At 42.7% G+C, this 71,487-nt stretch overlaps 2 protein-coding genes across 6 annotated transcripts; one reads left to right on the top strand and one right to left on the bottom strand.

Moving 5' to 3' along the window:
- Positions 1–22,167: 22,167 nt before the first annotated feature.
- Positions 22,168–47,549, top strand: CAP1 (cyclase associated actin cytoskeleton regulatory protein 1). Of its 5 annotated transcripts, none has more exons than XM_049697991.1 (13): positions 22,168–22,280; positions 34,809–34,930; positions 35,558–35,661; positions 37,340–37,417; positions 39,151–39,294; positions 39,396–39,481; positions 41,390–41,495; positions 42,660–42,837; positions 44,558–44,742; positions 44,924–45,047; positions 45,206–45,288; positions 45,600–45,743; positions 46,367–47,549. In XM_049697991.1, the coding sequence occupies exons 2-13, from the start codon at positions 34,819–34,821 to the stop codon at positions 46,448–46,450; spliced, it is 1,428 nt and encodes a 475-aa protein (XP_049553948.1). In that variant the 5' UTR covers positions 22,168–22,280; positions 34,809–34,818; the 3' UTR covers positions 46,451–47,549. The 5 variants fall into 5 exon arrangements, with proteins under 5 accessions (XP_049553948.1, XP_049553954.1, XP_033277934.2 ...); XM_049697997.1 differs by having other exon boundaries at positions 22,170–22,280; positions 35,561–35,661; XM_033422043.2 differs by having other exon boundaries at positions 22,217–22,280; positions 34,806–34,930.
- A 70-nt stretch (positions 47,550–47,619) lies between these two features.
- PPT1 (palmitoyl-protein thioesterase 1) lies at positions 47,620–64,361 on the bottom strand. The gene is made up of 9 exons (XM_004266398.4): positions 64,203–64,361; positions 60,582–60,691; positions 60,229–60,356; positions 59,451–59,521; positions 57,410–57,512; positions 53,369–53,459; positions 52,424–52,522; positions 50,415–50,486; positions 47,620–49,093 (listed from the first exon to the last, which is right to left on the bottom strand). Exons 1-9 carry the CDS (start codon positions 64,324–64,326, stop codon positions 48,971–48,973), a joined length of 921 nt encoding a protein of 306 aa, XP_004266446.1. The 5' UTR covers positions 64,327–64,361; the 3' UTR covers positions 47,620–48,970.
- Positions 64,362–71,487: the final 7,126 nt, after the last annotated feature.

The following is a 71,487-nucleotide window of genomic DNA, read 5'->3' as shown; positions in this document are numbered from 1 at the left end:
GAGGCCCGCATACGGCAAAAAAAAAAAAAAAAAAAAGCTACACAGCAGGAAATAGAAGCCACTTTTGATGGGAAAGGAAGGATGACTCAATGTGAAGAACCAAGAGTCTAGAAGGCAGAGCTCAAAGCCACAGAGAATCACTCCCTGGGAGCAGGACTGAGTCCCAGTCAAAGAAATGGAAACATGTACCTGGCTGGGACTTCAGAATTGCTGTGGAACACTGACTGTTATGTGTGCCCTGTTTCTCCCTTTTGAACAGAAGTATTTATTGCAGTTATCTTTTCCCTATAACATCATTGTATGTTGTGTTTGTGTTGCAGACAACTTGATTATTTTTTCATAGATCTTCGGATCAAGAGGAACCACACCCAAAGAGCCACATCTAAAGAGACTCATCTACACCTAGACCTCATTCAGATGATGAGATCCTGAACTTTGAGCTGATGCTATAATCAAATGAGATTTGGGGAGTTGTGGGAGAAGGGTGAGTGTATTTTGCACATTCAATGGACGTGAACTGTGTTGTCCAGAGGGAGGGCTGTGGTAGGTAGTCTTTACATATGTTACACCATCAGTCTCTCCTGTAGCTTCTTTTTTACTCCAAAAATTTTGTGTGACTTCTCTGCATCATTTCACCAGAGATTTATCTGTTTCATTATTCTTCTCACAGAATCAACTTCCGTTTATGTCAATCTTTTAAAATTCACATGTATTTGTTTCTTGCTTATTTAGTTTCTCCTCTTTTATTAACTCATTACTTCCACTTTCTTTGGGTTAGTTCTGTTGTTCTTTGCCTAACTTTTCTCTCTCTCTCTCCCTCTCTCTCTCTCTCTTTCTCTCGGCCATGCCCCGAGGCTTGCAGGACCTCAGTTCCCCCACCATGGATTGAACCCAGGCCACATCAGTGAAAGCCCCGAATCCTAACCACTAGGCCACCAGGGAGCTCCCTCTTTGTCTAACTTCTTGATTTTAACATTTAGCTCTTTAAATTTTAGCTTATCTTCTTTTCTAATATAAGCACTCAAGGCTTTGCATGAAGTACATCCTACAAGTTTCAAAGTCATTTCATTCTAAGTGTTTTCTGATTTCCTGCCTGATGTCTTCCGTGATCAGTTAAGCAGTATGTTTAAAATTTTCCAAACATACAGGGCATTTTTAGTAGCTGCTGTTATTGTCCTCTAATTATGATTTAGACACACAATGTGGTAAGTATAATACTTATTCTTTGGTATTTGAGATTTGTTTTTCAACAAGGCTAGAGCATGGCCTAGAGTATGGTCAATATTTACAGAATTTCCATGGAAATGATCGATGAAAATATATACTCTCTAATATTGGGTAAATTTTCTAAATAAAATCTATTAAATCACACCTTAAAAAAGAACTGTGTCTTAGTCTTGGGTCCCCTGTCATGATTGTATGCCATTTGTGACATCTTTTGCAGGGGGTAATCCAGTTTTCCTTTTTTTGTTAATGTGATATAAAATATTTCAAAAATTTATGGTGTAGGCAGTATGCTTGATATTAAACTATGAATTTATGGAGTTTTACACTTAATAGTTTGTTAATATTTTAAGATACTGGTATTTGATATCTTTTTTTTTTTTTGGCTGCACTGCGTGGCTTGCAGGATCTTCTTTCCCCGACTAGGGATCAAACCTGGGTCCCCTGCTGTGGAAGCCTGGAGTCCTAACCACTGACCACCAGGGTATTCCCCTGATATCCCCTTTATATGAAAAGGTTGATTCCAAATTTTAATCTGGAAAGTCATTGCAAAATTGTACAAAAAATATTACAACCATGTAACTTATAGCACTTTTCAATACTTAGATTTAGAGTTATGTGCAGGGGCTTCCCTGGTGGTGCAGTGGTTGAGAGTCCGCCTGCCAATGCAGGGGTCATGGGTTGGAGCCCTGGTTGGGGAGGATCCCACATGCTGCGGAGCAACTAAGCCCATGCGCCGCAACTACTGAGCCTGCGCTCTAGAGCCCGTGAGCCACAACTACTGAAGCCTGCGTGCCTAGAGCCCATGCTCTGCAACAAGAGAAGCCACTGCAATGAGAAGCCGGTGCACTGCAACGAGGAGTAGTCCCCGCTCGCTGCAACTAGAGGAAAGCCTGCATGCAGCAATGAGGACCCAACGCAGCCAAAAATAAATAAATAAATTTATTTAAAAAAAAAGAATTATGTGCAAACGAATCATAGTGTCTATGTTCTGATCATCAAACAAAAATAATTAAAAATTGGTTATAAAAAAGTATATGGTAGCATAGAAATAGACTGAATTCAGATGTACATTTCAGTGTACATGGGAATTTTAGGAATCACAAAATTGTCATCCTTCCTCAGGGAGGAAGGTATAGTTTATTTAATAAATGGCACTGGCACAATTAGCCATCCATCAGAAAAAAAATATAATCGGACTCCCAAACTCACTACATTCAGAAATAAATTCTGGATACATGAAACAAAGGTAAGAAAAAAATTTTTTAAATAATATTTTGGAGTCTAAACATATAATTTAAGATTTAGAAAGACCTTTTATTTATTTATTTTTTATTTTATTGAAGTATAGTTGATTTAAAATGTGTTAATTTCTGCTGTACAGCAAAGTGATTCAGTTATACATATATATATTCTTTTCCATTATGGTTTATCACAGGATATTGAATATAGTTCCCTGTGCTATACAGTAGGACCTTGTTGTTTATCCATCCTATATGTAATAGTTTGCATCTGCTAATCCCAAACTCCCAATCCTTCCCTCCCCATGCCCCCTTGGCAACCACAAATCTATTCTCTATGTCTGTGAGTAGAAAAACCTTTTAAACAAGAGAAAAATTCAGATCAAGAAAAAATTAGGTTTATTTGAACTCATAAAAATTCTTTTTTTTTTTAATGGGAAAAGATAACAAAGCCAAAAGATAGATTGGAAAAATGTTTGCAATGCATGGAATTGAAAAGGGATTAATACCTGTAATATACAATGAGAGTCTATAAATTAATTTTTTTAGAAAAGGTAAGTCAACCCTCTGCAGCACTGGGGGCTACATTTCTTCCCATTAACCTCCCTCTTCTAAGTTTGCCCTCAGGAGGAGGGGCCTGTGAGAAGCGCAGAGGAGGAGCTGCTTTCCAAACCTGTGTGGAAGAGTGGATCCCCGAACCGTACAAGGAACGGACTGTGTCAGTAAGGGGTGGACTGTGTGCATGACCTCTTAGATCTACATTCAAAAAGAGAAGTGCTGTGAGGGGTAGGTGGCTGACAGCTTCCAGCTAATATACTGCTGGGATGTGCCACAACATTCATGCCAAGGCACACTCTCCCTGGATTAGTCCCAGTCCATGACTGAGTCCAGTGGGCCTGGAGCTGGGCCATTTCTGCCTCATGTAGGGCCCCTCTAATGGGAAATCAGCCTGGCCAAGGCTTTCTCAGAGCTGTCTGCACGGCCTTCTGAGGCTCTTCCTACTCATTCCTCCTTTCATGGAACTTCTAATTCCATCTTCGGCATCTGCTTGCTAGAGGACTCAGATTTAGTTTGGGGTGAGTCATTGTACAACAATAGATAATGAAACAGCTTGGTGTGGGTGCTGCCATAACAAAAGCCTAAAATACTGGCTTTGGAACTGCCTGGCAGAGAGGCTGGAAGGGCCTTGAGGGAAGAGGATTTCAAAGAGCTTCAGTAAGAGTGTGAGCTGAAACCTAAAGGACCTGAAGGGGGTTGCTGGGGGACACAAAGGAAAGAGAGGAAAGGGGGTCCTTTCCCAGAAAGTCTGGCAATACTGTCACATGAAGTAATACAGCAAATAAGAAATGTCCCTGTTGAACTCAAGGAGCCAATTAAGGAGATTTCTAGGCAGAATACTGAAGGTGCTACCTGCCTTCTACATGTTGCCTATGATAAAACATGAAAGGAGAGAGATAAACTAAAAAAATAAACTTAGCTACAAAGCAGACCACATATTGTATGATTCCCTTTATATGAAATGTCCAGAATAAGCAAATTGTAGAAACAGAAAGCAGATTAATGGTTGCTGGGCAGTGAGATTGGGGGAAATGGGGAGTGACTGCTAATGGGTACCGGGTTCCTTTGTGGGTGATGAATATGTTCTAAAATTGATTGTGGTGGGACTTCTCTGGTGGCGCAGTGGTTAAGAATCCGCCTGCCAATGCAGGGGACACAGGTTCGAATCCTGGTCCGGGAAGATCCCACATGCTGCAGAGCAACTAAGCCCGTGCACCACAACTACTGAGCCTGCGCTCTACAGCCCATGAGCCACAACTACTGAGCCCGCGTTCCATAACTGCTGAAGCCTGTGCGCCTAGAGCCCGTACTCCACAACAAGAGAAGCCACCACAGTGAGAAGCCCGTGCACCGTAACGAAGAGTAGCCCCCGCTTGCCGCAACTAGAGAAAGCCCGTGCGCAGCAACGAAGACCCAACATAGCCAAAAAAATAAAATAAAAAATAAGTAAAATTGATTGTGGTGATGTTTGTACAGCTCTGTGAATATACTAAAAACCACCAAACTGTGTGTTTTAAATGGGTGAATTGTATGCTATGTAAAGCCTCCCTGTATATCCAGGACCAGGACTTACTAGGCTTGAACAAAGATCCGGCAAGCCATGCAGCATGCCTTCCACCCCCCCCAAAAAAAGTGTCCCTTGACAAAAATAAAATCCAAGACACAGTTCGGAAAACATTATCTAAAAATGAAGTTAAGGGTTAAGACTTCAAAAAGATCTAAGTAGGGGCCCCATAGAACCTGTCAGAGAGAAGTCTCTCTGAAGATCTTAGGAGGTTCACTCACTGCAGTCTCTCAGGGAGCCCAGGGTAGAGATGAGCTGATCTCAGAGACAGTTGTGGGTGTGGCTTTTGTTGAATGGAGTGGGTTAAAAATCGATACACAAAAACCCCATAAATCCTTTAAGGGAATTGCCCTGGCAGGAGCATAATTAGCTCAGACTAACAGGGACATAGTAGAGAATGAAAAGAGGCTTTTGCATCCCTTTTATAGGCATAGTACAGAATGAAAAGAGGCCTTTGCATCCCTTTTATAGGCAAGAAGGAGACTGAGAAGGCTACTCAGTTGCAAACTCAATTTTCTTTTGGAAAAGTAAGGATGATTCAGAGGGTGGAACCAAGAGCCCAGACCCTGGAGCCAAAAACCACAGGGAACAAGAATGACTCTCAAGCAATCGGGCAAAGCTCTAATCCAACAAGCATTTCAGAGCTGGCTCTGTCGTGTACCTCCCGCTTTCCCTCTTTTTGAGGTTATCCTTTGCCTTTCCCACTATGGTATGTAAGATGTGTGTAGGGGAGAGATAACTTGCCCCTTTAGTTTACAGATCTGCTATATAGGGAAGGGGTGCGAGGGAGAGACCAATCAGGAGATAAATTCAGAAGCTCATAAGATAGCCCAGGCAAGAGATAGTGGTGGTTTTGAGTAGGCAACAGTGGAAAAAATGATAAGTGGTGAGATTCAGAATGTATTTTGAAATTAGAGCCAACAGGCTTTGTTGATATATTGGACTAGGACATGAGAAAAAAAGAAAAGTTGAACATGGCTTCATAATCTCTATCTGGAAGAACAGGGTGAATGTCCCCCTTCAACCTCTTTTGTCTGCCTCTTTTCAGAGCAGAATTTTCCAGAATGACCTACACTGTTGTCTCCATTTTCTCACCTCCCACTTGTCACCCCACTCCTAGCTAGGCTCTGCCTACTACCTCTGTAAAATTGCTATTGACAGTATCATCAATGACCACCGTGTTTCTAAATCCAATGGACACTTTCCCATCCTCTTTTTATTTGATCACTCTATTGCTTTTAGTACAGGTATCCACTGCCTTTCTGAAACATTTTCTTCTCTTGGCTTTCTTGAACCATGTATTTTTCTGATTTTCTGCTACCCCTCTGGTTGCCCCTTCTGATTCTCCTTTTCTGGCTTCTCTTCTAATTCATTATTAACATAGATCAGTAGCTCTGAATGACCCTTTTCTGGTCTCACTCGATACTCCACCAATCCTAGGATTCCTAAACCAACACCTCCTGGCCAGACTTGTCTTCTGAGCTCCCGTTCTATATGTCTACTTGCATATTCGGGAAATCCCACAGGTACCTCGAACTGAACTTGTCAAAACAGAAGTCATCACTTTCCCCAACAAACTTACTCTTCCTCCAGGTCCCCAGTCTCTGTAAGGAAATACCATCTACCCAACCACCCAAGCCAGAAAGCTAATAGTCTTGGCTACTCACCCTCTCTTACACGTACCCTCACAGATAATCAATCAAGAGCTCCTGTAATTTCCACCTCTTCTAACACTCACTCTCAAATCTGTCCATTTCTTTTCATCTACTGCTGCCACTGTGGTCCAAGCCATTATCCCTTGCCTGGACTTTTGCATCAGCCCCATACCTCTATCCACTGGCCTCCTTGTATCCACTTTGGCCCTCCGTGCTATGTTCTTGTTCAAACACAAATAGGACCGTGTACTCCCTTGGTTTAAAGTCTTTCAATGATCTCCTATATCCTTGGAATGTACTACAAATTGCTTAATATAGTTCATAAGACTTTGCATGATCTGGACCTTGCTGTCTCTTCCACCTCAGTCTCACATCACCGCCCTTGTTTTCTGTGGCCAGTCACACCGATCTGATCTCAGTCTCTTGAACCTGCCAAGGTTTTCTCACCTTTGGGCCTTCACACTTTCCCTTTGCTTAAACAGCTCTTCTCCATTCTCTTTGTCTGGCTCTCACTCATCCTTCAAGTCTCAGATTAAATAGCACTTCCTCAGGGCAGCCTACCCTAACACCCCAGATTAACTCAGCTCACTCTGTTGTGTGTTTTCTTAACCTTCTGAACTTCTGCTGGGCAGCACTTTGCTTGTGATTCTTGTAATCATTGTAGAGTATCTGTTTCGTGTCCATTTTCCCCACCAGAGCATTAGCTCCATTATGACAGACCATGCTTATTTTACTCACCATTGTAGATGAGCATATAGTTAGATGCTCACTAAGTATTTCTGGGCTGGCTGACAATTGGGGAGGGCCTAAGTCGCACTGTCCTTTGGGCACAGGCTAGAATTGCCTGAGGCTATAACCCCTCCACCCTTTCCTCCCTTAAGGGCAGTTATAAGGGCCAGGGGAAATGGAAGTACTGCATGACTTCATGCACTGTCTAGTACAATATGAAAGAATATTCATCACAATTTTACTTATTAGAGTGAAAAATCAGAAGAAGCCAATAGCCCCTAAATATCCAACAATGTGGGAATGACTTCATATATTACACCAGTGGTTTAAAATAATTGTCTAATAGATCTAATCCCTAGTTTTCAAATAGAACCTGGAATAGGACCCCAATATAAGATGCACTAAAATGGGTCAGAGCTTCACCTCTTAGGCCTCCCTAGCTTTCCCTTTCTTTTCCCCTCTCTCACTTTTCATCCTTTCTCCCCCAGGTCTTGAAGACTTTCCAGTTCCTGGCTCTATTCGCTCTTCTAAAGCCAGGACATCATTTCTGTTTAGGTTTCCATGAGACACTCCCAAATGCTTTGTTGTGTTGTTGTTATGCTGGCTCAAGTTGGTTTTCTGTTACTTGTAATTTTTAAAAAACAAAAACAAAAAACCTTAAATAATACTGTTACAGCTTGAGATTCATTTATGTAATGAAAAGAGAATTGGGTTTGGAGTCAGAAAACTGGCTTCAAATCTAGGTCCTGACTTCAGGCAAATTAATCATTTTCAATTCAGTTTTCTCATCTGCAAACGGGACTATACTTTTGCAAATATTAAAAACAAACAATACTAATATATTAAAAGGATTGGTATCGAGCAGGCTCTCAACAAATGTTAAATAAATAAGATTAAAGTCTTATTAGAAGTCCCTCCTACCCCCTCCAACTGGAAGGAGTGCATATAGTGTGGCCAAAGTTAGCAAGGTTGCCATCTTGTGGAGATTTACTGACACACTGTCCAATGTCACTAAGCACATTTGAAGTAAAATGTTCAAGAATCTAGAGCTACCTAAAAGGATGGCAAACACACCAGAGAGACATTGGAATGAAGCTGATAATAAAAGACACGAGACAAGGGTAATTCACCGTCGGAAAGAGCAGGGAATGAAGAACCTAGAACTTAACTTTCAGGAACGGTCACATGCAGCAGAGAAGTCAGGGGAAGGGGCAGGAAGGAGTGACTGATGGAGGAGGACAAGTGCACAAGTATAGCCTGGTGTAACACTCAAGCCAGGGTTGACATACCTATCTTCAATGTTAGCTAACCTGATCCTATCTTGTTTTTTCCAAGATCTCAGAAGGCATTAAGAAAAGCCAGCTGGGGCTTCCCTGGTGGCGCAGTGGTTAAGAATCCGCCTGCCAATGCAGGGGACACAGGTTCGAGCCCTGGTCCGGGAAGATCCTACATGCCGTGGAGCAACTAAGCGCATGCGCTGCAACTACTGAGTCTGCGCTCTAGAGCCCGTGAGCCACAACTGCTGAGCCCGCGTGCCACAACTACTGAAGCCCGCGCGCCTAGAGCCCGTGCTCCGCAACGAGAGAAGCCACCGTAATGAGAAGCCTGTGCACCGTAACCAAGAGTAGCCCCCGCTCGCCACAACTAGAGAAAACCCACGCACAGCAAAGAAGACCCAACGTAGACAAAAATAAATAAATAAAATTAAAAAAATAAAAAAAAAAGAAAAGCCAGCTGACACCATAATCCTTATAATACCATTGCTCTGGGCCATTCAAATGCTACCTTTGTCTCTTAAATCAACGTTTCACCCCCCTGTTACACCTTATTACAAGATACCACTGGTAAGGAATTTAGTAATTATGAGGATACTGCATGTCAAGGGTTATCACCACTGCACCAGGAATTGGGTACTCATTAGGGTCTGATCTTGTTCCAGAATCCCATGCTGAGAATCTGCTTTCTAGGGTCACTTCTACCACCAAAACTTTTAGACTTGATTTAAAGCAGAGCCTGAACAAGGGCTTGCAAACAGGTACATAGTTTATTCTCAGAAGTGATCCTAAGGGACAAGAGTCAGAGATTGACTAGGAAGAATAAAACGGGCAAACCAGGAAAGCCAATCCGAGGAGGAGTGCTCCAGAAGGTCACTGCTTTGGGCATGTAGGGCTCGATTTCCCTGAAGAGACAGTGTAGAACGTGACTCTCATTTGTCCAACTAAGGGAAGGAAGAGGCAATTATTTATTCACCAGCTCCTGTTCTTTACTGGTCAAGGGTTTCCTGACTACTGGTAAACTCCCTTGCACTCTCTCAAGTTGGCACTTTCAGGATGACACATGAGTCAAAGTGATTGTGCAAGTTCTCCCAGGCAACCCCTGAGATGAGTTCCATGAGAGAAGCCTGAGGGCAGAAAGCGAGATATTTGGAGAAAGCAGATGAAGATTTGGACTGTCAGGTCACACCTGCACCCACCTGGTTGCCATAGCAATAGCTGGAGTAGAAGTTGCGCCCAGAGGCAAAAAAGTGCCCAATACATGGCCATAAGTAAGAGAAAACATCTTGCCAGATTGAAGTTTTAGCCTACGTACGATGCACTATTTGTTCTGAACCAGTAACCAATGTATGGTAGCGCTTCACTCATAGCCAAAATAGATGGATCCCAGAAGAAAAGGGTATATGTGGAGTGACACTTCTATTATACCTAAATGATTATGTTTAAATGTTTATCTTCATGTCTTTGTGAGTCTGACTATGGCTATTGACAAGTTTTATTACCCAAGGGAAGAATGCCTCTACCAGAGGACATGAAAATAGTTCCACTGGATTGGAAGCTAAGGCTGCCATTTGCCAATTTTGGGCAAATTTGTCATGCCAGTAGGTGAACAGACCAAAAAAAAAAAAAAAGATTAATTCAGTGGTCTGCTAGAGCCAGCTCATACAGACTTATATGAGTTGATTGTGTATATGTATTAGTTTCCTATTGTTGCTATAACAAATGACCACAAATTTACTGGACTAAAACAAAACAAATTTGAGAGGACAGAGAGCAAGAAGAACTACAATTCTGCAGCCTGTGGAATGAAAACCATATTCACAGAAAGATAGACAAAATGAAAAGGCAGAGGACTATGTACCAGATGAAGGAACAAGTTAAAATCCCAGAAAAACAACTAAATGAAGCGGAGATAGGCAACCTTCCAGAAAAAGAATTCAGAATAATGATAGTGAAGATGATCCAGGACCTCAGAAAAAGAATGGAGGTAAAGATCAAGAAGATGCAAGAAATGTTTAACAAAGACCTAGAAGAATTAAAGAACAAACACCCAGGAGAATTAAAGAGCAAACAAACAGAGATGAACAATACAATAACTGAAATGAAAAATACACTAGAAGGAATCAACAGCAGAATAACTGAGGCAGAAGAACGGATAAGTGACCCGGAAGACAGAATGGTGGAATTCACTGCTGCGGAACAGAATAAAGAAAAAAGAATGAAAAGAAATGAAAACACCCCAAGAGACCTCTGGGACAACATTAAATGCACCAACATTCTCATTATAGGGGTCCCAGAAGGAGAAGCGAGAGAGAAAGGACCCGAGAAAATATTTGAAGCGATTATAGTTGAAAACTTCCTGAACATAGGAAAGGAAATAGCCACCCAAGTCCAGAAAGCGCAGAGTCCCAGGCAGGATAAACCCAAGGAGAAACATACTGAGACACATGGTAATCAAGTTGACAGAAATTAAAGACCAAGAAAAATTATTGAAAGCAACCAGGGAAAAACGACAAATAACATACAAGGGAACTCCCATAAGGTTAACAGCTGATTTCTCAGCAGCAACTCTACAAGCCAGAAGGGAGTGGCACAATATATTTAAAGTGGTGAAAGGGAAGACCCTACAACCAAGATTACTCTACCTGGCAAGGATCTCATTCAGATTTGACGGAGAAATCAAAAGCTTTACAGACAAGCAAAAGCTAAGAGAATTCAGCACCACCAAACCAGCTCTACAACAAATGCTAAAGGAACTTCTCTAAGTGGGAAACACAAGAGAAGAAAAGGACCTACAAAAACAAACCCATAACAATTAAGAAAATGGTAATAGGAACATACATATCGATAATTACCTTAAACATGAATGGATTAAATGCTCCAACCAAAAGACACAGGCTCGCTGAATGGATACAAAAACAAGACCCATATATATGCTGTCTATAAGAGACCCACTTCAGACCTAGGGACACATGCAGACTGAAAGTGAAGGGATGGAAAAAGATATTCCATGCAAATGGAAATCAAAAGAAAGCTGGAGTAGCAATATTCATATCAGATAAAATACACTTTAAAATAAAGAATGTTACAAGAGACAAGGAAGGACACTACATAATGATCAAGGGATCAATCCAAGAAGATATAACAATTATAAATATATATGGATCCAGCATAGGAGCACCTCAATACATAAGGCAACTGCTAACAGCTATAAAAGAGGAAATCGACAGTAACACAATAATAGTGGGGGACTTCAACACCTCACTTACACTGATGGACAGATCATCCAGACAGAAAATTAATAAAGAAACACGAGCTTTAACTGACACAATAGACCAGATAGATTTAATTGATATTTATAAGACATTCCAGCTCCAAACAGCAGATTACACTTTCTTCTCAAGTGCACACAGAACATTCTCCAGGATAGATCACATCTTGGGTCACAAATCAAGCCATGGTAAATTTAAGAAAATTGAAATCATGTCAAGCATCTTTTCCAACCACAATGCTATGACATTAGAAATCAATTACAGGGGGAAAAAATGGAAAAAACACAAACACATGGAGGCTAAACAATACGTTACTAAATAACCAAGAGATCACTGAAGAAATCAAAGAATACCTAGAGACAAATGACAACAAAAACACAATGATCCAAAACCTGCGGGATACAGCAAAAGCAGTTCTAAGAGGGAAGTTTATAGCAATACAAGCCTACCTCAAGAAACAAGAAAAATCTCAAATAAACAATCTAACCGTACACATAAGGAACTAGAGAAAGAATAACAAACAAAACCCAAAGTTAGTAGAAGTAAAGAAATCATAAATATGAGCAGAAATAAATGAAATAGAAACAAAGAAAACAACAGCAAAGATCAATAAAACTAAAAGTTGGTTCTTTGAGAAGATAAACAAAATCGATAAACCTTTAGCCAGACTCATCAAGAAAGAAAGGTAGAGGACTCAAATCAGTAAAATTAGAAATAAAAAAGGAGAAGTTACAATGGAAACTGCAGAAATACAAAGCATCATAAGAGACTACTACAAGCAACGCTATGCCAATAAAATGGACAACCTGGAAGAAATGGACGAATTCTTAGAAAGGTATAACCTTCAAAGACTGAACCAGGAAGAGATAGAAAATATGAACAGACCAATCACAAGCACTGAAATTGAAACTGTGATTAAAAATCTTCCAACAAACAAAAGTCCAGGACCAAATGGCTTCACAGGTTTCTATCAAACATTTAGAGAAGAGCTAACACCCATCCTTCTCAAACTCTTCCAAAAATATTGCAGAGGAAGGAACATCCCCAAACTCATTCTATGAGGCCATCATCACCCTGATACCAAAACCAGACAAAGATACTACAAAAAAAGGAAATTACAGACCAATATCACTGATGAATATAGGTGCAAAGATCCTCAACAAAATACTAGCAAACAGAATCCAACAACACATTAAAAGGATCATACACCATGATCAAGTGGGATTTATCCCAGAGATGCAAGGACTCTTCAATATATGCAAATCAATCAATGTGAAACACCATATTAACAAATTGAAGAATAAAAACCATATGATCATCTCAATAGATGCAAAAAAAGCTTTTGACAAAATTCAACACCCATTTATGATAAAACTCTCCAGAAATTGGGCATAGAGGGAACCTACCTCAACATAATAAAGGTCATATACAGCAAACCCACAGCAAACATCATTCTCCATGGTGAAAAACTGAAAGCATTTCCTCTAAGATCAGGAACAAGACAAGGATGTCCACTCTCGCCACTATTATTCACATAGTTTTGGAAGTCTTAGCCACAGCAATCAGAGAAGTAAAAGAAATAAAAGGAATACAAATTGGAAAAGAAGAAGTAAAACTGTCACTGTTTGCAGATGACATGATACTATATAGAGAGAATCCTAAAGATGCCACCAGGAAACTACTAGAGATAATCAATGAATTTGGTAAAGTTGCAGGATACAAAATTAATGCACAGAAATCTCTGGCATTCCTATACACTAACAATGAAAGATCAGAGAAATTAAGGAAACAATCCCTTTCACCATTGCAACAAAAAGAATAAAATACCTAGGAATAAACCTACCTAAGGAGGTAAAAGACCTGTACTCAGAAAACTATAAGACACTGATGAAATAAATCAAAGATGAAACAAACAAATGGAGATATATACCATGTTCTTGGATTGGAAGAATCAATATTGTGAAAATGACTATACTACCCAAAGCAATCTACAGATTCAATGCAATCTCTATCAAATTACCAGTGGCATTTTTTTTTTTAAAGAACTAGAACAAAAAAATCTTAAAATTTGTATGGAGACACAAAAGACGCCGAATAGCCAAAGCAGTCTTGAGGGAAAAAAACGGAGCTGGAGGAATCAGGCTCCCTGACTTCAGACTATACTAGAAAGCTACAGTAATCAAGACAATATGGTACCGGCACAAAACCAGAAATATAGATCAATGGAACAGGATAGAAAGCCCAGAGATAAACCCATGCACCTGTGGTCAACTAATCTATGACAAAGGAGGCACAGATATACAGTGGAGAAAAGACAGTCTCTTCAGTAAGTGGTGCTGGGAAAACTGGACAGCTGCATTTAAAAGAATGAAATTAGAACACTTCCTAACACCATACACAAAAATAAACTCAAAATGGATTAGAGACCTAAATATAAGACTGGACACTATAAAACTCTTAGAGGAAAACACAGGAAGAACACTCTTTGACATAAATCACAGCAAGATTTTTTTTGATCCACCTCCTAGAGTAATGGAAATAAAAACAAAAGTAAACAAATGGGACCTAATGAAACTTAAAAGCTTTTGCAAAGCAAAGGAAACTACAAGCAAGATGAAAAGACAACCCTCAGAATGGGAGAAAATATTTGCAAAGGAAATCAACACACAAAGGATTAATCTTCAAAATATATAAACAGCTCATGCAGCTGAATATTAAAAAAACAAACAACCCAATCAAAAAATGGGCAGAAGACCTAAACAGACATTTCTCCAAAGAAGAGGTAGAGATGGCCAAGAAACACGTGAAGAGCTGTTCAACATCACTAATTATTAGAGAAATGCAAATCAAAACTACAATGAGGGGCTTCCCTGGTAGCCCAGTGGTTAAGAATCTGCCTGCCATTGCAGGGTACACGGGTTCAAGCTCTGGCCCGGGAATATCCCACATGCTGCAGAGCAACTAAGCCCGTGCGCCATAACTACTGAGCCTGTGCTCTAGAGCTCATGTGCCACAACTACTGAGCCTGTGTGCCACAACTACTGAAGCCCACGTGCCTAGAGCCCATGCTTCACAACAAGAGAAGCCACTGCAATGAGAAGCCCGCGCACCTCAACAAAGAGTAGCCCCTGCTCACCACAACCAGAGAAAGGTCGCACTCAATAACGAAGACCCAACGCAGCCAAAAATAAAAATTAATTAATTAATTAATTTTAAAAATTAACTACAATGAGGTATTGCCTCATGCCAGTTAGAATGGGCATCATCAGAAAATCTACAAACAACAAATGCTGGAGAGGGTGTGGAGAAAAGGGAACCCTCTTGCACTGTTGGTGGTAATGTAAATTGATACAGCCACTATGGAGAACAGTACGGAGGTTCCTTAAAAAACTAAAAATAGAATTACCATATTACCCAGCAATTCCACTACTGGGCACATACCCTGAGAAAACCATAATTCAAAAAGACACATGCACCCCAATGTTCATTGCAGCACTATTTACGATAGCCAGGTCATGGAAGCAACCTAAATGCCCATTGACAGACGAATGGATAAAGATGTGGTACATATATACAATGGAATATTACTCAGCCATAAAAAGGAATGAAACTGGGTCATTTGTAGAGATGTGGATGGATCTAGAGACTGTCATACAGAGTGAAGTAAGTCAGAAAGAGAAAAACAAATATCGTATATTAACGCATATATGTGGAACCTAGAAAAATGGTACAGATGAACTGGTTTGCAGAGCAGAAATAGAGACCCAGATGGAGAGAGCAAATGTATGGACACCAAGGGGGGAAAGTGGGGGTGGGGGTGGTGGTGGTGGTATGAATTGGGAGATTGGGATTGACATATATACACTAATACATATAAAGCAGATAACTAATAAGATCCTGCTGTATAAAAAATAAATAAAGTAAAATTCAAAAATTAAAAAAAGAAACAGATTTATTATTTACATATCTGGAGATCAGAAATCCAAAATGCAGCTTACAGGGCTGAAATCAAGGTGTCAGCCCAGCTGTGTTCCTTCAAGAGGCTCTAGGAGAAAAGCTGTTTCTTGCTTTTTCCAGCCCCTAGAGGCCACCTACATTCCTTGGTCATATCACTAGGACTTCTGCTTTCATTGTCACATCTCTTTTTCTGATTGATTCTCCTGCTTCCTTCTTTCTCTTATAAGGTTCCATGTGATTGTATTTGGCCTACCTGGATAATCCAGGATAATCTCTCCATCTGAAGATCCTTAATTTAATCACATCTTCAAAATCCCTTCTGCCATGTAAGGTACCACATTCACAGGTTCCAAAGATTAGGACGTGGACATCTTTGGAGGGCCACTATTCCACATACCACAGTGCATTTTTCTTCAGTAATATAACATTGGTAGCTTAAAGTTGGCCATGGTGAGAGTATTTACAATACAGAAATCGTCAAATGCTACAAATCCGGTATTTTACCCATGGAGGGCATATTGTTAAAGTTTACCTGCATACCTCTGATTATGATGGTTGGTTAGGTGAATGAGCCATTATTAAGGCAAAAGAGAATTGTCACTATGCAATAGAGGGAGGGAGGATTATGATATAATCCAGAGGATACCTAGGGCACCTCCTCGTTCTGCCATGCTTAGTGCAAAAAAATATGGAAATATTATACAGGCAGGACCACCAAGGTCTTCAATCCCTCAAGAAAAAAGGTTTGGGTGACCTATAGAAAATCAGTTATAGCCCCAACTAAGTTATGTGATCCAGTTCTAGTTAATGAAGTATAAGTGGAAGTGATACATGCCACTTCTGGGTCAGGAACTTTAAGACAGTAGCATGCTTCCTTCATGCCCTCTTTCTTTTCCCATCGCTATGACCCTGATGAACCTAGGTGTTGGTTGAAGACAAAGAGGATATGGAACGGGTAGTGGATATGTGAAGTCACAACTATCAACTAAAGCCTTGTGATCAGTTACAGAAAGGTTTCGTGTCACGTCAACTCAGCACCGCAACGAGAAGCCTGTGCACTGCAACAAAGAGTAGTCCCCGCTTGCCGCAACTAGAGAAAGCCTGAGCGCAGCAATGAAGACCCAACGCAGTCAAAAAAAAAAAAAAAAAAAAACAGTTAGTGATATAAAGGGAATTCCCTGGTCCAGTGGTTAGGACTTGGTGCTTTCATTGCCGAGGGCCCGGGTTCAATCCCTGGTTGGGGAACTAAGACCCCACAAGCTGAGTGGTCAAAAAAAAAAGTTAGAGATATAAAGAAGCAGATAAGGACTTCCCTGGTGGCACAGTGGTTACGAATCCACCTGCCAATGCAGGGGACACGGGTTCAAACCCTGGTCCGGGAAGATCCCACATGCCGCGGAGCAACTAAGCCCGTGTGCCACAACTACTGAGCCTGTGCTCTGGAGCCCACGAGCCACAACTACTGAGCCCATGTGCCACAACTACTGAAGCCCGCGCACCTAGAGCCCATGCTCCACAACAAGAGAAGCCACTGCAATGAGAAGCCCGCGCACCGAAACAAAGAGTAGCCCCCACTCACCGCAATTAGAGAAAGTCCGTGTGCAGCAACGAAGACCCAACACAGCCAAAAATAAATTAATTAATTAAAAAAAAGAAGTAGATATTTTTGGTGATGGGGCAGTAGTGGCAGTGCCTCTGGTGGCACCATCCAATGTGTTGACCCTTCAGACCTTATTTTGCTTCCTGGTGGCCTTCACTAGGGACACAGACAATAGACTCTCTGTATTGAATAATAATTGTTACTACTCATTGCATATTTACTGTGAGCCAAATGTTTTATAAATTTCCTCTCCTAATTGTCATCTCAACCATTCAAGATGGATTTTTTTTTTTTTTTTAATGTAATTTTTTTTTTTTTTTTCTTTTTTTTTTTTTTGCGGTACGCGGGCCTCTCACCGTTGTGGCCTCTCCCGCTGCGGAGCACAGGCTCCGGACGCGCAGGCTCAGCGGCCATGGCTCACGGGCCCAGCCGCTCCGCGGCATGTGGGATCTTCCCGGACCGGGGCACGAACCCGTGTCCCCTGCATCGGCAGGCGGACTCTCAACCACTGCGCCACCAGGGAAGCCCAAGATGGATTTTTAAAAAAATTATTTATTATTTATTTTTTGGCTGCATTGGGTCTTTGTTGCTGCGCGTGGGCTTTCTCTAGTTGTGGCGAGCGGGGGCTACTCTTCATTGCAGTGCGTAGGCTGCTCATTGTGGTGGCTTCTCTTGCTGCGGAGCACGGGCTCTAGGTGCATGGGCTTCAGTAGTTGTGGCGCATGGGCTTGGTTGCTCTCCAGCATGTGGGATCTTCCCAGACCAGGGCTCGAACCCATGTCCCCTGCATTGGCAGGCGGATTCTTAACCACTGTGCCACCAGGGAAGTCCCTCAAGATGGATTTTAATATCTTTTTCTAAGGCTAACTGACTTGACAAAGATCATACATTAAGTGGAAGAGCTGGGGTTCAGGTTCAGGTCAGAGTGATGCCAAAGCCAGATCTTAACCACTACATTATTATATTGCCAATATCTCTTTTGCCTACTTGTAATTTTTGGACCTGAGACCTTAACTCAGGCTGGAGCCAGGGACTCTATCCTAGGAGGAGAAGAAAGATGGGCTCACATAGATCGTTGTCTGTCATCAGCCCCTTCTGGCAGGGGGATACAGGATCTGCCCAAATGCAGAGAGGCTCTGGGCCAGGCAGCACAGATGCAGGCGCTCCTCTGAGCCAGGCTGGGAAACACTCCAGATGAACCACCAGACTTCTGTGCCTGAAACTCTGAGCGATAAGGAAGAATCTTGGGTGGCACCCTCAGAGACAATGCGATTCTGCAGGTTTAGAATTTTGCTGAAATCCAGGCAAAATACATGAAGAGGGGGCATGTGTGAGAATCAATCAACTCTCTGCTGACAATTCTCGTTTGAAAAATGATTAACTGCACTCTTTTCTCCCTTTCTCTCCCCAAGGTCTGAGGCTGAAAACCCCAAAATCCAGTCTTCTGCCCATCTCCCATTCACCCATCTCCAAGTCTCAGAGCCACCCAGGCCCTTCCCACCCTTTTCACTTAGTCACAACTTTCCATAACTATCCATTGAGATAGATTTTTGTGCTAGAGAGGCAAGGACTCTAACTTCAAGGTACTTAGAAAGAAAGAAGATAAAAAATAATAGCACAAGGGCTTCCCTGGTGGCGCAGTGGTTGAGAGTCCGCCTGCCGATGCAGGGGACACAGGTTCGTGCCCCGGTCCAGGAAGATCCCACATGCTGCGGAGCGGCTAGGCACGTGAGCCATGGTCACTGAGCCTGCGCATCCGGAACCTGTGCTCTGCAACGGGAGAGGCCACAACAGTGAGAGGCCTGTGTACCGCAAAAAAAATAATAATAATAAAAAATAATTGCACAAATAATTATTTAATTAAGATTGTGATATCTGCCAAGAAGGAAAAGTAATATTCAATGGGAGTGTATCCCTGGGGAGCTAGATCTAGTCTGAAGGTTCATATTCAAATCATCCCGTTTCCATCTGTCTTTCTCCTCCTCCCTAGCCCCTTTATAAGAATGCTATCTCCTGCATTGTCCCCTTTGCTGCATCCCCGATACCACAGCTTTGATTCAGACATCACTACAACTTTGCATCTGTTTTCTGACAGGTCTCCCTGCCTCTTTTTTTACTCACTCAAGCCCATGCTCTACACCACAGCTAGAATTGTATTTCTAAAATGCGATCTGACCAGCTCCCTCTCACTTTCACACTAGGGTTTCACTTCTCCTGCCTGGCACAGCTTGCTCAACCTCTTTTTTTTTCCAGCCTTATCTCCTATTCCTCTCCTACAGGAACCTCTCACCTCATCTAGACACAGATTCCCATCTCCACTACTGTTTACTCACGTTTGCCCTGCAATGTTCCACCCATCCGTCTCAGCCCAGGATATGACTGTTCTGAATTCAAGGGGCTCATGAACATGAGCCTGATGAGAGCCCACCATGGATGAGGCACTGAGTACTGACTGGGCACTGGGCAAGATCAGTGAGGAGGAAAAAAACTGGAAGCCAGTAGTCAGCACATCTACTGATGACCTCCCCAGATGGTGATACTGGTTTCTACAATAGACTGTGGAATGTCCACGAGGGCAGTGACACGGTCTGACTTCTCTACTGCTGTACTCCTAGTAGTGCCTGGTACAAAGTAGCATCGTGCTTAGCACAGAAGAACTCAGTAATTTTTTTTCCATGTATAAATAAATGAATAAATAAAAGTCATGGACTTCCCTGATGGCGCAGTGGTTAAGAATCTGCCTGCCAATGCAGGGGACACGGGTTCGAGCCCTGGTCTGGGAAGATCCCACATGCCCCGGAGCAACTAAGCCCATGCGCCACAACTACTGAGCCTGCACTCTAGAGCCCGTGAGCCACAACTACTGAGTCCGCGTGCTGCAACTGCTGAAGCCCGCATGCCTAGAGCCCATACTGCACAAGAGAAGCCACCGCAATGAGAAGCCCGCGCATCGCAACGAAGAGTAGCACCTGCTCGCTGCAACTAGAGAAAGCCCACAGGCAGCAATGAAGACCCAATGCAGCCAAAAATAAAATAAATAAAATAAATTTATTTAAAAAAAAAAGTCACAGATACTGTTCTTCAACTGCCTCCCATTGGAGTTACAAGTACATGTGTTCAGACTTCTTAAAAGATTAGAAGTTTCTGAAGGGCAGGCATTGTGAACATTGCTTCTATTTCTCATTACAACCCCGAATTACTATCCCCAATTTATGCATGGGGAAACTTTCTTCCTTATTTTCTTCCTTCTCCTTCCTGTTTCCCACTTTCTCTCCCCTTCCTCTAGGATGCATGTATGGTTTTGGTATTTCCTGTCTCTAATCCGGAAAGAGATTTAGAAGTGTAGAGCTGATTATGATAAGGGCCAGGGAGGCTATTTGCCCTAGGTTACACACACATGAATCACTCAAATATAACCTTTCAATTTTATGTCTGAATAGAGTTGGTGTGCATGTGTGAGAGACAGTGTTTTTGTTAAATGTAAATATTTAAAAGGTACTGCAGTTTTTGTTCCATATTTTGTCATGTGGTCATTTTCTTGTAAATATTCTGGGAGTCATAAAATTGAGAAGAGGCCCAGGTTCAGAGAAGTCAGGTAACCTGACCCAAGTCTGACCCCTGGTAAGCGCCTAAGCCATGACTGGAACCCAGGATGTCTCCCCACCAGGGGCATCACTGCCTCCAAATTGCAGCAAATGATTCCAGTTCGGTCTATCATAGGGGTTAAGTTCTGGGATTTAGTTAGATAGATGTGTCCCCTTCAAAATTCCGACACTTTATGAACCTGGCAAGTAATTCAGCCACCTCATTTTAAAACTGTAGGCCATAATGGTACCTACCGCAGAGAGTTCGTTAGAATTAAAGTGAAAATGCGCTTGAAGCACTCAGCACAGGCCCGGCATGTACTCAGCGCGCAGTAAATGGTAGCTGTTATTATAAGAATTGTATTTGTTGAATGAGTGACTCTGGCATATAACGCTTGCATTCAACTTTGAAGCTTGCAGCCGTCACAGCCGTTCAACTGAAGGGGTGGGAACTTGCCACTTTTTTCTGTGAATAAAATCTTTGTAGGAGGATAATCACTGGTTGGAAAGTGTGAGCCTTGAGGGAACAAAGCTCTGATCCCCAGACCCAAGAAGCACCGAAGAGAAGTCTTCCCCGCGCGCCGCGGCCACCGTGCAGAACCTCCCCCGGTCTGAGTGGCAGGCAGCTGGCCACGCCCAGCCCGGGCAAGGTGCCTCATAAGCCGGGTTTTAGCCGAGTGGAGCTGGATACCTTCTAATTCCGCTCATCTTTTTCTTTTTTTTCCCCCGCTCATCTTATTCTCGGGGACACCACCCTGCGCGCAGAGAGGAAGGACTCCCAAACCGCCAGACGGAGGCTTCCGCGCGGCCCCAGACCTGACCATCTATGGTCACAGAACGCACCGAACAAACAGGAAGTGGGGCGAGCTTCCACCTTCCCAGCCCGGGGCAGAGCGAGTGGGGCGGCGGCTGGCATGCCCAGAAACGCGGGGTTGGGCCCGAGCGCCCCCGCCGACCCCCCCGCCGACCCTTCCCCACACCCAGCCTCCGCAGGTCCTCCCGAAACACTGTCCAGAGCAATAGCCTCCCCACGTCACAAACGGGGAAACTGAGGTTTGAACGCCCAGAGGGAGGCGGAGCTTAGCCTTGATCCCCCTCGGAGAGTAGACGGCCGCCCGTGACTCCCGCCCTCAGAGAATCCTCCGGCTTGACCCTATTAGGGACTGAAGGGTTGAACCCCTTCCCGACTACTGTGAAAAGGGACCGGCCTTTGCCAATGAGGCCAAACTGACAGGAGGATTAACCACTCATCTTTCCTCCTTCTCCGGGGGTGGAGCTTAGCCAGTAATTTCGGCCCTTCATTGGTCCGGGCGATTCCGGCAGCTGCGGTTGATAGAAGGGCGTGGCTAGCCTTAGGCACGCCCCCCGTCGCTCCCGCCTTGGGGGCGGGACTCTTTTCCCAGGCTAGTGGGGATTCTCTCTCCCCGGCGTGGCGAGTAGGGGGCGGAGTCAAGAGCGGAGCTGCCAGTCTTCTTCCCCGGTCCCTCCTCTGGGCCGGCGTTTCGGCCGGCGGTTCATTTCCGGTGGGGGTGCCGCGCCCAGTGAGGGCACGGAAGTGGGTCGCGCGAAGATTGCTGGGCGGTTCTTGCCGGAAGTGGAGAGCGGCTGATCGCAGTCCCGAGGTGAAGCAGTATCTCTGAGGTGAGTGTGCGCGGCGGGGTAGGGACTATGGTCCCCTCCGCGGCCCACTGGCCCCTGGCGTTGTTAATGACCCTTCTGGCCTAGGCGCATGCGGTGAGCCCCCCTGAGGCGGCCGGCGCCGGGACCCTCAGGCCGACCCGGGATCCTGGGCGCGGTCTCTTGAGGTGGGGCCGCGGTGACCAACTGAGCCAGGCTCTCCTGGGGAGGCCCCTTCCGCTGGACTTCGCGGTTCTGGCCATTAGCCTCAGCGGAGGCCTGATTCCTAAGGTGCTCTGACTGAAGGGAACCTCCGAGACCTTAGAATCTTCTCTATCCCTGGTCTCGCCCCCATTGCTTGGATGGGTAAATTGATCCCCGGAGAGAGGAGGCTGGTCCAAGATCTTACAGCGAGCGACGGAAATAGTCGGAGTCTAGACCTCAGCTCCTTAGATTACCGGCCCCATATCCTTCCCTCGTTCATTTCCCAGGAAACTCTCTCTACCTTGGGGTGGTCTTCCAGTAGGTATCGTCTCGCGGGCAGTTGCAGGTTAAAGGCTACTCGCTGCGTGGAACTTTTAAAAAATGCAGCCTGTTTGGCACACCTGGGCAGTTTTTTTAAAAAGAGAGGATCGGGTTTTTGTGTTTGCAGTCAGAGAGCCTCCCCTTTCTCCTAGTCTATAGCTCTGATCCTGAAAAGCCAAGTTAACTTTGTTGAAGGTGTTGCATACTTCTGGATGTGAAACCAGTTGGCTCAGTTTTGGGCTGGTCCCACTGCCAAGCATCGGTAGCCATAGGCGCTTTGTTTAACTTGTTTGAGCCTCATTTTTGTCATCTTTTAAGTGGAGGTCTCTGCTCACCTCACAGGATTAAATTCAGTGTAACAAATTGTGTTTATTCTTTGTTAGGCACTCGGCCACATCCAGGGAAGGCAGCAACAAAACAAGGCAGACCCTGCCCTCACGGAGCTGACAGTGTTTGCAGGGAATTTAACAAATAATTATAAATGTGATGAGTGTTAGGAAAGAGGAACAGGGTGCTTTGGCAGTATGTAATGAGGGGCTCAGGAAAATCCATTCTGCAGAAGCAGGGTTTAAGATGAGTTTCGAAGCATGAAGAGCTCAGTGAAGAGAGCATGAGAAACTTAAGGCAGAAGTTAGTATCAGAACTGTCAGTTGAAGCTCTTTATAGGGTTCCCTGTTCAAGTGAAAACCGGAGCAGCCCAGCACATCAATCATTCACCAGCCATTTATTGAGCCCTTGATATGTGTGAGGCACATATTAAATGAGGCATCTAGCCCTGGTGACTGAGAATAAAGTAGTTCTCATGGAGTGGAGGAGGAGGCAGACAAGTAAATCAGGGGTGGCTTACAGTGTCATAGTGTGTGAGCACAGGGCTCTTGAGAGGAGGAATACCTGAGCCAGCTTTCCAGGCTTTAGGGAGGAAGTGGGCGGCTAAGTCCTGCAGGATTTGTTTAGCCGTATGGTGAATCTGGAAAAGGGATTTCCAGCCAAAGGGTCCAGTGCAAGGACATGGAATCTGGACATGTGAAAGACCATGACTGGAATTCCAGTAATGCTCAGAGAAGTGGAGGAAGTGGGTGGGGGTGGTTCCCATATGAAGGCCCTTGTAAACTATGCTAAGGAATTTGGAGCTTACCCTGAAAGCTGTGGGGAGGCTTTGCAGGCTCTTATGTAGGAAAATGATGTGGTCAGATTGATGTTTTAGTTCAGCCTGTCAAGGGGGAAGGAACATAATGAGGAAGTAGACCAGTGTTTGGAAGCTTGAACATGGCTTGAACCATGAAGACAATGAGAATGGGAAGGAGAGGAGGGATCAAATTTGAGCAATATTAAAAAGATGGAATCCATAGAGTTGAAGGCTGATTGTTTATGGAAATGAAAAAATAGCAGTAGCCTAGGATGATTGTCTGGTTTTCTGGTTTAGGGAACTGGGTAGCACCATTCACCAATATAGGTACTGTGAGAGGAGGGTCAAGTTGGAGAGGTGCCATGGAAAGAAAATGAATTTTGGACATATTTAGTTTGAGGTGTTTGCAGCACATCTAAGCAAAGGTGTCTAATGAGGTATCTCAACTAGAAGAAAGAGCAAGACAAAGGTGTGGAGGCAGGAGAGGGTTTATATTGTTCAGGGAAGTACTCGAGCCTGGGGTTTGTAGGAGAAGATAAGACCAGAAAAAAAGGTAGGTGCTGCCAGGTTGTGAAGGGCTTTTGATGCCTTGTATGAATGCGTTTGGATTTATTCTGTGGTTGGCATTTTGCTGATTGTTTGACTTGCTGCTGTCCAGTATAAAGAAATTTCTGTTGGAATTTCCCCCCCTTTTTCTTCCCCAGAAATACTTCATCAATCAGATGGACATAATTTATGTTTCAGCAGAGTTTAAATAAAATGGTAACTGTGAAAGTACTTTGTCAGGTACAACCTGTCATGCAAACCAAAAGTGGTGGTATTGTTAAGATTCAGTGAGTGTATTTTTGCCTTGAGGAGGTTAGCTGTTTAGTTTGTAAAATGTTTTGTTTCCAACCTGAAGGATGAACTTTTTTTTCACCCCTTTTCTTGCTTATATATACCTTTGTTTAGTAGCAGTTATTTTTTTAACTAGGGACTGAGCCTTTAAAAAGTGACTTCCTCCTTTCAGTTTTCTGTGAAGTATGGTGAGTCAAAGATTCATTTTACTTAAACAAGCAAATGCAGTGTCATTGAAAGTTGAACCCTCTGGTTTGAAATTTAATCCTGAGATTTGAAATCTGAGGATCCTCAAGCTATATCTTAGCCAGTCCTAGTGATTATTCCTTTGACTTGTCCTCATCAGTTTCTTTCTTTACTTTCTACTAAACTGGCTTTCATATCTATACTTCAGCTTCTCTACCATAACCAGACTACTCTTTTTTTTTTTTTTTTTTTGGCGGTACGCGGGCCTCTCACTGTTGTGGCCTCTCCCGTTGCGGAGCACAGGCTCCGGACGCGCAGGCTCGGCGGCCATGGCCCACGGGCCCAGCCGCTCCGCGGCATGTGGGATCTTCCTGGACCGGGCACGAACCAATGTCCCCTGCATCGGCAGGCGGACTCTCAACCACTGCGCCACCAGGGAAGCCCCAGACTACTCTTTTAAAAAGAACCATTTTCATCTTAACCCTTCACTGGCTTCATTTTCCCAAAGAATCAAGTCTAAACTCTATTGTCCAATTTACAGAGTTCTCCACAGTCAGACCCTCATCTTAGTTTTCATTGGGTGGTACAGAGTGACATTCTAATTTAGAAAGTCCTAAACTATTACATCAGCATTTTATTTGTACCTCTTGCACTACCTTTTGCTCATTATTACATTAGAACAGGGTTTCTCAACCTCAGCATAACTGACATTTTGGGCCAGGTGATTCTTCATTTCATGGGGTTGTCCTGTGCATTGTAGGATTTCAGCAGTATCCCTGGCCTCTACCCATTAGATGCCAGGGGCACGCCCTCAACTGTGACAACCAAAAATGTTTTCAGACATTGCCAAATGTCTCCTGGAGGACAAAATTGCCCCGATTGAGAACAATGCATGAGAAAGTATCATAGCTCTGATTGTGCAGTGTCTTATCTCTCCAACTCAGTTCTCTGAGGGCAGGCTCCATGGCCATGGTTAGCCCAGTGTATGGCACATGATAAACGCTGGGTACCTTGCAAGGAATAAATCATGGGTTTCACTGAGGCATCAAGAATTATTGTTCATTCAAGGAATTTCTGGGTGGGCCTTGAAGAACTTGCCTTTTTGTGTTTTTTTCCCTCAGAGGATGTGATCTTAATAGAGAAAGGCCATTGTTTAGGCACTCACTAGAAATGAGGTTGGTGTTAGTTGACAGTGCAAGTCAGCAGATTTATATTTCCCCTATACTGGGGCTATATAAATTCCTGTTTTCTTTGCCTGCATTTAGACAGCTTGGTTTAGTGGATAGGGATTATCATTTATTTTACATTGGATGTAGTTTATGATGTTGTTACTCAAGATTTATTTTGACTGATAAAATTGTTATACAGTTGACCCTTGAACAACATGGATTTGAACTGCGCAGGTCCACTTGTACGGGCAGATATGGAGGGCTGGCTGTAAAGTTATTGGAGGATTTCCCACTGCACTGAGGGCCAGTGCCCGCCCGTATCCCCGTGTTGTTCAAGGGTCGACTGTAGTTTCATCAACCTTAAATTAATGCAGCTCTAGCATTCACCATGAAACTATTTGTTCTTGATATACCATCATGTAAGCCTAATAAAAACCATCAACTCTAAAAATACTCCTCAGCTACAGTGCAGCTTTGTTTGCCTTGTATTACCAGACCTGTTGTATCAAATTTTTCTATTCTACTGGAAAGTAGTTATAGTTGAAATGTTTAATGGAAGAAGTGAGCTTGCTTTTTTGTTTTGTTTTTTATTTTTTTTCCCTCCAGAGGTCATTAAAATTCCTACACGTAAGGTAATTATAGACTTGCAGTCGCAGATCTTTTTGTATCTCTAGCTGTAGCTGAATCATGGTTAGGGACAAATGGCATCCTTGAATCTATCTTTATGCATGAGAATGGGAAATGCTGTTCTGTTTACAGCAACTACCAGTTGAAATCAACCAATGCAGTTTTTCCTTACACAATATAAAAGATGCCTGCTGAATGCTTTTATGGTGTTAGTCTTCGTAATATTCCTTGAATGTGAGAGAGAGGGGAGCCCTTGACCACACAAAGTTATCTATTTGCCCCAGAGCATTGAAACAGCTAGTTCTCAAGTCTGACTTCAGCTTGTACACTATTACTAGCTTTACTCACTCCTGGAATTTTAGATGGAGGACCATGTTTAATGGTCAGGAGACAAGTGCTGATATTGGGTAGAATTCTTTCCCTCTGCAGGAGACAGGCCTTTCTTTCTGTTTTAATCTAAACCTCAGGTGGCAGTGACTCAGGCACTAAATGTCATTGGTTTCATCAGAGAAACCAAATGCTTGGGGAAGAACAGTGGCTCCTGATTTGGGTTAGATTTAGATGGCATCTTACTGGGGCAAAGTGGTGTCTGTTCTTTGGTTTCTGGGTTAAATCAGCCAACTTGTAAGTATCCTATTAGCATGTGTAGGTTTTGCTCTGTAGCATGTTAGAGTCTAGTGATGAGAATTTCTATATTGTTAGGAGCAGAACTAACTAATGCCTTATAGTTTAGTGGTAGCTTAGGAGAGATATCCAAGTGGAGCTGTTTTGTTTTGTTGTCTTCTATTATAAAGAAATTATATTACTATGTTAAAAAAATTTTGGAAAACGGGGAAATTGTCTAAAACTCCATCACTCGAATGTGACAAACACTGTAAATTTTGTGTTCTTTTTCAGGTCTTTTTCCACAGTGCATTTAGCTCTTCCCCTGTAATTAGAAGTCTAAGCTAACACAGCATTAAACATCTTCATGCCTATCAGTTTTCCCGTTAGTATTATTTTCTTAGGATAACATCTAGGGAACAGAATTACAAAGCAAAGGCCAACAGAAGCATTTTGAAGCAGATCAGTTGGGCTACCATAGCATACAGGGTGACTTGTGTAGTTGCTTTCTTTTCGATTTTACTTAAGGGTATGACTTAGAGGAACAACTACCTGACAAAGTAGAAAACATTTTAAGCATAGCAACTTCTTATGAGTCGAAATTCATTCCACTGCCTTAATTGCCTGGTGAGAAGAGGCAAGAACTGCAGGAGTAACCTGGTTCCATTTACTTCTGAATGACAGGCAGAAGGAATTGGGTTGCTTGAATTGTTAGAATGATGAGAATATGAAGCAGCTTTGGCAGGAATCACTGACCATTTCTGATTTTGCTTGGTTTCAGACCACAAAAGAAATTGCTGGAGAATCAAGCTCCTGGTTTCTTTTCGCTCTGCATGATATCCCTCCAAAAGCCTATGCAGTCTCATGACTTTATGATGTTTCCTTGCTGATGACTTTGTAAACATTGATCTCTAGCCTTGATTCTTCCCCAAGCTAATTTCTAACTATTTACTGGACATTCCCACTTGGAAGCTTCATCTTCTCTTCAAACTGTGCATACAAAACTGACCTCATCTTCTTGCCTTAGCTAGAATGTGCCAGAAACCTGTTTTTTCCTATAGTGTCATCATTCTCTTACTCCCCTGGATTTGCAACTCTGGAGTCATCTTTGACTCCCTTCTCTGAATGCTACTGTAACTCAGTAGTTAGTACCACACAGTTAATACTTGTTCTGTGTTTAATGCTTAGTTGTTTTGTGTGACCTCCAAGGGCAGAACCAAGATCAGTGGGTGGAAGTTGCAGGGAGACTGGTTTTGCCTCCATATAAGGAAGAACTTTTAAATACTTTGAGCTATGTGAATGGAATGGGCTGCCTCCAGAAGTCTTGGGTTCTCCACACTGAAGGTGTTTGAATAGAGGCTACCTGACTAATTGCTGAGAATGTTGAAAGGTCTGTTCTGTCATCAGATGGTGCTTTCTAGACTCCCTCCTCATCCTGAGAGCCAATGATTCAGTGGAAGGTAGCTTTGTTGCTCCTGCTAGACTCCCTCAGGGTAGAGAAACTATTTTACTGTTAATTCAGGTGCTGGTCACTTAGCGGCCTAAAAGTGATTATTATTTTCCTTTGCGATAGCAAAAATATTTTTTACAGTACCACTTTTTTTTTTTTTTTTTGTGGTACGTGGGCCTCTCACCATTGTGGCCTCTCCCTCTGCGGAGCACAGGCTCCGGACGCGCAGGCTCAGTGGCCATGGCTCACGGGCCCAGCCGCTCCACGGCATGTGGGATCTTCCCGGACCAGGGCACAAACCCGCGTCCCCTGCATTGACAGGCAGACTCTCAACCACTGCGCCACCAGGGAAGCCCTACAGTACCACTTTTTTGTTTTGCAGCTAGTTGAACAGCTTTCAACCTAACCTAGACCCTAATATCTTCCCTTTTTTTCCTCCAAAACCCATGCTATCAGACAGTACTTGTAAAAATTTTGCTTTCGTCATATTATTCCTTCTCTCAAAACCCTTGAATGGCTTCACATTTATCACAACATCAAATTCAAATACTGCCCAGGTTTCAGTGCCCTCCATAACCTAGCCCAGCTTGCTTATTTCCCATGAGACTCTGTGGGCTCACCTCCTCACACTTTCTGTACATAGCCTTCTTGGTCTCTCTTTGCTTTTGATTGCTCTGGAATGTCTTCCCTTTTTTCTTTTACTTTTTCTGTCAAAATGCCCCACTTCCCTCCTGAAACCTCCTGAGACTACCTTTAGTCCTCATTGATTTCTTCTCCAAGCATGTAGTCATTTATACTATATAATTCAGGACCATACAACATTCTGCAAAGAAAAAGCTCCACTGTATTAGCTGGTAACTTTAACTTTTCCCAATCCAAATGAAATTAGTTAATCTCTAACAGAACTTTAAAAAATATAGTCTTCAGTATTTAGTCCATTGGTATTTCATTTGCGTTGCCCTTCCCAATAAGAATGAAAGCTTCTGGAGGGCAGAGACCGCGGGTCTTCTGTTTCTTCAGTAGCTGTCACAATGCTAAGGACTTTCGTGTTATGAGTGTCTTCTGTGTGCCAGGTTGTTCTAGGTGCTGCAGATTTTGGGGGTGGGGGCAGCTGGGGAGCGGGGTGGGGAGAATGGATAAATTGCCATGTTTCTGGAGCCTGTATTCTATTACATGGTATGCAGCAATAACATTTTACATTTGAACTGCATTTTAAGGCTCCCGAAGTAACTACTCATCTATAAAACCAACTCCTTTGATCCTTACATCTCTGTGTGCTAAGTGAGGGTCCATTAAATGACTATCCTAAACTTACACAGTTAATATGTGGCAGAATTGGGACTTAAACCTTGGTCTCCTGAATCCAAGTTTTATTTAGACTTGGGTAATTAGGACTGCCTCTCCTTCTGAAGCTTTTATGATGAATGCTTAAATAGTTGGGAATCTGCACCTTCATTTACGGAGGCTTACATATAGTTCTTGGCTACTGTCAGTCAGAAATGGCAGGGAGCAAGATTAGGCAGAGCTATAGTTTTCTGCTCTGGCAATTCTGTATTCTTGGGAAAAACCTTATTTTAAATATTTGCTTTCCAAACATGTGTCGTCTACTGAATGTGAAAAAATATTGGCCTCCATAGAGGAAACTGAGAGCAGAGGAATTGAAAGCTGCTAATAATGTGCCTAAAGACACCATAAAGAGACCTTGAACCTACAGTGCTGTGCTTAGCAAACAGCTGGGGCTGCATGCTGTGATGAACCGGTTAGTCACTTAATTGCTTAAAAGAGCCTCAGAAAATTTGTGCTCAAGGTTAGGTTCTCTCCCACCGGTTGTTTGATACCTAGCAGGCTTTTTAACTTCTGTCAGTTTCTTCATTCTAAAGATGGGGATCAGTATCTTTATAATATATGTCACAGAATTATTTTAAGTCTCAAAAGAAGCAGCAGTTTGATGATATAAAGCACCTACAACTCTAAGGGAGTTCTGTTTTTAATTAATATTATATCATCTAATAAACAAGGTTATCTGCCTTATGGCACTTGGTTTGAAGATCTCTATATCAATTTAATTTCTGCCCAAGAAGGCAGCGTTTATTTGAAAGATGGGAATGTTTGCTAGAGCCTACAAACAGGCAAAAAAAAATGTGTTTTTTTTTTTAAAGAAAGGAACACCCCCCCCCCCCACACACACACACTTCTCCCCAGATTTGACACAGAGAGGAGATAACCAGACTTGCGTTGAGGGGAGAAGGGGGTAAAGGCACTTATGTATTTATTTTTCCCAAGGACCTTTATTAACCTATTGTATTTATAGTGCCTACCATGTTTATAGTACTGGAATTACAAAGGCAAGACATGGTCTCTTCTGTAGGGTGACTGCCTGTTGACTATTAAATGATTTTAAACCAGTGTGTTAAAGTGTGGTAGAGATAAGTACACAATGATATGTGGGAGCACATATTGGAAATGCTTCTTGGGGAGGTCATACCTTGGCTGAGACTGAATGGACAGTAGGAATTCTGGAGAGGGGGCAGATTGAGAAGGGAAAACATACCAAACTGGAAAAGCTTCCTAGAGGAGGTGACACCTTAGCTGAATCTGAAAAAGGCAGTAGGAGTTATGAGAAAAGGAACAGGTTGGGAAGGGAAAGCAGCCAAGCAGAGTGGATAGCACTGTAAAGGCTCAAAAGTGAGAGAAAGCATAACTCTTTCTGGAAAATGCAGGTAGTTCTGGGTTGCTGTAGAATGTTGAGGAAAGGTGTGGCAGGAGATAAAACTGGCAGAGTAGTAGGAAATAAAGCAGGGCCAGTTTATGGAAACCCTTGCTTGGACTTTACTCTGAATCACTGTGGTAATAAGGAGAATGGATAAAGAGGGTTTGTAACTGGAATTAGAGGAGACTAGTGAGGAGGTTATTGCAGTAATCTAGGCAAAGTCATGATGACCGAATTTTTATCAATCAGGATGAAGACAGGGGCATCTATTTATGATATGCAAGATAGAGCCTATGGATTTTGATGACTGATGAGATTAGTAAGGAGGTCATTTAGTTAATGTTTATGGAATCCTAACCATTTTTCAGGACTGAGCGAGCCAGTCACTTCCACATGTATTTCCTCATTTATTCTCACTATAGCCCTTTGGATTTTATATTGTTGTTGTCCCTGTTTTACAAATAAGGAAGCTGAGGTTGAGAAAGTTTGGTAACACTGAGACACAGAGCCAGTGAGTACCACTATTCAAACTCCCAGTCTCTCTGACTTCTTTAAAGAACAACACTCTTTTTTTTTTTTTTTTTTTTTTTCTGCGGTACGCGGGCCTGTCACTGTTGTGGCCTCTCCCGTTGCAGAGCACAGGCTCCGGACACGCAGGCCCAGCAGCCGTGGCTCACGGGCCCAGCCGCTCTGCGGCATGTGGGATCCCCCCAGTCCGGGGCACGAACCGTGTCCCCTGCATCGGCAGGCGGACTCTCAACCACTGCGCCACCAGGGAAGCCCCAAGAACAACAATCTTAACCACTATACTGTACTGCTTAACAGTTTCCAGGTTACTATCTTGATTGCTGGTAGTGCTGGATTACTGAGACAGTGAGTCTGGGGGAGCAGTGCTAGGGAAAATGATGAGTTCTGTTTTGGACATTTCAGATGTCCTTTGGGACATCCAGGTAGAGATGTCTCGGTGGAATTCTGAATCCCAGAAGGATGGCCTGAGCTGGATACACTGCTCTGGGAGTTGTTAGTCTATAGGTGGTTGTGGTGGTATCACTCAGCAAGTGGACTGGATAGTAACGCGATAATGGTAGTTGACAGCTTTGGAGTGGACATGACCACCTAAAGAACGAATATGCATACATAAAGAATAAGACAAGGTGTGTCTTTTGGTCCTTCAATTCTAGACACTCTTTCCCATAACATCTCAAATTTAACTCCACCCCCACCAAAAACAAAAAACTAGGAACTCTTCTCCTATATTTGATTTGTGGTGGAATGAGATTAGCTGTAATGATAGCTGTTTTGTCTTTTCTCATTCTGCTTAAGTTAAACAGCAGAACCATAGCTTGTTTAGCATTGAAAGCTTAAAGTACAAGTAAAAGATGGAAAAGAAGGAACCAAAATCCATGAAGCTGTATTATTAAGCTTTTCAGATTGGTAAGTATTCACGAACCCTGGCAGCCTTTAGAGATGCTTGTACTGTGTTATCATGTTCACACTGGCCGGAACTTATAGTATCCATTATGTCCGAAGGAACATGTTTTATAACAGAATGGGTGGTATTTATTAATGCAAGGTAGCTTGGGAGTTTATTGCAGTCACTGCCTTTTCCCCTGGGATTTACAGAGTGTGGTGGATTATATGTGTCTGTCCCTGGATAGTATCCAGAATGAACAGGGCAGCAGTTTGGATATTTGGGTGATTGTGCCATAACATAAGGGAGAGTATATTGGATACTTATAGTCTGCTCCATAGTCTGTTCCATTTTGAGTAGAGTACAGATTTGGAGGCTTCTGCTACCTCTTCAGGCCGGCGAATGGAAAGGTTTATTTGGTTCGCATTCTTATTTTTTTCCTTGATTCTTTTTTAAACAACATTCTCTGGCAAATCACCGGGCTCTGAGAGATCAGAGCCTGTACACAGAAAAGAATGGACAGGGATAATATTGTCTTCCTTAGTTTATCTTTTGAGTTGCTTCTCTCTTCCACAGGGAAGACAATGTGTGTTAAATGAGATATTCTGTCATGTAGCTGTCTTTGAGGGAATTATAATTGCTATGGTCATTTTAGGTGGCTTCAAGGGAGTTGAGTTCATTCGGCTTCAGTTGCCTGAATAAATTAACGCTTTGAAATGACATCTCTCCAAGTCAAGTCTTTGATTGTGATTACACTGACTGATTTTTATGAGATCACCTATAATCTAAAGCACTTTATGTCGATGTATATTGATAACATTAACACTCATTTATGTATATTTGTGGGTAACTTTCAGAACCCTTGTTTCTGGAGTTCTGGGATACTATACTTCAGGTTCATTAACTTCTAAAATATTTATTGAACACCTTCTACCTGCCAGGTAGTGGTCTAGATGGTAGAGGATAAACTTGTTTAGGAAACAAACCAGAGAAGGTCCCTTCTCTTTTGGAGCTTACTTTCTTTAGGATATTAGACATTGAATGAGGCTAGTTCAGATAAGTTGGTACTTGTGAAAGATCTGTAACAAGCTCTCTGGGTGTGTCTGTTCTCCTTCCCTGCTGCATATCCAGATCCTACCCACCTTCATTTGAAGCCGGCTCAATTGGAAGCTTTGCCATAATAGCCTTATCTGATCCTTCCAGCTGATATATTCTTCCCCTCTCTGAAATCCTGTGTTATTCTCTCTGCAACTTATGTCACCTTAATTTTTTTTTTCTATTTGTTTTACAGTCGTTAGTACACATGTAAAGTCTTCTTTATTAGACTGTAAGTTATTGGGGGCAGGATAAATACCCTATTCATCTTGGTTTTGGGCATTCCATATGTAGGCAGCAGGATGTTGTAGGAAAAAACACAAAACTTAGAGCCATAAGGCTTGAATTTGAGGACTGGCTTCCCTACCAGCTAACTGTGAGACTATAGGCAAGTCATTTAACTTCACTGAAATTGTTTCCTATCTCTGAGAGTATAGTAATTATCTTTCCATTCCTAAATAGTTGTTGAGAGGCTTAAACTGAGATAATATATGAGACTGTACTTTGTAAATTCTAAATTCTTACACAAATATTTATTTGGTGATATCCAGTAAGTATTTGAATCAGTAAGCATTTGCTTTCAGTTAACACTGTTTCCTGGGTAGTTCTTTTGCTTAATGAAGTCTCTATGATTTTGCAAATATGCTAGACTATCTTCCATCTTATTTTACTGTAAAATGATTCTGTTCCTCAGAATTGGCATCCTCTTCACTCCCAGGGTATTCTTTTTTTCTTTTCTCCCTAGGTTCTATGTAATATTAAAACAACAAATGACATTTGATCTGTTTCAGCAGGTGCTACATTATGGCTGACATGCAAAATCTGGTAGAAAGGTTGGAGAGAGCAGTGGGCCGCCTGGAGGCAGTCTCCCAGGCCTCTGACATGCACTGTGGGTATGCAGACAGTGCTGCAAAAGGTAAGCAGCATACAAGCCAGCAGAATACCTTGAGTGGTGAATACTTGGTGTCCTGGCCGGAAATTCTTCTGTCGCAGTATATTCCTTCCTTTGGAGCTAACTCCCTAAAACGTTTAATCTAGAAAGTTCATTGCCTATAATTCGTTATTGCTGTGAACGGATAAGGGAGGAAGTGACTTGTGCAGGGAGGCCTGTGGTTAAGTTATTTTAACACGAGAACTTCCTGCTTGTGTGATATTTCCTGTTCTTTCTTTAGCAAAATGACTCTAGTATAAGTCAAATGACAAGTGATATTAAATTTCCTCTCTCCAGACAATTGGCAAATTGGCCATTTTGCACATGCCCAATTGAGTCAGAATGTTAGAGCTAAAAGTAACCTTGAGGGGGATCATTTTGTTTTATTTTCATTCTATCGGTAAAGAAAATTAAGCTCAGCAAGAAAACGGGACTTAGCCAGGGTCGCACAAGAAGTTAATGGTGGTTCTGGAGCTAGAACACAGGCTCCTGACTCATGCTCCAGCCTTCTGTTTACTGTGTTACCTTGCCTCTCTGCTTTCATATGGAAGTGCCTTTAACAAATCCTCTTTCTGGTGTGTGACCAATTCTTCATGGTGTGTCTGTCTTCAGCAGGAACGACTCCATATGTGCAAGCATTTGACTCACTCTTGGCCGGTCCTGTGGCAGAGTACCTCAAGATCAGTAAAGAGATTGGGGGAGATGTGCAGAAGCATGTAAGGAGGTTTGGCCCCTTTTTCCCTCTTTTAAGGACTGGTGGCTTTCTTCAGATCCTACTCATTCTTGGTTGAAGAGCCCCTTGAGAGGCTCCTGGCTCCTTCTCTTCTACCTGCACTGAGGAACTCAGTCCACGCACTGGAACATTTCCTCAGGTTTTTCCAGGCTCCCTGCTTTTATCACATATTCCGCATGGGCTTCTTTTATACAGATAGTTTGCTTCGTGCATAAAATGTGGCTTGGTTCATCTTTGTAGTGAGAACATGCTACCAGCCTGATCCCAGTGTGTTACATAACCAAGCCTGGGGTGGCTTATTCAAAGGAGTCATCATCATGACTTAGCATTTATAAAACTAAGCATGGTACTTATGCTAAAGCTATGCTAATGTGAGTTATTTTCATACTTAGCCCACAGTACGAATGTGAAGTAGGCAATGACAGGTGGCTCTCCACCAACCTCCCTTCATGTGCTGCTACCCACGTTGTCACCCCCGCCCCTACTCTGTCTCTCTCTCTGAGACCCAGAATCCTCCTGCTAGTCTTCTAAGTGATCCTTTGTCAGCAAGAACCATGTTTAGGATCTTCCTGACCCGTCAGCAAAACTGGTTGCTTGATCTTTGGAAGAGCTATTTGGAGCCTCTTATATACCATCTGTTGGCAATGGTGTTAACTCTAGAGGGTGGGACTGGGACTTAGATAGGAGTGTGGGGCTTGCATTTTTACTTTATACAGTAGGTCACATTTGAAAAGGTTTTAAAACGTATCACTTTTATATATATTTTTTTACTTTTATATTTTAAAAATACAAATCCAGAAAAAATATATGACTTGAATTTGAATTTTTGTATTTGTAGTGCTTATAGCCTCATGTTTCTTAAACGCTTGGTCATGACCTTCAGTAAGAAATACATATTTGTGGGACTTCCCTGGTGGTCCAGTGGTTAAGACATTGCACTTCCACTGCAGGGGGCATGAGTTCGATCCCTGGTTGGGGAACTAAGATCCCGCATGCCGCACAGCGCAGCCAAAAAAAAGAAAGAAAAAGAAAAAAAAGAAATGCATATTTGTAGCTAAGATATAAGTTTCACATTATGCTACTTGTGTTGCACTTTTTTTTTTGGAAATAATTTCCAGTTGACGTATTGCACTCATTGTTCTATTCTCCTTCACTTAATAAAGTGCAGGTTATGGGGTCACAAAGTTGATTTAATTACCTGTGATAGGTCATGGTCCAACTTTTGAAAAATAGCTTTAACACAAAGGAGTAAATACCTTGAGAATTTGAGGCATAAATTTAGGTTTTTGCTTTAACTCTTACCTCTAGTTCTTGAGAACAGATTTGAGAGGGCGGGGGAGGTGATGAGAGGTAAGAGGGATTTTCAGTGCACTTCATATCGCACTGCATGTTCAGTTGCTGACTTGACTTCATCGAAAGCTAGCCCCAATTATCTTCATTTCCAACTCTGGATTATATCCCTGATTAGTTCCAGCAGGAATAATGATATATTAGTCTGCCATCAGTCCCAAGAATCAGGAGTACTTGAAGAAATCAACATGAAGTGCCTGGGTTGCTACCAGAGTACATGCAAGTGGAGGTTTCAGGTTATTCTTACCAGGACCTCTCCAGTTGTAAAGTGTCATTGATAGCTGATTCTTCTCCTTTCCTCTCCTTTTCAGGCGGAGATGGTCCACACGGGTCTGAAGTTGGAGCGAGCGCTCTTGGTTACAGCCTCTCAATGCCAGCAGCCAGCAGGCGTAAGTTCATTACTAGTTGGTTTGATGCACAGGACAGGTTGAGAGCTTTCTGCTAAGCTATCACAACATGCTAAGATAGACCTACTAGGCTCATGTATGTTCACACCAAGTCCCAGAGGGAGAGTCAGATTTTAAGCGCCACTGTGGGAATGTGCCATTGAGTATATATTTATTGGGCTCTAATGGCTTTTTTTCTATCACTTTACTTAGGACTGTAGTTATCCCTGGGACTTTGCTGCTTCTCTCAATAGACATTCTTAGCCCAAATTCATCATATTGTCCCTTATGCCCTTTGGGACCCAGAGAGTGGTTCTCTTGCTCCACTATGGGTGGGCTTAGTAAGGCTGCTGGGGAGATCCTAAAACTCCTAAAGCACTGCTTCTCCCCTCACCCTTCAGTGGTTAGGCGTCTCTCTTTAACTTTATTCCTACCTCAAGATTTTATGCTGCCACAAGTATGAAAATAAATTAGAGAAAATTTAGATTTTTCTCAGAGCCAAACATTTTAGTTTTGTTTCATTTCTTCTTTTTGCATTTGGCTTTCCTAGGCAGAAGGCTAATAAAATAAGTCTTCCTACTAATGCTGTATTAAAACCTGTGAACCCTTGGCATGCCTAAATAATGTAAAAATAGCGTAAGATAATGTTAAATATGTTAGACTCTAATTTTTAATCTGTCTCGAATAGTTAAAGCATTTTGTCTAAACCTTTTTTCCAAGCCCACACTTTCCACAACAAATCAGGCAGCTGAGACATTATTATCTTTCCCTTGCTTTAGATCGAGGATTGGCAGACTGTAGTCTGCAGGCCAAATCTGGCCTGACACCTATTTTAAATGAAGTTTTTTTTGGAACACAGCCATGTCCATTCTTTTAAGTATTGTCTGTTGCTGCTTTGTGCACTACAACGGCAGAGTTGAAAAATAGCAACAGAGACCGTATGGCCTGCAAAGCCAGAAATATTTACAGTCTGGCTCTTTACAGAAAGTTTGCCGACTCCTGCTTTAGACTGTTCTCATGCTAAGATCTGAGAAATGAGATGTTCAGGAAACCAAGCTTTGGATGAAAACACAGAAACACAAGATTCATCCATTTTGCTAAGCTGTCTGCTCAAGTGCCAAGCCCTCTAATTGCATTTGATTCAACAGATCTCTTCTCAGCAGCTGCTATATGGCTAGCAGCGTGTTGAGGGCTATACGGATTATAAAAGAGGGCTAAGACAAAGCCCTTGTCTTTGAAGAATCAATGACAAAGAAAAGCATGTTTACATGGGTCCATTAATAAATTGTGCTGGTGTGTGATAAGGTGCCAGAATTGGTTATGCTGACGATAGATGCTGTAGGAGGCCGGTGTGGTTGGTGGAGTGCTGTCCCTCACGACGCGGAGGAGCACACGGATAGATGGAAAGAGAGGAGCCCAGAAATGAACTAGTGTCTGCTGTTAGTGGGACAGAAAAGAGGCAAGTGGCAGAAATGGTAGAATTTTGTGGTACAGCTGGAGTATGGGTCCTGATCATGAAGAACCACAAAATCCAGCCTGGGTAGTTAGAGCTGTCTAAGGAGAGTGAGATGATGAGCAGTATTGTAGCCATGTGAATCTTTGCAAGATAAATACAGAGTTTATTTGCATGCTGTTGTAGTTCGTGAAGAATTCTTGCCTTGAGGATCAGAGTTGAGCAACATAAAGGCTTCTATAAAAATACACTAACCTCAGTCTTTTCTTGCATCTTTTTCTAGAATAAGCTTTCCGATTTGTTGGCACCCATCTCCGAGCAGATCCAAGAAGTGATAACCTTTCGGGAGAAGAACAGAGGCAGCAAATTGTTCAATCACCTGTCAGGTGTCAGCGAAAGTATCCAGGCCCTGGGCTGGGTGGCTATGGTGAGTGGCACAGCTTCCATGGGAGGGAAGGGACAGATTGAAAGAGGCAAGGTGATATGGCTGGAGAGGCCCCAAGTCACTGACAGCTTCTCTTTTTCTAGGCTCCCAAGCCTGGTCCCTATGTGAAGGAAATGAATGATGCTGCCATGTTTTATACAAACCGAGTCCTCAAGGAGTACAAAGATGTGTAAGTCCAGCCTGTCCTCAAGGGGTAAAGGACAAACCCAGCTGGTTACTTGCTGGAGTAGTGCTTTGTGTTAAGTTAAGACTGCCTTTGGCTGCTGTGTTGGTTCTCTTATCTCAGGGCTGCTTTTTGGAAAGTTTGATAGATATTGGCTCATAGAAGCTGTATTTGCAAGCAGGAAGTGTTTTCTGTTTCCTCTTCTGCTTTTTCTCCAGGGTTTGTAGAGGACTTTTTTTTTTTTTTGCGGTACACGGGCCTCTCACTGTTGTGGCCTCTCCCATTGCGGAGCACAGGCTCCGGACGCACAGGCCCAGCGGCCATGGCTCACGGGCCCAGCCACTGCGCAGCATGTGGGATCTTCCCAGACTGGGGCACGAACCCATGTCCCCTGCATCGGCAGGCGGACTCTCAACCACTGCGCCACCAGGGAAGCCCTGTAGAGGACTTTCGAGTCTTCTCATCCTTACCCTTCCAGGTTTAGGAGGTAAAATGGTCTAATGCCCTTTTATTTGCCTGTGTGGTCAAGATTTTGTTCCTTTGTTGAAAACTTCTAACTGGCCCAGTTGCAAAAGATTCAGTAAGATTTACTAGAAAATTACCCTGACTATTCACATGGTCAGGTAAAGTGAGATGAAGGCTGCCTGACCACTGCAGGTATTGCACAAGGGGAGTCATTGTACGTCCAACCACACGTGGCCACCAGTGTCTACTTCTCCATTGCTGGTTTTGAGCTGGAGTGACTGCAGGCAGGTATTACTTAGCTGCATAACTCTCCAAACCCTTCCTTTCTTCCATCCATCATCAATTATCCAACATCTGTGAAGGAATAAGCCTTCATGTGGGTGAAAAATGTCCCAGAACACCAGGCTGCTCCTTGATCCTTCCAGTAACCTGGGATTAAGCATCACAATGTTTTCATTATACTCCACCATATACTCTGCAATTTACAGTTGAGGAAATTAGGCTTTATGCTAAACAATCATAAACTCTTCCAGCTAATAATGTATAAGAAGAGAGGAGGACTTCCCTGGTGGCGCAGTGGTTAAGAATCCACCTGCCAATGCAGGGGACACAGGTTTGATCCCTGGTTGGGGAAGATCCCACATGCCGCAGAGCAGCTAAGCCCATGCACCACAACTACTGAGCCTGTGCTCTAGAGCCCACGAGCCACAACTGCTGAGCCTGTGTGCCACAACTACTGAAGCCCACGGGCCTAGAGCTGGCAGTCTGCAACAAGAGAAGCCACCGCAATGAGAAGCCCACGCACCGCAACGAAGAGTAGCCTCCCACTCGCCACTACTAGAGATAGCCCACGCGCAGCAATGAAGACCCAAACGCAGCCAAAAAAATTTTTTTAACTTTTTTTTTAAATTAGAGAGAGAGAGGAGACTTGAACTATAGTGCAGTGCTGTTTCTATAATTTAATACTGACTATTTCCTCCTAACAGAAGTTTTTATTTTTAATTTCTTAGGAGGAGGGCATACTTTTGACATAAGGCTTATACTATAAGGCACTTGAGTTTCTTGGAGTCCTAGAGATCCACAGTGATGCTCGAGAGACCTCTCTACCATGGCTTCATGCACAGAATGTTTGCTTTTATCAGTTTTGTATATTAGGTTCTGCCTAAGGTCTACTTTGAAATAGTTGTTTTGCTACTTTTAAAAAATGTTTGAGGAATACTGCTGTAAGAGATAGAAAGATATAATCTGGAGTCCCTATCCATATGGACTTTGGTCTAATTAGGGTAAGAGAATAGGTTCAAAAAAAGTAGGAAAGCTCAGTTACTGTTGAGCAGAGCCTAAAAAACGCCACAGGCAAGAGTATGTGAGTTCACAGATAGGAGGGGATCTGGAATCACTATTGTAATGTACCCTGACTGCCTGTGATGAGTTCTTCTTTAATTCTCCCAGGGATAAGAAGCATGTGGACTGGGTCAAAGCTTACTTGAGTATATGGACAGAGCTGCAGGCTTACATTAAGGAGTTCCATGCCACTGGCCTGGCCTGGAGCAAAACGGTGAGTGCTCCTCCCCTCCCTTCATCGCTCCAGGAAACCTCCAGGATCTGCAGGTTTCTTAGACTTTAGCACTACCAAGGTCTAAGAAGGAATGTTAGTCTTCACAGTGGAGGGTAGAAAGAAAAAGGAGAGAAGGAAAGGGGAAAAAGAGTAAAGAAAGCAAGGGTCAGAGAAGGAATAGTCAGTTCTATTCAGCGTCAGTAAACATGGGTCAGGGACAATGATTGGGCTGGAAGGAGAGATAGATGAATGAGTTACACTGTGCCAACCCTCAAGAAGCTTAAAAATACAGATACGAAACCCCACTTCAAATCACCAAGCTAAGTGCTATAATAAAGGTACACACTACAGAGTATGAAGAAGAGAAGAATGATTCTCACTGGGAGAGACTGTACTTTGAAGAGGTATACTCAGACTTTTCAGGTATAGGACAGAAGTGGGAGAAATGGGAATACTAGTAAACAGCAAAGCTTAAACAAAGTAAATGCAGAGTAAGTGTAGAGATTGGTCATCTGGCTTCAATAAGGAGAGAGAGTCACATATTTAGGAGGAAAGGCTGGAAAGGAAGGTAGTTGAGACCTTTAGACTTTATAATAGGTGATAAGTAACTATCAGAGGTATTTGAGCAAGAGAGTGATAATGATCCTATTTGTCCTTAAAAGAGTCTTAGCATATAGGTTAGGGGTAAGGGCTTATGCTCAGACTATGGAAGTGCTCATGGCGCTAGGGGCTGGTACAAAAAAGAATGAGATATAACCAAGGTAATAAACTGATTTAATGAGATCGAGGGGGTTGGAAGACTCAAAGAAGATTGAATGGTCAAGCTTGGATGATAATATCTCTCACTGAAATAGAGACATGGGTGTGATGGTGAAATCAGTCTTGGACTTTGTGAGTCTGAGGTACCAGTGACACACTAAGTAAGTATTTAGAACTATAGGTTCAGAGCTGGAAAAATGTGAAGGTTGAAAAACGGAGTTGAGTTGGATCCTTGGGAAAGGGTGAGAAGGAATAAAGCCAAGTTGGGTGTGGGTAGGGAGCATTAATCATTGCATCAAGGGCCACAGTGGGTACCCCATGTATCTTGGACACATGCAGGGCCCTACTGGGGATGGTACAGAGGGGAAGAGACGCTGACTGTGTTACCTGCACTTACTGTTCCAGGGGCCTGTGGCAAAAGAACTGAGTGGATTGCCATCGGGACCCTCTGCTGGATCGGGTCCTCCTCCCCCCCCACCAGGCCCACCTCCCCCTCCAGCCCCCACCAGTTCAGGCTCAGATGAGTCTGCTTCACGCTCAGCACTGTTTGCACAGATTAATCAGGGGGAGAGCATCACACATGGTAAGTGAATGCTTTGGCAAGAAGAGTTGGTGAATAAGTTGTTTTGGCAAGAACTTACCAACTAGAGACCTGACAGTCTGTAAACCAGAACCGTGGTTTGTATGTGGGAGATTCATTTGGGGTGTCACATTCCTTCAGGTTGCCTAAAGGGATAGCAGAGCTGGCTCAAATGGAAATTGACAATGGCTCATTATAGTTGGGGGAATCTCTCTCCTCAGAGGAAAGTGATTTAATATTAAGGGGCATATACAGAGTACCTACCCTGTGGTGCCAAGACGTGGTGCTGGCAGTTTTCCCTAGAGGTTTTTCCCAGTTACCATGCGGTCTCTTCAGGAGGTCATCTTGGAGGGGGTGGTTCACGTCCTCAGAGGGTGTATGTTAGTCATATGGAAAATTTGCGTAAGAATGACCTGATGTTGGTGTAGAGAAGGTAGACACCCTTATACACAGTAGGTGGAAGTCTAAATTATACAGCAGTCTCCTAGGAATCTACCTATAAAAACACTGAAAGAACAACTTTTATACATTGTTGTTCACAGTAGCTAAAAATGGTGTAACAACCTGTATATCCCACTGTAAGAGAAATGGTTAACTGTGGTATGTTCCTCTTGACGCAATACTATGCAGCCATTAAATCTTTTTCTGCAGTGAACCATGCAGTGTTTAGGAGTGGTGGAGCTGAAACGCCAGTATTGGTTATATAGATTGGGCTGTGTCCACAAGCAAGGCACGTGTCAGCCTGTTGAGGGTGATTATCGAATGTTTTTCCTTAAAAAAAAGATATTTTTATTTATTTATTAAATATATTTATTTACTTATTTTTGGCTGTGTTGAGTCTTCGTTGCTGCACTCAGGCTTTCTCTAGTTGGGGCGAGTGGGGGCTACTCTTCGTTGCGGTGCACAGGCTTCTCATTGCGGTGGCTTCTCTTGTTGCGGAGCACGGGCTCTAGACGCGTGGGCTTCAGTAGTTGTGGCATGTGGGCGCAGTAGTTGTGGCTCACGGGCTCTAGAGTGCAGACTCAGTAGTTGTGGCGCATGGGCTTAGTTGCTCCGCGGCATGTGGGATCTTCCTGGACCAGGGCTCGAAACCATGTCCCCTGCATTGGCAGGCGGATTCTTAACCACTGCGCCACCAGGGAAGCCCCCAAAAAAGATATTGTTAGAAACTATAGGTTAACTTGAGAAAATTTTTATTGTGTTAATTGGTTAAACCAAATTTCTTAACAGTGTGCATGCTTATATCTAAATAAAAAACAACTATGAATAGAAAAATTATTGGAAGGGGAGTTTCAAATGCTAACACTGATTGGAGGTCGTAGGTTAGCTGTGAGGGTTCTTTTCCTTTTACCAAATTTTCTTTATTATCACATACTACTTTTTCTTCCTCTGTTGCTTTAAAAACTACGTACGTATTTTGTGAGTATATACTGATACTTAGTATGTCTTTCTAGATCTTTTTACATACCCATCCCCCCATACACACACATTCCACTTTTTTTATTTTTTAAGTGGAACTTTATAATTTAATCTTGGGGTAGAAGAAAAATTATAAAAGTGCTTCTCCAAAGCTGTGTGTGAGAGAACATCTCAAAGGCTCTGGTTTGGGGCTTTGAATTTTTTCTTAAGGATCAGTTTAACTTCTGATAGCAGAAGTTGGTTATTGCCTCAGCCCAAAGCCCTGGTATGAAGGACAGGAACAAGGCAGCTGTTGTTCTTACAGCCCTGAAACATGTATCTGATGACTTGAAGACTCACAAGAACCCTGCCTTGAAGGCTCAGAGTGCTCCAGTACGAAGTGGCCCCAAACCATTCTCTGCATCTAAACCAGGAGTCAGTCCTTCCCCCAAACCAGTCACAAAGAAGGAGCCAGCTCTACTTGAACTGGAGGGCAAGAAGTGGAGAGTGGTGAGTTAAAAATGCCAGGACTGGGGGAACAAGGAGTGGGGACAAAGCGATTAAACGGAGCACAGCCAAATGAGTACAGGGTTCTGGCTTAGATTGCAAGAATGAAAGTTTGGCATAGTCTGTGTTTTGGGGTGGCATGTGCTTAATGATGAGATTCCTAAAAGGGGTATCTCTTTAACAGGAAAATCAGGAGAATGTTTCCAACCTGGTGATAGATGACACAGAGCTGAAACAGGTGGCTTACATATTCAAGTGTGTCAACTCAACATTGCAAATCAAGGGCAAAATTAACTCCATTACAGTAGGTGAGTTCTTGTTGTTGACCTAGGCAGGCTCTGTCCTAGAGCTTGAGAGGGCTGGAACCATACCTACCCTATTTCTAGAGATTCTTAAATTCTTAATTCTTAAATCGAGTACTTTCCTTTAAAGTTATACTGTTGACCCGCTCCCTTTCTTCTCCTAGATAACTGTAAGAAACTCGGTCTGGTGTTCGATGACGTGGTGGGCATTGTGGAGATAATCAATAGTAGGGATGTCAAAGTTCAGGTAACTTGATACTTGGCTCCTTCCTTTAGTCCCTGAGGAATTAATTGAAAGAGACACAGCCGACCCACAGATGTTGCTATGGTGGGAATCTGACTCTACAGAGTCTGTAAGCTGAGCTGCTTTGGATGTGGCAGGAAGAGTTGGCCCTTATCACGAGCTCTTTCCAGTACCCATTCTCACCCGCCCCTAGTATCCAGTATCTTGTACACCTGTGAGTTTTTCATGTAATCCCGTGAAACAGTGAAAGCTTTTCCCACAGCTAACTTGTTCTGCTGGCTGCTGGGACTGAGTGCTCTTGGTTTCCCCTGCAGGTAATGGGTAAAGTGCCAACCATTTCCATCAACAAAACAGATGGCTGCCACGTTTACCTGAGCAAGAATTCACTGGATTGTGAGATAGTCAGTGCCAAATCTTCTGAGATGAATGTCCTCATTCCTACAGAAGGCGATGACTTCGTAAGTTCCTTGATCTCTTTAGTAGTATGGTCTGAAATCAGAAGGGACTGAAGACTTGCGTTGGAGGAGAAGTCTTCCAACGCAGTTGATGGACACTCTGCACCAAGTGGGTGCAGCCCAGCAGTGCACACCTCAGGCACAGACACATGAGGTAGTCCCACGAAGTAGACCCCCAAAGGAAGGTGGTTTCTGCCTTTCTTAGGCAGAGCAGATGCTCAGGGTAGTCAAAAAGGAATGGGATTGAATCACAGCACCCTATTGAGCTGGTGCCGTGAAGCCATACACATTCCCATCTATGCCTCGTAGGTTTAACAGTCTGCAAGGTCACTGATCAGTGAACAGTAAGAAACAGACTCAAACCTACATCTGTCTAGCTTTGGAGCCTTTGTTCTCGTTCCTACACTGCGCTGCTGCTTCACTGTCAGCGGTGGGGGAGGTGGTCTAGAAGATGTGCGCTGCCAGGTCCACGGCCTTGCTTTCTCAGGTGGATTCAGTTTCTCTCTCATTACATCCTACTTGCTCTCAGAGTTTAGTGCGAGCAAGCATTGGGAGAAAGTTAAGATTTAATTAACCCCAGGGTATTGCCTAGCTTGGGTTTAAACCTGTTGTTTCTTTATTTGCAGAATGAGTTCCCAGTCCCTGAGCAGTTCAAGACCATATGGAATGGGCGGAAGTTGGTCACCACAGTGACAGAAATTGCTGGATAAGCGAAGTGCCACTGGGTTCTTTGCCCTCTCCCTCACACCGTGGGACAAATCTGTATCAAGACGGTTCTTTTTTAGATTTCCTCTACCTTTCTGCTCTTAAACTGCTTCTCTGCTTTGAGAAGCACAGCTACCTGCCTTCACTGAAATATACCTCAGGCTGAGATTTGGGGTGGGATAGCAGGTCTTTGATCTTCTGCAGGAAGGTGCAGCTTTTCCGTATCAGCTCAACCATACAGCCAGTCCATTTTTCAGGAACTGCACATCAGGACAGGTGTGTTTTAGCTTTCAGCCTTTGGGGTTATTTGACCAACAAATAGTCTTCGGGGAAGGATAAAGCAGTCCCCAGGAATTAACAGATCACAATATTCACACAAGTTAATCTTTTTCTAACAATGAGCGTGAAGGTAGCAGAAGCCGGTGTGATCCTAGTTGGTTCTCCTAACTTAAACTAATTTTCACTATTGACAAGTGAGGCAAGGGTTTGCACGGGACCAAAGGCTGAAGCTTGGCCATCTAGCATTCCAAGCAAAATGATTTCCTGTAAGCATTCCTTTTCTTCTGCATTCCATCCTGCATCTGCCCGAACCTGAGATAGTAGGTTGTCCTGTGTTAGCTGCTGTGGTGGTGCCCTGCACCCAGGCCAGCTAAAGGAGTCTTGGACCCTTCCTCTCTCTGGGGCCCCTGCCCAGCACCTTCCTACAGAGATGACTTAAAAAGAGAGAAAAAAAAAGGAAAACCACACCATTCCCAGGAATCTGGCTTCCTTTCCTCCTTCCATGCTGGGTGCCCATCATCCGTCTTCATTGCTTCCTTGCCCTGTCATGCTCAACAGCTTTTGGCTTCTGTCTGGGCACCTGAACAGAGGACTAAAATCTCCATTGCAGGCTGGTTTTAGGTCTTGTGTAAAAATCTTGCACAGCATTGCTAATGTAAATTTCAGTTTTTCCTCTAGGACAAACACTTTACCAAAATATGCAACTTCTTTTGGTGGGAAGAGAGATTGTCCTGTGATTTCTACCCATTTCCTGAGGCCTGCGGAAATGAACCTTTATGTACTTAAAGTTATACAGAAAATAGAATAAAATTAATACCAAACTTGCTTAGTATTTATGTATGATATTTGCTGTACAGAGATGTAAGGACTTCGAAAAGAAAAATGACACCAAGGATAAGAAACTACTCTTTATTTTAAACAACTTCATAAAATTATTTTCACACGTCCCCACTTCTTGCCTTTCATCCTCTTAGTTGAAAAGTCTTGAGAGAGGTGAAAGAAAAATCACAGAGGGTAAACTTTGCAGCAGTAACAAAGTGGTTCCCCCAAGTATAGCTACCCATTTCCGCAAACTGGCATTCTGCAGAACAGTCTTCCAAAAAGTGTTGCTAGGTTTTCATGGGATAAGGGATTGGAGGTTAAGACGTCCATGCTCAAATAGCGTGGGAAACGGTAGATTAAGGTTAGTTTTCTTTACTGTAACAGGAATTTTCAGAGTCCTTAATATTCTACGGTGGGTTGATCTTCAAGAGGAGAAAAGGGATATGGAATACTCCCTAAGCTTTTTGAGCACTCTTTTTTTCACAGAACACATCAGAAGCAGTTTGAAGTGTGCGGTAATCTCAAATTTTTGAGATGGAAGTTAGAAAGCCTGATCTCTTCGCATTTTTCCTCCCATTTTTTGCTAATGCCAGCAATAGAGTGACTCTAGAATCCACACCACTAGTCATATTTAGAAAGGGCAGGTTCATCAAGGATGGAATGGAAAGAACTAACTACCTCCTCCTATTTTTCTTTAAACCTCCCCCGCCCCATCTAAGTTAAGCAATATGTACACTTCCTCCCTTAAGCAATCTAATTGGGTGCTAGTTCCCTCCTTTTGTGACAGAGCAACAAATTCATCACTACCTGAGGAGACAAAAAAAAGTGCTACCAAGGCAAGATGGTGGGCTGCCCGAGTTTGTCTAATAATAGCTAAGACACCACAGAAAGCAACACAAAGAGGAGGACACCCTCAAGAAATTATGTGGACACATCATCCAAGCAATACTTCTCCAAGCACTGGTCAAATCCCCACCAGCACAACTGAGAAAGCATTTATGTGAATACCTTAGGTCTGGGTACTGGCCCCTTGGCTTGAGATGTGGCTAGATTTTCCTGAGAAAGGCATCTGCCTTAGACTCTATCTCATTGGTTTAGTTTGTTTAGTCTCTTCCGGGCCTGGGCACAGTTCTGCCACTGACCTGCAGCAAACTCCTGATTCCTAAAACACTCTGACCACATCAAAGGGTTGTAAAATAATCTCCGTGGTTATTAGCTAATTAAACTTGCATTCAACACCATATGCTAATAGGATGAGGCAAAGGATAAGATTCCTATCTTGGATCTTTCCAAGCAGGGCATGTTAGACGGTGACAAGAGAAGGATTAGTTTCTAGCTGGATCTGAGCTCAGGCTTGGGCGTGGAGGGAACTGGTTTGGAAGTGTGAGGGGTTCCCTGAAGCTCTGGTGCAAACTACAAGGGCTTCACTCAAGGAAGGGTATGATGTGGGCATAAAACCATGCTTCAGACAGTTGAAGATGGTCCCCTTCGAGAGCCAGGAACACCAGCTGTCCTGCGTTGTCCATTGCCTTTAGCCCCAGGCGGTCCTGCAGAGAGAAATTATTAATAATTAATAATTAATCAAGAGAAATAATCAAGAGGCTTAATGAAAAGCTTCATAGTGAAATCATAAAGAAAGTTAACTTGAGATGTATTCTCAAAATGCAGTCCTTTCTCTTTTGAGTATTAAAATTTAGATGTATTGTTGACAATGCCAAAAAGGATACTTGCCTCCAGTTTTTTTCCTATGCATTAAAAATGTATGTGCAATTGAGGTTATTCTATACAGTTTTATATTCTGCTTTCTGAAATGTTTCCCAAAGCTTCTGGAGGACCACCTATGAGTGGGCAAGCCATGGACAAAACTGCCTCAAAATGTCAAGTTAAGTGGGACTGAGCTAAAGACAAGAGAACATTAGCTAGATAACTTACAACAGATCCAACCCTTAGATGACAAAACTCAGACGCTTTCATATCCTGCAGCTGAACATGTCATGACCCACAGCTGGGGTGCTGACAACAAGTATGGGTGGGAAGAGGAGCAGGTATGATGGTGCCTGCCAGCATGTTGCTTCTGCTGTAGCTACCATCAGTTTGAGTTCCTGACAAGTTCTTAGTTGTAATATCCAGAACTCTTAACAGATCCTAGCTTCCCTGTCCTTTTACCTCACCCAAGATGGGGCACCAGATGCAGGAGAAAAGCCAAGAGATGACAATTGGCCTCTTAAATTACTTGGAGGAATTTGAATAGAAAGAAGGCAAGTGGTTCAGATGTAACACTTCTGCATTTCGGGGAGAGTATCTCCCAAGATAAAAGCCTTAAGAGTACGGAAGGCCTCAGAACTGGAGGTGGTGAAATGCTGCCACCTGTGCTTGAGAAACAGGACCTACTGCTGAACAAAATTCACAGCTCTGTTCCTCAGTCTCCTGCAGGAGGAGCTCCCCGTGTCAGTGCCTGATTTAAAAACAGGACTTGCGCATCTGTTGTTTTAAAGTAACAGCCCTCTATGTTTCTGTCACGCGTGGGGGCTTCTTGGATTTGTAGTAGACTACACCTCAGCAAAGGAAGCTGATTCTAAACCTTACTATCAGAAGGAAGGAGTCAGAGATGATGTGTCCCTTGTACATGCCTGAAAACACACGACGTACAGGTCCTGCAACCTTCAGATGTAGGCTTCGGTAAACCAGTGCCTCATAGGCTAGTGCAACAATCAACAGCCTAACAAGCCTCGCCCACATCAGACACGAGTCAGACGCTTCTTGAGCACCTGCCGTGCTGGGATGTACAAGACAAGGTCTGTCACCAAAGCACCCAGCAGCTTCCGGAAGCAGGAGCTGAAAAGGACTGCGCCTCTCTTCCCCAGTTACCTGTGTGTACAGGGTGCTCTCCTGTAAGGGAATGGTTTCCTTGGCTTGGCCACTTCTGTAAAATCCAAACCACTGCAGGAGAGAAGGAAGAAATGAGGTCAGATCAGACACATGGCGCATATACTGCCCAACTGGTTTAAGACTGGCTAGTAGCTAAGACTACCAACAAACTGAACACCCTAACACTGCAGCAAGGAGGGAAAACAGCGTGTCCTGAGTCATCTCTTCTTAAGGGTGGGTCCTGAGGTATGAGTTCATCATTCCAAAGAGCTTTCCAACTCCCCAGAATTGCTGCTTCCTACAATTATTGAGCACCTACTCTGAAAATCCTTGTGCTGAAGTCTGAATATTCAAAGATGAATATGTATACAGTCCCTGTTTTCAAGAAGCTCTAGTCCAATGCACAGAAACAACTAACTGTTCAGCATGGGGGTCAGCAAACTTCCATAAAGACCAAATACAAAATATTTCAGATTTAAGGGCCACGTGGTTGCAGCTACTAAATGCTGCCATTGTAATGCAAAAGCTGCCACAGGCAATATTTCTGAAATGAATATGGCTGCATTCTAATGAAACCTTATTTATAGACATTGACATTTGAATTTCATGTAATTTTCACATCATCAAATATTCTTTTGACTTTTTTCTACCATTTACAAATAATAAAAACCATTTTTAGTTTGTGGGCCATACAAATGCATGTGGCAGGCTGGATTTGGCCCACAGGTGTAGTTTGCTAGTCCCTGGTGCTCTGACACAATGTGATGAATGCTGATAGAACAGAGGCTGATGATTCTTTAAAAGAGGGAGCAAAGGCAATTCCCTGGCGGCGCAGTGGTTAGCACTCTGCGCTTCCACTGCAGGGGCCGTGGGTTCGATCCCTAGTCTGAGAACTAAGATCACGCGTGCTGTGTGGCACGACCGAAAAAAAAAGCAGGTGGGTGGTAGCAAATTCTGCTTGGAAGAGGGGTGGCGTCCTGGATGGAGGAAGTGACATTTGAGATTGGCCTTGACAGCTGAATAGAAGCTTGTCAGGCGGAGAAGCCCACAGAAGGGTGTTTTAGAGACTGAAAAGCATGAACAAGGAACACAGACACACAAAAGAAAAAGCACATGTCAGGCCCGGGGCATTTCAAGTAATACAGTATGGCTTGATGAGAGAGGATATGAAGTGGTCATGAAGTTAAGATTAAGTTGGAAAGACAGGTCGAAGACAGGTCAAGGCAGACCTTCAATGTGAACCTCAGGAATTTATAGACTTTGGACTCGTAGTTCTGAACGTTTTTTGGATCACGGATCTGAAAATCTGATAAAAATTATAGACCCTTCCTCAGAGGGTGCAACTACAGTTGACCCTTGAACAACACGGGTTTGAACTGCTCCGGTCCACTTATACGTGGATTTTTTTCCAATACTGTGGATGCTGAGGGCCGACTATAAGTCATATGTAGATTTTTGCCTGTGCGAAGGGTCAGCGTCCCTAACCCCCACGTTTTTCAAGGGTCAACTAAGTTTGCACACAATTTGGGGCGGTTGGGGGGCTACAACCCTCAGTGTCCCATTTGTAGACCTCAGAACCCCTGCTCTACACAAAGGTGGGTGAAAGGGACTGACAGTTTTACCCAGCAGGCAGCTGTGGGCTTTTATTCGTTTGTTTCTTGTCTTTTTTTAGTTTCGCCGCACTCGGTCTTTGTTGCGGTACGTGGGCTCTTCATTGCGGGCTTCTCTCTAGTTGCGGTGTGCAGGTTTCTCTAGTTGTGGCACGTGGGCTCCAGGGCACATGGGATCAGTAGTTGCGGTGTGCAGGCTTCTCTCTAGTTGCGGTGCACGGGTTTAGTTTCCCTGCAGCATGTGGGATCTTAGTTCCCCAACCAGGGATCAAACCTGCGTCCCTTGCATTGGAAGGCGGATTCTTAACCACTGGACCACCAGGGAAGTCATGCAGCTGTGTTTTAATGCCATTTACTCTGATGGTCTCCTGGCATGTTGTGGCCTAAGCAGCATCTCACCTCAGAATCCACGGGGTCCACAATGGAATCATTGAGGAATTTCACCATCACAAACTTCTTCAGGGCCATCAGGTTTTTCTTGTAGGACTCATTGACACCCTGGAGAAAAGGCGAACAGTAAGTACCTCAGGGACACCACCATCAGGTTATAGCTGGGGAATTAAAACCTTTCAGTACTCTGGTCTCCCTGACCCTGGGCCACCATGTTTCTTCTCCATGGTATGGGCTGCTTTTCTAGCTTCCTTCCCAGAATATACCAGGTACAGCCTTTTCTTACCATCCTATCTGACTGACAATGCTCCCACCAACCATGGCATACTGGTGCCACCATGAATCCGTCACTGCACTCCAAAGGCCCCCATCACATAGGTTCAAGGCTTCTAGCCAGAGAAAGCCAAGGCAAAATAAGAAACTACAAACTCGGAGTGGTTCTGCTATACTATTCTATTCCCACCGCCCCCCTTCAAATTCTGTTTTTGTTTGTTTTAAACCTCCGGATAAGCCCAATATAAATTGAGCCATCTAGTTTACCAGAATCTCCCAAAGCATGCTCATCTTTGGGACACACTCAGTCCCCTCTGCAGTCTCTCTTCTAAGTAAATTACTCTTCTGAGAAAATATGACCCAAAAAGGATCCACTAGAAAGGCTTCCCTCAGTAAGGCAGCAGCTGAAGTTCCATGTAAGCCAGCCAGCACCTACTGAGCTCACCCTGCTGTTTCAACACTGGGAAAGAGGAAGAACCTACAGGAAGAAAGCCACATGAATTTCAGCCTCCCTAAAAGGAATTGAATCTCATAAGCACCGCCTCCCAAAAAACAGAACTTCTTGTCTCCTGGGATATTCTGCCTGGGATATTCTGAATAAACGGTCACTGCTAATCTGTTTATAATGCCCCAAACAGGAGAATGAATGCACATCTATGGTAGCCTGGGCTGGGTGCTTACTCTCTCCTGATTGATATCTGCCAAGAAGATGCTGTGGTTGCGGTACATGTCCTCCTTTATGGGGTCGTGCCAGTATTCTGCTTGCACCAGGCTGTGGGAGGAAAAGAAAGAAAGGTGACCAAGCTGCACTTCGGTCAGCACTCCCGGGGCATGCCCCTGTGCACAGGCCACCAAGAGACTTCAAAGGGACAAAGGACCAGAGCCTTCTGTTCCCTCTGCCTGATCCATTTTTTCTTAGCATCTCCTGTGCTCCTTCTTGTCGTTGAGATCCCAGCTTAAATATCTTTTCTTCAAAGACCGTTCTGTCCAAAGTAGGCACCTCCTCCATTACTGTCCATTGCTGCCCCGTTTCTTTCTGCCACGGGCTTAGCACTGTTATCTAGTGCATCTGTTTACTTGGAGACCCCCTTTCCCCAAGTAAACAGAGTATGTTACCCTAAATGTCTTATTTACAAGAGCATGTTACCCTAATTGTCTTATTCTCCACTGTATCTGCAAGACTTACAGTGGGGCCTGGCAAACAGTAATAGTTCAGTACTTGATTAAATTATGAACAAAGTATTTTAAGTGCGACTAAAACTTAGAGACAACACAACCACTGCAATACTTATAAATAAAGGAAAGAGAAAGCTAAAGTTGAATAAATATTTTCAACACAGCACCACTCGTGGTACCAGCCCAACCCTGCCTACTAACTACGAGCTGAGCACTGCACTGAGAGCTTCACACTCCATTGGTCTAATCCTCACAGCAACCCTGCAGGAAAGCACTATTAGCCTCGTGCTGGAGGTGAGAAGTAGGCTCAAGGACATCCAAGGCCACACAGCTGGACAGTGTAGCACTGAGCCTCTCCAACAACCCCCTAGAGAGAGAATATGGAAGGCCATGTCTTTTATTTTCCCTTCACATTTGATTGCTACTTCCAGGTTCAGTAGAGAATTCTACATTGGAAATCATTTTTTCTCAGAAGCCAAAGGTACTGCACCACTGCCTTCTACCTAGTAGTTTTGCTGTCAGGGAGTCAGTGTGCGGCCTCACGGGGCTCTGCCCTTTACCCCCAGTGTTCTGACACTTCACGGGAATATACCTGGATGTGGGTCTTTTTTCACCCCTGACTACTTGGTGAGCCCTTTCGATGTGGAAACTCATGTCCCATAGTTCTGAGAAGTGTTCTCATATTACTTCTTTGATAATCCCAATCCACTCCTTCCTCTGTTCTCTTTTTGAAACTCTGATCAGGCGGGTATTGAACTTCTTGAACGGCTTCTCTAATTTTACCCGTTCCCCCCTTTTTTCTACCTCATTGAGATTTTGTTCTAATTTCCAAGAAATGTCCTCAACTTTATATTCCCATACCGCTAACACATTTTTGTTCTGGTTATCTTATTTTTAGCTTCCAGGATCTCTTTCTCTCGGATGACTGGTTTTACTTGCATTCTCTTCTAGCAGATGATAGGTTTTATTTGCATTCTCTTCTAGCATCATGGATGATCTCTTATCTCTGAAGATAATAATACAGGCTTTTTTTTTTTTTTCCTTAAGGTTTTCTTCAGCTCCTTGAATTGCCATCTGTTTCTTCCAAGTTCCTTTTTACTTTTTGCTTGTTTGGGTCTTTCATTTTGGAAGCTTTCCCCAGATGTCTGACTGGGGGTCCTTGGCTCACTGTTCATATTTAAAGAAGCTGACTGAAAGTTCTTCACGCAAGAACAGAGCTTATCTACTGGTGGCTTGACTACGTCCTAACTTCTTAAAGGATTCCAAAACATGAACCTATAGGTCTTTTCTCTGGGACCAATCAGTTTTTTCAGAGAGGGATCCGTCAAACTTCTGCCTAGCAGGTAATAAGCCTGGCTGCTATCATTCTAGGAGCAGAATGGGACGGGGTGGGTTTTCAATATGGTGTCTTACCACTGTCAGGTGCTTGTTATCTCGAAGTCTGGTACTACTTTTTTTTTTTTAATTAATTTTTTTTGTTTTGTGGCCATGTGACACGGCATGCGGGGTATTAGTTCTCCGACCAGGGATCAAACCCATACCCCCTGCAGTGGAAGCATGGAGTCCTAACCACTGGACGGCCAGGGAATTCCCCTGGTACTTTTTTTTTTTTTTGCGGTACGCGGGCCTCTCACTGTTGTGGCCTCTCCCGTTGCGGAGCACAGGCTCCGGACGCGCAGGCTCAGTGACCATGGCTCACGGGCCTAGCCGCTCCGCGGCATGTGGGATCTTCCTGGACCAGGGCACGAACCCGTGTCCCCTGCCTCGGCAGGCGGACTCTCAACCACTGCGCCACCAGGGAAGCTCCCCTGGTACTTCTTTAGTCAAACTGCTCCAGAAAATAAATTTGGCTTCTCTTGTCAGGGTGAAGGAGGAGCAGTCACTTGGACGTGCATTTCAGGGAACTAAGGAGTTTGATCATTGTTTATATAGATTTTCAACAAAAAGTCCCATGCACTTACTCTACCTTCCAAGGTATCTTAGGCATCTAATTCCTGAGTCTTTCTGGGACTGTAAAAAGTGAAGCTGGTTCCTTCTTGTCAGTGTATCCCTCCACAGACATAAAGGTTTCAGAATTTTCTGCTCTACTAAAACAGTTATCACTCATTAATTTGCTTTCTGTCTTTAAAAAAAAATGTTGACGTCTTTTATTATCTCTTCTCTCCTCTCCTGTTCTCTTTGCCCTTGTGGGTTTATCACTTTTTATTCTTTTGCTACCAGTTTATTAAAGATTAAGAAGGAAGTGAAGATAAACACATCCATGTACCACTTTTAATCAGTACTTAGGTGTCACTGTCCCCCCACCCCCCAGCTGACTGCCCCTCTACAGTCAATAATAATCCCAATTGTGTTTGGTTCACCAAAGAAGGAAACACAAAGAAAGAAAAGGGTGGATTCTTCCTGAGGCATCTGGGCAATAGAAGAATAAAGAGTAAAGAATAAAGAACAATGTAGCTTAAACAGATCATACATACCCATGAGAACAGAGAATATCTGGACATAAATAACCAAGCTGCGACTAGTCAAACCAGGGAAGGGGTAAAGCTTAGCAGTGGTTTGAGTTGCCTGAGTGGGTAGGAGGTGGAGATATAAAGTCTCTTAGTTTCCTTCACTGACCATCAGGTGGCACTGTTGACCCAAGACAGCTTTGTGGCTACACGTGCAGCCAGCCAATGGGTAGGAAAGGAAAAGAAAGCTAGCTGCAGGTCTTTTCTACAGGCCAGTCATTCACAAGGCTGCACCTTGGACAGGCCTTCAAGGAAGTGTTGTATTGAAAAGCTGCTATCAAACAAGAATCATACACTTGGAAGACCCATAGGATAGATACCAAAACCATACTAGTTGATCCCAAATCTCAGTTATCACCCAGAATACTCCAGACCTACTAAATTCAAATTTTAGGGATGGAGCCCTGGAATTCATTTTTAATGAATTTCCCAGGGGGTCTGATGTATAATTTAAGTTTGGAAACAACTGAAGGAGAACACACTCTGAAAGTGATTTTGTGTATTTTTAAGTACCCAAACACAGGTAGCTAAGGACATTGACATAGGAAGCTAACCCCTCATTGCTGACAACAGAAAGAATCTGTCCTCCAAATATTAACAGCAATTCCTTGGGCTTACTACTTTCTAAAGGCTTTTTTGGTTTTATTTTTACAGATGAAAATGTATTGTTGTGGGGACTTCCCTAGTGGTCCAGCGGTTAAGACTCTGCACTTCCACTGCTGGGGACCAGGGTTCAATCCTTGGTTGGGGAACTAAGATCCCACACGCCTCATAGCATGGCCGAAAAGTAAAAAAAAAAAAAAACATTGTTGTAATTACAGTCTTCTTTTATAGAAAAAATGTCTTCCTTTCCTTTAAATTAATATTAGAGCAGTTTTAGGTTTACAATAAAATGAAGCAGGTAGTATAGACATATTTACAATAAATGTCTCATTTGAAAATCACTAGCAACTACTCCTAGAATCACGGTTAGCATGAAAGTCAGCATGATATTTTCATTAGTGACAGTTCTGTATCCTTTTCAGCTAACCATACGTACCGTTCTTGTATAGCTTTGTTGTAAGCTCCAGCATTCAGTGTTTTTCTGATCAAGTCACAGATGTGAGAGCTCTCTCCTGGGCACCGAGGGAGTCCAAAAACACCTATAGTAGTAGAAGACAAACATCCATGCCTTCAGTAGTCATGTACTGAATACCTACTATGTGCAGGGCATTGCAAGAAACAAAACCAGAACTAGACCCTGATCTTGTTCATTTATTCCTCAAGAAAATAATGTTTTGAGAATTAATACTATAACCAGCTTCCTCCTGGTGTTCCCACACTCTTTTCTGCCTCAGGACCTTTGCATCTGCTTCTCTCTGGAGTATGTACTTCTCTTACTGCTTCAATGGCTGGCCTCATTCTCATCTCTTGGGTCTTGGTTTAGAGAAGTCATACCTGAGTGCCCTAACTCAAGCAGTGCCCAACCCCAGTTCCTTCCCCTCCCCCAATTATACTTGCATCCTCATCATCCTCATTAATAACATTTTGGGGGATACCAGACATACCAGTTCTAAGCATATATTGGCAATAATTAATTTAATCCTCATAACCACCCTGTAGAGTAGAATCATTTGCACCATATTACAGATAGGAAACTTTTTTTTCCTTTTTTAAGGAAACTTTCAAACAGAGAGGTTAGATACCTTGTCCAAGGTTAGACAGTAAGTGATGGAGCCAGGATATGAACACAGGCAGTTTGGCTCCAGAGCCCACACCTTTCACCAATACAGCCACCATTCTTCCTATTATCCTATTTTTCTTTCTTTATCATAGTTACCATTATCTGTATTTATTTTGTTTACCTATTTCATGTCTATTCTCCCCCCCGCACTAGAATGGAAGTTCCATGAAGGCAGAAACCTTGTCTGTCTTGTTTCTAGGTTTTTAATAACTATTTGTAGAATCAATGAATGAATGATAAAGCTGTTCCTACCAACTTGCATTTAAATAATACGTGTACTTTAAAAAAGTATCTTCCTACCTATTATTTCATTTCATCCTCTGAAAAATTCCCACAAGATGGGCAGGGTCTTATTTTAGTTTCCCTCATCTGTGAAACGGACCTACGATACCGAATTACTTGCCCATCAGTAACCGTTAATTGGGTGAAGCCAGTTTCCTGATTATAAGGAGAATCCGTCTGTTCCTACACCCTACCAGCTAACAGCTATATCCATCAGAACAGAGATAACGTTCTATCCCAAAGACACATCTTCCCCCAAAAGTAAATAATTCTGTCTAAATAGCAAACCTGTTGTTTTTTGAAAGATTTAATCTCTACTGTTAATTATAAAATTAACAAAAAGCCTAGACACTATTCTTTGCCTAAGTCTAAATTCAGTAGGACATCACCCATGTCAGAAAACAGGAAAGGTTGTTGGGGGACTTCCCTGGAGGCACGGTGGTTAAGAATCCGCCTGCCAGCGCAGGGGACACTGGTCCGAGTCCTGGTCCAGGAGGACCCCACATGCCGTGGAGCAACTAAGCCCGTGCGCCACAACTACTGAGCCTGCGCTCTACAGCCTGCGAGCCACAACTACTGAGCCCACACGCCACAACTACTGAGACAGCATGCCGCAACTACTGAAGCCCACGTGCCTAGAGCCCGTGCTCCGCAACAAGAGAAGCCACCACAATGAGGAGCCTATGCACTGCAACAAAGAGTAGACCTGCTCGCCGCAACTAGAGAAAAGCCCACACACAGCAACGAAGACCCAATGCAGCCAAAAACAAACAAACAAATAAATAAATTTTTTAAAGGAAAAAAAAGGAAAGGTTGTTGGACTTTCCTAACTCCTAAACCACCACCTGTTACATGGCTGCAACCACCTCACCTCCATGAAATCATGTCAATTAAATTAGAGAGAAGTAGGTGGTAACCTAATGATTCACCTGTGTTCCAGGCCTCTGGAATCCTATTTCATCATCTCTCCTGGCTAATTTACTATAAATTAGAAAAACAGGATTTTTGCAAGGATGGCTGACTTCTTGTACAAATAGAGCTGCTAGAACTTTTTAGGCAAAGGGGACAAAGTTACCTTGATGTTGTCCCCCAACTGATATGAGATTGATCATAGGAGGTGATGGGCATCTCTGAGCCACTGCCCTCCTGGAGAAAAAAAAGGATTATCAGTTCCAACTGTCAGATGGAAATGTATCATCAACAATTAACTTCCCAGGGCTTCCCTGGTGGCGCAGTGGTTGAGAATCTGCCTGCTAATGCAGGGGACACGGGTTCGAGCCCTGGTCTGGGAGGATCCCACATGCCGTGGAGCAGCTAGGCCCATGAGCCACAACTACTGAGCCTGCGTGTCTGGAGCCTGTGCTCCGCAACAAGAGAGGCCGCGATAGTGAGAGGCCCGCGCACCGCGACGAAGAGTGGCCCCCGCTTGCCACAACTAGAGAAAGCCCTCGCACAGAAACGAAGACCCAACACGGCAAAAATAAAGTAATTAATTAATAAACTCCTACCCGCAACATCTTCAAAAAAAAAAAAAGAAAAGAAAACCACAGCTTTTCTCCTTTAAAAGAAAACAAAGACAAAAACAATTAACTTTCCAGATTAAGCTACTTAATCCTCTGTGGCTCCCCAAAGCCACAAAGTTTCAGGACTTTCCTCTGATACAACCAAACAAATCTTTATTCCTTCACAGAAAATAAGTTAAGCTCCATAGAACTTCTTCTATGGGGATATTTTAGAAGAGTTTCCCTTCCAAAATAGGTGAAGATTCCAAAAGAACTGAATGGGTAGATCTATCTGAATCAAAGGGAAAAAAAATCAGTTCCATGTAAGTGATATAACAAAAAGGGACTTACAGAAATTGGCCTCCCTGGGAGAATCCCATAGCATTGTAGCCTTGCTGCAATTTAGGATCCTTAGCAAGAATCTGACACACCGTTGTTACTTGGGAGTTGACATTCAAAAAGAAGCTGTTCTCCACATCCTAAAAGAAGAGCCACGAGAAGTGAAAGGATGGGGCTGAAAACTATCACTGGCACCTTCTCTAAGAGCAAACTTGTTTAGGTTGGTACCCTCACAGAAGCCACTCAAGAACTAAAGTATCACTGTATGATCTGCTGCTAAAAATATAAGGTTAAGCATCTTAATCGTATATTCTATGAAATCAGTCAGCAAACCTTCAAAGGAACAGAGCCATGAGGGGCCTCACCTCTACCAGGGTCTTCCCAATCTCTAAAGACAAGACGTAAATTCCAGGTATTTTCTTCTCGACCATTTTCTTAACAGCGCCCATGCTTAAGGGATTACAACAGCTGTCTCCTAGAAAACAAAGGCAATCGTGGAAACTCATGAGTAAAAAAAACATTATTTTTTTAAAAAAACTTCTGTGCTTTAAAGGCATTAATGAAAATGTGAAAAGACAACATACAGAATGGGAGAAAATACTTGCAAAACATATACTTGATAAGGGTTTAATACGTGGAATATACAAAGAACTCTACAACTCCACAACAAGAAGACAATCTAATTAAAATGGGAAAAGGACATGAACAGACATCTCTCCAAAGAAGACACACAAATGGCCAACAAGCACATGAAAATATGTTCAACATCAGTGGTCATTAAGGAAATGCAAATCAAAATCACAATGAGATACCACTGCACAACTACTAGGATGGCTTTAATTTTTTTTTAATTAATTCATTTAAAAATGGAAAATAACAAGTGTTGGCAAAGATAGGGAGAAATAGGAACCCTTTACATTGCTGGTGGAAATGTAATATGGTGCAGCCACCATGAAAACAATTTGATGGTTCCTCAAAAATTTAAACATACAATGACCATATGACACATCAGTTTCACTTCTGGATACATACCCAAGAGATGTGAAAACGTATGTCCCTACAGAGATTTGTAGAAGACTAAAGCAGCATTATTTGTAATAGCTAAAAGGTGGAAAACACCCAAATGTCCATCAATGGATGACTGGATAAACAATTGTGGTACATATATACAATAAAATATTATTCCACCATAAAAAGGAACAAAGTATTGACACATGCTACAATGTGGATGAACCTCGAAAACATTATTATAAGTGAAATAAGCCAGAGACAAAAGGTAACATATTGTGTAATTCCTTTTATATGATACATCCAGGATAGGCAAATCCATTGAAACAGAAAGCAGACTGAACATTTCCTGGGGATGATGGGAAGTGGGGGATGAAGAGTGATTCCTTAATGGGTACAGGTATTTTCTGGGGTGATGAAAAAGTTTTGAAACTAGAGAGAAGTGGTGATTGCACAATGTGAATACACTAAATGTCACTGAATTGTATACTTTAACGTGGTTAATTGTATGTTATATGAATTTCACCTCAGCAACAACAAAAAGAGAGAACAACGTTTTTTGCTCAGCTCATGTTCATCGGGTACTAACAAACTTCAAAAGCCCACACAATATAATGGGGACACCAAATTCACAACTGAAAATAAGCAGGGGTGCAGATTCCCTTATCATCTAGAACATTTGGGGTTAATAGACTCAAAAACACTTTGGAATCTGATTTCTCTTTAGGGCCAGGACTACAGTAAGACAAGTAAAGCGCCTAGGACACAAAATTTAAGGAGGTGCTAACTCTTGCGTTCATGTAAGTGCTGGCCTTGAACTTACATTTTGCTTTTTTTTTTTTTTTCCCTGTTTCAAGGAACCAGAACTAAGAATAGGAAGCAAAGTGGCCGCTGAGTGGGAGAACTGGGCTGAGATCATTTTCCATTTTGAATTTAATCATCCCATTTTCAACCTGAGAATAAGCTTAAGAATTTGTTTTTAAAGAAGGAAAAGGCCTCAAGCATCTTTGATTTCTTGCACTAAACTATAATTGTGGGTTACTTAACTGCCTCCCATACAGAGTGACTGTGCTCTGGGAGGGCACGGAGCTCCCCTGTTCTCCTTTAACTCCACTGTAGTAGCCCCAGGCCCTGGCACAGAGCCTTGAAAGAACTGTCTCTATTTACTGACTCTAATTCCACTCTGAACATTTTTCTTTAAGCCATTTCAAAAAGGCTCTCACTCTCACCACTCCCCTAAAAGTGCTTTTGTCAAGGTCATTAGTGATCTTCCTATTCCTAAATCCAATAACCAATTCTCAGCCCTCATCTTATTGGACCTGTCATCAACATCTCACAGTTTTTTACTCCCTTCCTCTTGAAACATTTTCACGTGGCTTCCAGGACTCTGCCCTCTCCTGACTCTACCGCCTCCCTAGTCGTTCCATCACTGTCTCCTTTGCTAATTCCTCCCCATCTCCTCAACCTCCAGACCTGACTGCTTCAGGTCTCGGTCTTTAGACCTCTTCCCTCCTCTGTGTACACTCACTCCCTAGGTGATCTCGCCCAGTTCCATGGCTTTAAATGCCAGCCATATGCCAAAGGCTCCCAACTTTAATCTCCAGCCTGTATCTGTCTTGGACTCCACACTCCAAGTGCCTCTACATCTCCTGGATGTGTAACAAACAACTCAAATTTAGTAAGTCCAAAAGCAGACTCTTGGTTTTCATCCCAAATTTGCTCACCCTACAGGCTTCCCCATTTTGGTAAAATGACAACGTCATCCTTCTCACTGTCCAGGCCAAAACCCGTGGAATCATCCTTGACTCCTTTCTCATCCCACATCTAACCTGTTATCAAATTCCGTTGGTTCCATCTTCGAACTATATCCAAACTTTGACCACTTCTCAACATCTCCTCTATTACTAAACTGTTTCAAGTCACCATCACCTCTTGTTTAGATTACTGCAAAAGCTTCCTAACTTTTCTCCTTGCAAAGATCCACGACCCCCTACAATCTATTCTCAATATAGCAACTAGAGTGCTTTTAAAGTGCAAATCAGATCATGTCACTCATCTGCTCAAAACCCACGAGAACTTCCCATCTCATTCTAGCCAAAGTTCCTACAGTAGCCTTAGTAGGCCCAACGACATCAGCAGGCCACCCCCATCCCCCTCCCATCCCTGAACTAAACACCTATTTTCTTCCAGCTACAATGACCTGAATGCTGTTCCTTGAACATACCACCATACCTGACATACTTCTGCCTCATGGCCTTTGCATCTGCTGTTTCTTCCACCAGATATTCACACAGCATCTTCCCTCATCGACTTCAGGTCTTTGCTCAGGTGTCACTTTCTCAGTGAATCCTTTCCTGACCTTGCTCTATAAAACTGCAAGCCCCCACTTGCAGTCCCTATCCCCCTCTCTGCTTTATTTTTCTCCATTGCACATATCACCATTTAACACATTATATTACATTATATTATTATATTATATTATAGTCTGTCTCTCCCACTGGAAAGTTCTAAAAGAGCAAAGAATTTAGTCTATTTCGTTCACTGCTGTATCCTCAGCATCCAGTAGGTATTCAATAACTATGTGTCAAATGAACTACTGGTGCCTAACAAATCTCTTCAATGTGTGAATGAACAAAAGGATGGATGCCCCGGTCACGCAGCCACAGCCCAGCCTTCCCCGAGCAAGCGTCTGATGCTGCACCCGGACGCCACTGCCATGGGGATTAAACCAGGACACCACGTAAAACCCTACCGCAGTGCACACCGCTCTGTGAGCGCTCACCAAAAGACAGCTCCTTCCGCATCTCCCTTTCCCATGCAGAGTAACCCCCAAATCCTAAACCGTGGGGACTGCCGGGTGCTGTGTGACCACGGTCCTCGCCCTCCACACTTGCACTTTGCAGAAGCGAACACAGGTTTGGAGAGGGAAGGAGTCGCCAAAACCTTTTGACTCTCTTCTCACTCCCTCCTTCACTTACCCATCCCATGCCAGATCACCAGAGGCAGCGGGGCCGGCGGGTCAAGATGCCCCAGCGCCAGGGAAGCGCAGGACCCCGGCAGGAAAGCGAGAGCCAAGAGCCACAACGAACTGGACGACGCCATCTTGACTCAATCACATGACCGCGCTCCCCTCTCCTGGGCCTGGCGCGGGAGGGGCTGGGCCGCAGCCTCCGCATCTCCGCATGGGAAGCTGCGCGGACTAGTGTCTGTCCTGGAGTGTTACCCTAGCGAACAGACCGCCCGCAGGAATCAAACGCAAGCCAACATTTATTCAGCGCTTCCTACGCATCAAACACTATTCTAAGCGCTTTACATCTGGTATCTGATTTAATCCTCGTAACAACGCCGAATACACTTCTCCCCATTTTATGGGTCGGGACACTGAGGCGCTGAGCATTTGGGTTTGGAGCCAAGTTCACAGAGAGTAAATTGGCGGATCCAAAGTCTTTGCTCTTAACCTCTGCATTGCACTGCCTTTGGAAGAAAAGTACTTTGTGGAAGGAAGAAAAGAAGGAAGGACTCAGCTCTCTATCAGAAATTGAAGGGGAGGGATAATTTCCAGGGTTAATCATGGCAGTGTGGTATTCTCTATCATGAAGGAAAGATAGGACTTCAACAGGCAAAGATGAAATGCGGGAGAAGGACTGTTATGAGCTAAGGTAGACAGGAAAGCTACCTGTTTTTTAGAAATAGCAGAGCTTGCAGACTGACAAGAGCATCTGAAGGATGCAAGAGTGATGGAAAAAGCCACTGCCACTTCCTGGTCTAATCTTAGAGCTGGGTTACTGCAGGAAACTCTCATCCACCATTTTACCCTTTTTCATTTGCCTCCAGATTCATTATCTCAATCCACTTTCACCATTTTAGTTCCCTGCTCAAAAATATTTTTTCGGAAAAACATTGAAATTGTTTAAATGGAGAATATGTTAAGTGAATTAAAGTGTATCCACTGTACAAAGGAATATTGTGAATCAGATTTTATAAAGGATAAGGTAAATTTGTATATAATGACACAAAAAATGTTTTCTATATATTGTAAAGGAAGAGCTAGTAACTGTATTTTTGCAAGAAGTACATGTGTTGTGGTGATGGTTGCAGCACTCTATAGTTACCAAAAATCATTGGGTTGTACACATGAAATTGGTGAATTTTATGGTATGTAAAACCTACATTAAAACAGCTCTTTTTTAATCTATATATTCACGTGTTTCTAGTGATTTTGACTGAAAGGCCCAAGAACTGACAAGCAAAAAGAAAGAAAATAAATATACAAAAAGATCAGGGAACTGTTAAGAGTGATATTCTTGGGGCTGTATTATGTTGACTGAAGAAAAATGCACAACATGAGAGTTGTGAGTTAAGTTTTATTTGGGGCAAAGTGAGCCCTATAGTCCCGGATGCAGCCTCTCGGTTAGCTCTGAGGAACTGCTCCGAAAAGGTAAGGGAGAGGTCAGTATATATGTAATTTAGGTGAAGGGGGATGCATGCAGTCAAACACACACATTTTGCCAGAGGGTTGCTGCTAGCGACAAGAAGGTAGCTGCTAGTCAGGAGGAGCAGGTGTTTCTGTTAATGATTTCAGTGCTTTCCTGGATATGAGAAGAAATTGGGCTCCTAAAACCTTCTCCCGAAAATATTTAACTATCTGGAGGCCTGTTCTGCCAGTTTTTTCAAGCGCAGAGTGCCTCATTCCTGAACTCCTTTCAGGGGGTGTTGAAGGTCAAAGACCGCAGTGGCTAGTGACTTCATTCTTGTAGGGTGACATGATGAGCAACAATTTTTAGCTGACAATTATAAGGAACTTTCATTTTTACTTTATATGCTTCTGTATGGTTTGAATTTTTATAGGAAGGATACAGAACTTTTATTTTTCCCAGGTTTTCCCCCCAGTTTTATTGAAATATAATTAAAATATTGCATTAGTTTAAGGTAGACAACATGATGAATGATATATGTACAGATACATAAATTTTATAATCAGAGAAAAGGATATATATACATATATACATTAAAAATTATTGTATTTCTCAGTTAAGATAATGGAATTCTCATAGACTCTGTTTCCACCAATACTCAAGAAAGTTTTAAAAGTTGAAATTTCATCCACGGCAAGCGAAGCGTTACAGCTCAGTATCTTAAATGTCAATAAGCAGCAAAAATCAAGGAAAGAAATAGAAGATCTGGTCTGGAACAAGCATGTCACGGCTTCCAATCCTGCCTCCATTCCATCAAAACTCATACTGTTAGGTCCACAAAATCCTGGAAAAGAACACATACATATGAGCGTGTATTCCAAGAGAGAAGAAAATTAAGTGGTTTCCTTATCTTTTATCTCTTCTCTCTGGAAAAGTGAAAATAGCTACTGGGGAGATGAAGGTGGAGTGAGAAGCGAAGAATAGACTAAGTCTTTAGATAGCAGTGAGGACTCCAGGAAAGCATACTGAATCGGAGGAGGCTCTCTCCCATAAGAGAGTGAATTCTGGAATAGACACTTAAAACCTCAGAAGTGATTGCAGAAGTTTGCATTCTAACAAAGACTGCACCTCACCCTCCCTGAGTTCTTCCCCCTCCCCTCCTTCAGACGAGCTTGTAAGTCATAGAAAAAGTGCGTACAGCATAAAATAACAGCCTCAAGTTGCTGTTCATTAGGAAAACCAAACCAGTTTCAGATCAAGTGGGAAGGAATTCAGGAGGCAAGTAGAGAAACAGAAAAAATTCACCCCAAGTGCTTTGAGCACTAGAATAACCTAAAAAGAAAATGAGCTCAGTAGATGAAATTCAAAAATGAGATAATAAAACAACTGAAAGAGATGAATAGGGAAATTGCACATTTGATGAAGCGAAGACCAAAACAATGTCATTAAAGAACTAATAAATGCATCAAAACAGCAAGGAACAGAATAGACATGGCTGGAGGTTGAATTATTGATGTGGAAAAAGGCTTGAAATAATCACAATAAAGGGAAGTGAAAAACACTAAGAGATTAAAACAATCAGAGAGAAGCTACTAGATATGGAAGATGGAGGTTGTTTGTGTGCCTGGAGTTGAGAACTCTTAAATGGAACAGAAAAAGTATTCAAAAATTTAAGTACAGGGCTTCCCTGGTGGCACAGTGGTTAAGAATCCCCCTGCCAATGCAGGGGACACTGGTTCAAGCCTTGGTCCAGGAAGGTCCCACATGCCACGGAGCAACTAATCCCGCGAGCCACAACTACTGAGCCCAAATGCCACAACTATTGAAGCCCATGTGCCTAGAGCCCGTGCTCCGCAACAAGAGGAGCCACCACAATGAGAAGCCTGTGCACCGCAACAAAGAGTGGCCCCCGCTGGCCACAACTAGAGAAAGCCCGTGTGCAACAACAAACACCCAACACAGCCAAAAATAAATAAATAAAATAAATACATTTATTTAAAATATATATATATATATATATGTACAGAAGTTCCTCTAAAATGATGAGTTAATCTGTAGCTTGAAAGGTCAAATATTTCATACAAAATATTTAACCCTGAGACATATTTTAGTTAATTAATTGAAATTCAGACATCCAGGCAGAAAAAAAGCAAACTGCCTACAAGAAAAAAAGTCAGGCTGTCCTCAGATACCTCAAAAGCAACATTCAGAGACAGAAGAAGTGGAGCATTGTCTACAGAGTTCTGAAAGGACAAAAGTGTGATCCAAGAATAGTATACCCAGCCAAGATGTCATTCAAAAATAAAGGTACTGGACAGTTCCCACAAATATAAAAGAACTCATAGAAAAGGGAAATACTTGAAAGTGAAATTCAGCCAATTAAGAAACAGGGCAAAATTAAGATTTTAAGAATTGAGAAGTCTTTTTTTTTATATATTTTTTTTATTTTTTTAAACATCTTTATTGGAGTATAATTGCTTTACAATGGTATGTTAGTTTCAGCTTCACAACAAAATGAATCAGTTATATATACACATATGTTCCCATATCTCTTCCCGCTTGCGTCTCCCTCCCTCCCACCCTCCCTATCCCACCCCTCCAGGCGGTCACAAAGCACCGAGCTGATCTCCCTGTGCTATGCGGCTGCTTCCCACTAGCTATCTACCTTACGTTTGGTAGTGTATATATGTCCATGCCTCTTTATCGCTTTGTCACCGTTTACCCTTCCCCCTCCCCATAGCCTCAAGTCCATTCTCTAGTAAGTCTGTGTCTTTATTCCTGTTTCACCCCTAGGTTTTTCATGACATTTTTTTTTTCTTAAATTCCATATATATGTGTTAGCATACGGTATTTGTGTCTCTCTTTCTGACTTACTTCACTCTGTATGACAGACTCTAGGTCTATCCACCTCATTACAAATAGCTCAATTTCGTCTCTTTTTATGGCTGAGTAATATTCCATTGTATATATGTGCCACATCTTCTTTATCCATTCATCCGATGATGGACACTTAGGTTGTTTCCATCTCTGGGCTATTGTAAATAGAGCTGCAATGAACATTTTGGTACATGACTTTTTTTTTTTTTTTTTTTGACTCTTTTTGAATTACGGTTTTCTCAGGGTATATGCCCAGTAGTGGGATTGCTGGGTCATATGGTAGTTCTATTTGTAGCTTTTTAAGGAACCTCCATACTGTTCTCCACAGTGGCTGTATCAATTTACATTCCCACCAACAGTGTAAGAGGGTTCCCTTTTCTCCACACCCTCTCCAGCATTTATTGTTTCTAGATTTTTTGATGATGGCCATTCTGACTGGTGTGAGATGATATCTCATTGTCGTTTTGATTTGCATTTCTCTAATGATTAGTGATGTTGAGCATTCTTTCATGTGTTTGTTGGCACTCTGTATATCTTCTTTGGAGAAATGTCTATTTAGGTCTTCTGCCCATTTTTGGATTGGGTTGTTTGTTTTCTTGTTATTGAGCTGCATGAGCTGCTTGTTAATTTTGGAAATTAATCCTTTGTCGGTTGCTTCATTTGCAAATATTTTCTCCCATTCTGAGGGTTGTCTTTTTGTCTTCTTTATGGTTTCCTTTGCTGTGCAAAAGCTTTGAAGTTTCATTAGGTCCCATTTGTTTACTTTTGTTTTTATTTCCATTTCTCTAGGAGGTGGGTCAAAAAGGACCTTGCTGTGATTTATGTCATAGAGTGTTCTGCCTATGTTTTCCTCTAAGAGTTGGATAGTTTCTGGCCTTACATTTAGGTCTTTAATCCATTTTGAGCTTATTTTTGTGTATGGTGTTAGGGAGTGATCTAATCTCATACTTTTACATGTAGCTGTCCAGTTTTCCCAGCACCACTTATTGAATAGGCTGTCCTTTCTCCACTGTACATTTCTGCCTCCTTTGTCAAAGATAAGGTGACCATATGTGCGTGGGTTTATCTCTGGGCTTTCTATCCTGTTCCATTGATCTATATTTCTGTTTTTGTGCCAGTACCATACTGTCTTGATTACTGTAGCTTTGTAGTATAGTCTGAAGTCAGGAAGCCTGATTCCTCCAGCTCCATTTTTCGTTCTCAAGATTGCTTTGGCTATTCGGGGTCTTTTGTGTTTCCATACAAATTGTGAAATTTTTTGTTCTAGTTCTGTGAAAAATGCCAGTGGTAGTTTGATAGGGATTGCATTGAATCTGTAGATTGCTTTGGGTAGTAGAGTCATTTTCACAATGTTGATTCTTCCAATCCAAGAACATGGTATATCTCTCCATCTATTTGTATCATTTTTAATTTCTTTCATCAGTGTCTTATAATTTTCTGCATACAGGTCTTTTGTCTCCTTAGGTAGGTTTATTCCTAGATATTTTATTCTTTTTGTTGCAATGGTAAATGGGAGTGTTTTCTTGATTTCACTTTCAGATTTTTCATCCTTAGTGTATAGGAATGCCAGAGATTTCTGTGCATTCATTTTGTATCCTGCTACTTTACCAAATTCATTGATTAGCTCTAGTAGTTTTCTGGTAGCATCTTTAGGATTCTCTATGTATAGGATCATGTCATCTGCAAAGAGTGACAGCTTTACTTCTTCTTTTCCGATTTGGATTCCTTTTATTTCCTTTTCTTCTCTGATTGCTGTGGCTAAAACTTCCAAAACTATGTTGAATAAGAGTGGTGAGAGTGGGCAACCTTGTCTTGTTCCTGATCTTAGTGGAAATGCTTTCAGTTTTTCACCATTGAGGACGATGTTGGCTGTGGGTTTGTCATATATGGCCTTTATTATGTTGAGGAAAGTTCCCTCTATGCCTACTTTCTGCAGGGTTTTTATCATAAATGGGTGTTGAATTTTGTCGAAAGCTTTCTCTGCATCTATTGAGATGATCATATGGTTTTTCTCCTTCAATTTGTTAATATGGTGTATCACGTTGATTGATTTGCGTATATTGAAGAATCCTTGCATTCCTGGAATAAACCCCACTTGATCATGGTGTATGATCCGTTTAATGTGCTGTTGGATTCTGTTTGCTAGTATTTTGTTGAGGATCTTTGCATCTATGTTCATCAGTGATATTGGCCTGTAGTTTTCTTTCTTTGTGACATCCTTGTCTGGTTTTGGTATCAGGGTGATGGTGGCCTCGTAGAATGAGTTGGGGAGTGTTCCTCCCTCTGCTATATTTTGGAAGAGTCTGAGAAGGATAGGTGATAGCTCTTCTCTAAATGTTTGATAGAATTCGCCTGTGAAGCCATCTGGTCCTGGGCTTTTGCTTGTTGGAAGATTTTTAATCACAGTTTCAATTTCAGTGCTTGTGATTGGTCTGTTCATATTTTCTATTTCTTCCTGATTCAGTCTTGGCAGGTTGTGCCTTTCTAAGAATTTGTCCATTTCTTCCAGGTTGTCCATTTTATTGGCATAGAGTTGCTTGTAGTAATCTCTCATGATCTTTTGTATTTCTGCAGTGTCAGTTGTTACTTCTCCTTTTTCATTTCTAATTCTATTGATTTGAGTCTTCTCCCTTTTTTTCTTGATGAGTCTAGCTAATGGTTTATCAATTTTGTTTATCCTTTCAAAGAACCAGCTTTTAGTTTTATTGATCTTTGCTATCGTTTCCTTCATTTCTTTTTCATTTATTTCTGATCTGATTTTTATGATTTCTTTCCTCCTGCTAACTTTGGGGTTTTTTTGTTCTTCTTTCTCTAATTGCTTGAGGTGCAAGGTTAGGTTGTTTATTCGAGATGTTTCCTGCTTCTTAAGGTGGGCTTGTATTGCTATAAACTTCCCCCTTAGAACTGCTTTTGCTGCATCCCACAGGTTTTGGGTCGTTGTGTCTCCATTGTCATTTGTTTCTAGGTATTT

The sequence above is a fragment of the Orcinus orca genome, chromosome 1, assembly GCF_937001465.1.
Source record: "Orcinus orca chromosome 1, mOrcOrc1.1, whole genome shotgun sequence".
Lineage (NCBI taxonomy): Eukaryota > Metazoa > Chordata > Mammalia > Artiodactyla > Delphinidae > Orcinus > Orcinus orca.
The sequence above is the reverse complement of the archived record's forward strand: the minus strand, read 5'-3'. Positions and strand labels throughout refer to the sequence as shown.

Excerpts from the sequence above, each read along its gene's own strand:
- CAP1 (XM_049697991.1), top strand. The coding sequence starts at position 34,819 with ATGGCTGACATGCAAAATCTGGTAGAAAGGTTGGAGAGAGCAGTGGGC. Across the intron at positions 42,838-44,557 it reads GGGGGAGAGCATCACACATG|CCCTGAAACATGTATCTGAT; the intron begins GTAAGTGAATGC and ends TTGTTCTTACAG. Across the intron at positions 45,048-45,205 it reads AATTAACTCCATTACAGTAG|ATAACTGTAAGAAACTCGGT; the intron begins GTGAGTTCTTGT and ends TTCTTCTCCTAG.
- PPT1 (XM_004266398.4), bottom strand. The coding sequence starts at position 64,326 with ATGGCGTCGTCCAGTTCGTTGTGGCTCTTGGCTCTCGCTTTCCTGCCG. Across the intron at positions 60,357-60,581 it reads TTGGGAAGACCCTGGTAGAG|GATGTGGAGAACAGCTTCTT; the intron begins GTGAGGCCCCTC and ends CTCTTCTTTTAG. Across the intron at positions 57,513-59,450 it reads AGTTGGGGGACAACATCAAG|GTGTTTTTGGACTCCCTCGG; the intron begins GTAACTTTGTCC and ends CTACTACTATAG.